Source organism: Misgurnus anguillicaudatus, chromosome 19, assembly GCF_027580225.2.
Source record: "Misgurnus anguillicaudatus chromosome 19, ASM2758022v2, whole genome shotgun sequence".
In the NCBI taxonomy this organism is placed as follows: Eukaryota; Metazoa; Chordata; class Actinopteri; order Cypriniformes; family Cobitidae; genus Misgurnus; species Misgurnus anguillicaudatus.
In genome coordinates, this window is record NC_073355.2 from 54,289,956 (window position 1) to 54,355,545 (window position 65,590).

The 65,590-nt window shown below is 53.5% G+C and overlaps 2 protein-coding genes across 2 annotated transcripts; one reads left to right on the plus strand and one right to left on the minus strand.

Moving 5' to 3' along the window:
* The first annotated feature begins 20,713 nt into the window (after positions 1 to 20,713).
* Positions 20,714 to 22,016, plus strand: LOC129445787 (uncharacterized). Its single transcript, XM_055206746.2, has 2 exons — positions 20,714 to 21,533; positions 21,833 to 22,016. The coding sequence occupies exons 1-2, from the start codon at positions 20,932 to 20,934 to the stop codon at positions 22,014 to 22,016; spliced, it is 786 nt and encodes a 261-aa protein (XP_055062721.2). The 5' UTR covers positions 20,714 to 20,931.
* Positions 22,017 to 22,099: 83 nt separating this feature from the next.
* LOC129429144 (uncharacterized) lies at positions 22,100 to 27,151 on the minus strand. Its single transcript, XM_073857893.1, has 9 exons — positions 26,435 to 27,151; positions 25,613 to 25,852; positions 24,832 to 25,436; positions 24,610 to 24,700; positions 24,322 to 24,508; positions 24,021 to 24,142; positions 23,424 to 23,652; positions 23,051 to 23,197; positions 22,100 to 22,646 (listed from the first exon to the last, which is right to left on the minus strand). The coding sequence occupies exons 1-9, from the start codon at positions 26,696 to 26,698 to the stop codon at positions 22,369 to 22,371; spliced, it is 2,163 nt and encodes a 720-aa protein (XP_073713994.1). The 5' UTR covers positions 26,699 to 27,151; the 3' UTR covers positions 22,100 to 22,368.
* Positions 27,152 to 65,590: the final 38,439 nt, after the last annotated feature.

A 65,590-nucleotide genomic window follows, 5' to 3' on the forward strand; every position in this document is an offset into this window, starting at 1 on the left:
CGCTGTCTCGAGCAAACATGTTGTCATCTGTGCTCTGTTTTAAGTTTCCAAACACCCTTTTAGCGATTAAAAACATCCACAGGTTGTGAATCAGGAACACATAAAAGTTTTTTCCAGACTTGCAGTTTGTGGCGGCACATTCGCGACGTGCACGTCAGTATTATTTATGCTTTAATGCAACTTCATTGAGGCTCAGCGGAGCGCCGTCGACAGACGCCACGGGTGTTTGAACAGAAACTGTTATGTGAGACAGAGGTAGTTATAAACGCGATGTGCAAAGTAAACTTCTATTTGTGGTGGCCAATTTTAATTTTGTGGCGGCACATTCGCGACGTGCACGTCAGTATTATTTATGCTTTAATGCAACTTCATTGAGGCTCAGCGGAGCTGTTGACTGACGCCACGGGTGTTTGAACAGAAACTGTCATGTGAGACATAGGTAGTTATAAACGCGATGTGCAAAGTAAACATCTATTTGAGGTGGCCAATTTTAATTTTGTGGCGGACTGATAAATAAATAATTGTATGGGAATGTACAAGGACGCTCTCTCTTGTATGATGTCACAGCCGTATGCAGCGCAAATATAACGACACGCCTATAATCCCTCCCACTGCGAAGTGATACTAAACCCAATGGAAAAGCTAACCACGCCAAAGTGAGGTGAGCTGACCCGACCCAAACTAAACTAAACCGTGGGGTACTATGCAATGGAAAAGCACCATAATAGTACATTTCAGAGATGTGGTACGTTCTTTGGTGTACAATGATGACTTTACAACTTGGTTTTGAGCAGTAAGGCCAGTGTTTCTAAAGCTATTAAAAAGAGGGTGTTGTATAGGGAAATGCCATAGAAAACGTAATTGTCAAAAATGTTGCTTTCCCCAAGAACTAATAGTACATTTCAGAGATGTGGTACGTTCTTTGGTGTACAATGATGATTTTACAACTTGGTTTTGAGCAGTAAGGCCTGTGTTTCTAGAGATATTAAAAAGATGATGTTGCATAGGGACATTCCATAGACAAATATGTTATAATTGGACATTTAAATAAAATAAGTTTGCATTTAGAAGTGTAGTATGTTATTTAGGGTATAGATAAAGATAAAAAATAATTTGAAGGAACACATTCCATGTTTAAAAAGCTATTGAACTGTATCGTTGCTAGTAAAAATGCTAGTCTGACTACAACTAATTGTTGACTATAAACAATTAGTAGAAATAGTTGAAAAGTTGTAGAAAAATAATTATAAGTACTCATTCAAATATACATACAGTTTAATGGCACAGTTTAGATTTTTTTACCACTGTAATTGTCAACAACATGATGGATTCAGTACCATGGACAGAGATTGTTTAGCAAATTTTCAAAAATCAATTAATGGCTAGAGATTATAAAACTGTGACAATTGCATTTTGTAAAGTAATAAAAGTAATACAAGAAAATGTAAAAAATATTCTATGCATTTATTAAGAACACTGTTACATGTTTTAATAATATAAATGCTCTTTACCGCACACTTACAACCAAAATTTAGAATTTAATTAAACATCAAATGTGACCGGTAGAATGTTCTCGGGGGTCCAGAAAATGTTTAGAGTGATCAGGCTTCTTCTTTAAATACTAATTTAACAGAAACTGTGATTAATAAAACCAACACAGTGCATCTTCATTTTAAGGCAAACAGAAATATATAAATATTTGCAAAATGCAGAGATTATCTTTGTACTTGAGGTTACACGTGACTTTCCACTTGTCTGGATTACTTATAAATAACTATTCTTCTTCATGCTCATATCTTTCATTTTCTAGACATTTGATGGATTATTTATTGTAATGTATTTTTTGCAAAACAAATATTTACAGCATTAGCAGAGAGAAAATCAAGCTGATAGTTGCTGACAGGTATGTACAGTTGAAATAAAACCGCTTTAATCTCATAGTGATCACACTAAAAGAAGGAATATGTCACTTTGTAGACGGTCCCTAGGCTTTTTACACCACGCAGTTTGTAACACGGTCTCACACCCATGGCGTCAATATTTGACGACACTTGACCATGCGTCAATATGTTGACACGGAGGGTATATTTGAACTGTAACTGGTTATGGTGCAATGTGTCTGCCTTTGAGAATTGTAGTTTGTTTTTTTTCTTATTGCAGGCCTGTTTTTGTATGTACATATGACATTCCAATAAAAAAAAAAAAAAAAAAAAAGACACGGAGGGTATACCTTTCGCGTCATTTTTTGACGAACTGGGGACTTCAATACTATTAGGTACACATTCAACATTTTTATTTATTTATTTTTTTTATTTTTTATTCACATTTCTTTACAAATACCATTTACAACAACTCTCGCTGGGAGACTTCAGTGTAGAACAAAATTGAACACATTTATAATACTGAATAAAGTAAATAAAAAAAAGAGAAATAAAATAAGCATTGAGGTATTAAGGCATTTCAGTCCATAAGGCATGTCAAAGTTATTCACATAAGTATACTTTTCTCAGTCTACAATTTTCCTTAAAATAAAGTTACATGGAAGCTTATTAAATTATAATGACAAATATTTTGAGACATCTTCACATAGAGAGTACATCTTATCACTGGAATTCATTAGAAGTTTCAAAGAAGCAAAGTATTCTCTCAATTCAATTATAAAAACCATTAGGGATGGATTTTTGTTTTGCCATTTACATTTGTGAATATGATATTTACCCATAATTGTTATAATATTATAAATTCTAAACATTTCTTTGGGAAGATTTTCATTACCAAAAAGAATTTGTTTTAACTGTAGTTGTGTAATTCTCTCCATTTTTGTTCCCAACGAGTTCATGACATCTTGCCAGAAATGTTTTATCACTCCACAAGAGAAAAACAAATGTTCAATAGTTTTGTCTTCCTGGGAACAGAACGCACATGGCTCCACTTCAAAACCAAATCTCTTTTTAAGCATTTCTGCTGCTGGGTAATATCCAGTTGGACATTCAACAGACATTCGCAACAAAGTAGGACATTACAACGGTACTAGGATATTTTAAGGGATTGTGCATAATGTAGGTTGTAGTCAAAAGACTCGGTCATTACAAATTGCTAAGATTAACCTTCTTGAATGTATACTTAGAAATTTATTGAACCCGGAGGTCCGAATGTCTGAATATCAAACCAACTTTACCTAGGTGAGAAAATAAAAGTGAAAATGATTGAAGAGATCGATAAAGAGGTCAAAGTTTTTAGCAGTTATTCAACAAGCCACGTCAAAGTGACTAAGTTAAAGGAATAGTCTACTCATTTTCAATATTAAAATATGTTATTACCTTAACTAAGAACTGTTGAATCATCCCTCTGTCATCTGTGTGTGTGCATGTGGGCGCTGGAGCGCGCTGCGACGCTTCGATAGCATTTAGCTTAGCCCCATTCATTCAATGCTACCATTTAGAGATAAAGTTAGAAGTGACCAAACACATTAACGTTTTTCCTATTTAAGACGAGTAGTTATACGAGCAAGTTTGGTGGTACAAAATAAAACATAGCGCTTTTCTAAGCGGATTTAAAAGAGGAGCTACATTTTATGGCGTAATAGCACTTTTGTGAGTACTTCGACTGGGCGCAGTAACTTCTTCTTCTTCTTCTTCTTCCGTTTTAATGGCGGTTGGCAACTAACTTTAATAGTGCATTACCGCCACCATCTGGACTGGAGTGTGGTACTAGAGTCTAATCCTTTCAAAATATGAGACAAATATGCAAAAAAAAATAATAATAATAATAATAATAATAATAATAATATATACACAACACTAAAACAAAACAAAATCAATCTAAATTCTTTTAATTAATCCTGTTTTCCTCAAAAATTCAATTACATACTTAAAACAAATTCCACCTGAGCTTATTTGTAAAATGTCCTGTAAATTTAACCTCATATGTTCTCCTTGCAATTGTGTTATTAATCTTTGTCTTTCTTCCTGATATTTAATACAGTGTAAAATAACATGCTCCATTGTTTCTGAATTACCGCAAAATTGACAGTTGCCATCAACATGCTTCTTCATTATTACCAGTGTATTGTTTAATCGTGTGTGACCATATCTCATTCTTGAAAATACATCCTCCTCCTCCTTACTTCTGTTCGTATTTCTGCCCTTTCCCACTTTGTTCTGTATACTATAGTACTGTCTTCCAGTCTGCCCACTGTCCCATAATGTTTGCCATTTTCCCTTCATTTTGTTTTTAACCATACTTTTAATTTCTGCTTTACTGTAATTTACCTCAATATCTATGTTAGGCTTTCCAGCTGCTTGCTTATAGCGTATTTATCTGGTGACTCATTTCCTACAACTCCTATATGAGCTGGTACCCATACAAGAGTTACATCAATTCCTGACCTCACCAGATTGTTTGCCACTTTTAGAATATCATATACAATGTCCTGCCTTGAGTTTGACTGAAACGTTTTGATACTAATTAAGGCTGAACTGGAATCTGAAGCAATTATTGCCTTCCTAGGCCTATTGACATCCACCCAAATCAAAGCTAGCCACACAGCAATCAATTTTGCTGTGTAAACGGCTAAATCATCACTGATTCTTTTACCCACTTCAATTTTTAATTTAGGGATAACATAAGCAACCCCCATTCTTGTATCCGTCCGTTTAGATGCATCTGTATATATAATTAAATCCTCCCTATACCTCTCCATTAAATAGTTCTGCACCCTGTATTTGTCTATGTCATTTTCTTGCTTTTCTTCTAATAGTCCCAAATCAATGGACATCTCTTTAAAAACCCATGGTGGATTAACTGGCAACGCTACAGTAGGACTTATTTTTAACTCATTAATCCTCATTTCATTTACTTTATCATTGATGACCCAACCAAAACTTCTGACTTGAGCGTTTCCACGCTCTTGACATTGCTTCAGCACTGATTGACTCATATGTTTTTCATTATGACCTCTCAAGTTTGCCCAATACACAAGGGCTAGCTGATCTCTTCTAAGGTGAAGAGGCATTTCTCCCATCTCCACCTGCACTGCTGTCACTGGCGTGGTTTTGACAGCACCACAGCATAATCTCAACGCCTGATTTTGGATCACATCCAACTTGTTCAGCCATGTTTTGGCTGCAGATCCATATATTAAGCAACCATAATCAAATATAGACCTGATCAAACCTGTATAAATTGTTCTTAAAGCATGTCTACTTGCTCCCCACTCCACTCCGCACAAACACCTCATTACATTTATTACTTTTTTGCACTTATCAATTATTTTTTGAATATGCATTGCCCATGTCAATCTTTGATCAAACCATATGCCCAAGTATTTAAAGGAATCAACCCTTTCTAACTCATTAGCAGAAAGTTTCACTTTTATTTCCTTGGCCAGTTTCTTTCTTGAAAAAAACATTATTTTAGTTTTATCAATTGAGATCCTAAAACCCCATCTAATAGCCCAATTATCCACTACATCAACTGCTTGCTGAATCTTATTCATCACAAATTCCACATTCCTCCCTCTTTTCCATAATGTACCATCATCTGCAAACAATGCTACATCTACAAAATTCTCTACTTCCTTAAAAATGTCATTAATCATGATGGAGAACAATAGAGGACTGATAATACTCCCTTGCGGAATACCATTTTCTACCTGATACCGCTCACTTGTCACCCCATTTATCCTTACTATTATTGATCTCTCTGACAAAAAATCCTTAATCCATGTAAACACTCTTCCCTTGATTCCCATATGATTTAACTTAATCAAAAGGCCTTCCTTCCACATCATGTCGTACGCTTTCTCAATATCACAAAAGACAGCCACCACTGACTCCTTGTTCACTTGAGCTTTTCTTATGGCATCCTCCAAACACACTAAAGGATCCATAGTACCTCTACCTCTTCTAAAACCACTATGATAATTTTGTATCAATCCTTTAGTCTCAACTATATATATAAGTCTGTCATTTATTATTCTTTCCATTGTTTTCCCCAATTGTGACGTAAGTGCTATTGGCCTGTAGTTGTTAGGAATCTTTGGGTCTTTTCCAGGCTTTTTAATAGGGATAATTATAGATTCTTTCCATGCTCTTGGAATATTTCCCTCTGTCCATACCTTATTGTAAAGACATAACAATATTTCTTTTCCTTTATCAGTTAGGTTCTCCAACATAGCATAACAAATCCTTTCCCCCCCTGGTGAAGATTTACCTAACTTTCTTAGTGCAATATTTAGTTCAGTTAACGTGAATAATTCATTCAACACCCCTCCTGTCACATCTTCATTCTCAAAATCATGTTCATATTTTTCCATTGTTTCTGCTCTTGCTCTTTTTTCCTGTTGACTCAGATTTTCATTACTATGTACCTTACTTAATACCTTTGCCATTATCTCTGCTTTGCCAATGTTACTAGTGATTACATTCTGACCATCATTCATCACAGGATATCCATACTCTTTTCCGCTCCCTTTCATTTTCTTTATCATTCCCCAAACTCTCTCTACTGGAGTAGTCCTTCCTATAGAGTCACAGAACCTTCTCCAGCAACTATTCTTAGCCTCCCTTATAGTTTTCCTTACAGCTGCTTGAGATTTCTTAAACTTGATTAAATTCTGGAAATTGTGTGTTCTTTTCAAAATTCTAAAAGCTTTGTTCCTCTCTTTAATTGCTGTTTTACATTCATTAGACCACCATGGTACTATTTTATTTAAATTTTTGGATTTGGATTTAGGAATGGCTAAACTTGCAGCACTGATTATGCCAGCACCAATATCCATGCACAAACTTTCAATATCTCTGTGCACATCTATTGCTGACAGCATCTCATCACTACTCTCTCTAAATTTTTCCCAATCTGCTTTCTCTAATATCCATCTCTCATTTTTGACTTCATGTTCAACTGCAGCTTCCATTCCTACTTGAATTATAATAGGGAAATGGTCACTACCTACAGCATTGTCCTTTAATACCTCCCATTCACACTTATCTGCTAATGACATAGTAGCCAATGAGAGATCTATTGCTGATTCTGTTCCCCTAACAACATCAATTCTAGTTCCTGATCCATCATTCAGACAAACTAACTCTTCCTCATCCATAAATTCTAACATTACATCCCCATTAACATCATTCCTTTCCCCCCACAATGTACTATGTGCATTAAAATCACCACACCATATCACTCTCCCCTTTGTATCCTTCCCAATATCTGCCAATTGGCTTAATTCTAATTGCCTACATGGATTATAGAAATGTATTATCTCTATACTACCTTCGTTTGAACAAACTTCTATTATAATGTACTCTAGATCAGTCCCTCTTTTAATTTCTCTATATTGAATGCCTTTTTGTATGAAGGTTATGACTCCCCCACCTTTACCAGCTTCTCTATCTCTCCTAATTGAGGTATATCCTTTAATAACAAAATCCAGTTTAGGAATCAACCAACTTTCCTGTATACAAATAACATTAGGTTTTACACACATCTCATCAACATGTTTTTTAAATTCCTGCCCATTCGCTATTAAGCTCCTCGCATTCCATTGCAATATAATCAAAACCATTATGCAGTCCCACCCCATGTCTGAGATTGTTGTGTTTCATCATTAAGAATGTCTCTCACTCTTTCCCAAGGCATTCCCTTTGCATCCAGGAATTTCTCGGCTGACTTCACAATTATTTTAATTCTTTCTGTTCTACTACTGGTCTGTGCTGAACAATTGATTATTTCAGCCATGAAGAGCACAAAATCACCTTTACTCACAATCAATGTATCTTCTTGTAATTTTTTACATTTGACACAGTCCCTTACATCTTTAGTCCTATCCTTTATTGTTTCTCTCATCACACCTCTTGGGACTTTCTTAGTTGCCTCTGCATATGAAACACCTTGGACTGCTTTAATTCGCTGTACCTCTTGCATTCCATCGACTTAGGTTCTGGGGCGTTCGCTTCTCCTGCCATAGACTTAGGTTCTAGAGCTTTCGCCTCTCCGACAGTTGGTCAACCCCAATCGACTTAGGCTCTGGAGCTTTCACTTCTCCAGCAGTTGGTCAACCCCATCGACTTAGGTTCTGGGGCGTTCGCTTCTCCTGTCATCGACTTAGGTTCTGGAGCTTTCGCCTCTCCGACAGTTGGTCAACCCCGATCGACTTAGCTATATACCTGATGGCACCTGTTCGCCCTACCGTCCCTCGCGAAGGGGGAACCCGCCGGGTCCGCGGCCGGGAGGGTGCGCCTCGGTCGGCCCGGGGGACCGGAGATACTTCCGGTCGAAAATCCGAATTTCGTTACAGCGCCGCTCCGGCGCCTCGGGCCCGGGTCCTTCGACCTTCGGGTCGGTCGGTCCGCCGGAGGGGCCCTTTTGAACGAGCCCACCCGCGAGTATCTGGCCCTTTCCGTCTCCGGATTTTCCCACGGCCGCTGCTCGGGCGCCTTAAGTCCGAGGACGTCGCCCTCGGGGTCGGTCGCTCTACCCGAGGGGACCTTTCGAACGAGCCCGCCCTCGACCCTCCGACCCTTTCCGCGGCCGAGATACGGCGGATCGAAAAAAAAAAAACGCTGGTCCGGGGTTCGCGCGCCCGTAGCGTCCACTGAGTTCGTCCGCCGGAGGCGCGGCCGGTCTCGTTCGAAAGGTCTTTCCCGGGGCTTTTCGGCGACGCCGGCCCCGAGTCCGTGCGACCCCGGGGACCGGAGATACTTCCGGTCGAATTTCGGAAAACTTCGGACGGCCGTATCTCGGGCGCCTCGGGCCCGGGGCCTTCGACCTTCGGGTCGATTGGTCCGCCGGAGGGGCCCTTTCGAACGAGCCCACCCGCGAGTATCTGGTCCTTTCCGCGGCGGAGATACGGGGGGCCGTCTCCGGATTTTCCCACGGCCGCTGCTCGGGCGCCTTAAGTCCCAGGACGTCGCCCTCGGGGTCGGTCGCTCTACCCGAGGGGACCTTTCGAACGAGCCCGCCCTCGACCCTCCGACCCTTTCCGCGGCCGAGATACGGCGGTTCGAAAAAAAAACCGCTCGTCCGGAGTTTGCTCGCCCGTAGCGTCCGCTGCGTTCGTCCGCCGGAGGCGTGACCGGTCTAGTTCGAAAGGTCTTTCCCAAGGCATTCCCTTTGCATCCAGGAATTTCTCGGCTGACTTCACAATTATTTTAATTCTTTCTGTTCTACTACTGGTCTGTGCTGAACAATTGATTATTTCAGCCATGAAGAGCACAAAATCACCTTTACTCACAATCAATGTATCTTCTTGTAATTTTTTACATTTGACACAGTCCCTTACATCTTTAGTCCTATCCTTTATTGTTTCTCTCATCACACCTCTTGGGACTTTCTTAGTTGCCTCTGCATATGAAACACCTTGGACTGCTTTAATTCGCTGTACCTCTTGCATTCCATCGACTTAGGTTCTGGGGCGTTCGCTTCTCCTGCCATAGACTTAGGTTCTAGAGCTTTCGCCTCTCCGACAGTTGGTCAACCCCAATCGACTTAGGCTCTGGAGCTTTCACTTCTCCAGCAGTTGGTCAACCCCATCGACTTAGGTTCTGGGGCGTTCGCTTCTCCTGTCATCGACTTAGGTTCTGGAGCTTTCGCCTCTCCGACAGTTGGTCAACCCCGATCGACTTAGCTATATACCTGATGACACCTGTTCGCCCTACCGTCCCCCGCGAAGGGGGAACCCGCCGGGTCTGCGGCCGGGAGGGTGCGCCTCGGTCGGCCCGGGGGACCGGAGATACTTCCGGTCGAAAATCCGAATTTCGTTACAGCGCCGCTCCGGCGCCTCGGGCACGGGTCTTTCGACCTTCGGGTCGGTCGGTCCGCCGGAGGGACCCTTTCGAACGAGCCCACCCGCGAGTATCTGGCCCTTTCCGCAGCGGAGATACGGGGGGCCGTCTCCGGATTTTCCCACGGCCGCTGCTCGGGCGCCTTAAGTCCCAAGACGTCGCCCTCAAGGTCGGTCGCTCTACCCGAGGGGACCTTTCGAACGAGCCCGCCCTCGACCCTCCGACCCTTTCCGCGGCCGAGATACGGCGGTTCGAAAAAATAAAAACGCTCGTCCGGAGTTTGCTCGCCCGTAGCGTCCGCTGCGTTCGTCCGACGGAGGCGTGACCGGTCTCATTCGAAAGGTCTTTCCCGGGGCTTTCCGGCGACGCCGGCCCCGAGTCCGTGCGACCCCGTGGACCGGAGATACTTCCGGTCGAATATCCGAATTTCGTTACCGCGCCGCTCCGGCGCCTCAGGCCCGGGGCCTTCGACCTTCGGGTCGATTGGTCCGCCGGAGGGGCCCTTTCGAACGAGCCCACCCGCGAGTATCTGGCCCTTTCCGCGGCGGAGATAGGGGGGTCCGTCTCCGGATTTTCCCACAGCCGCTGCTCGGGCGCCTTAAGTCCCAGGACGTCGCCCTCGGGGTCGGTCGCTCTACCCGAGGGGACCTTTCGAACGAGCCTGCCCTCGACCCTCCGACCCTTTCCGCGGCCGAGATACGGCGGTTCGAAAAAAAAACAGCTCGTCCGGAGTTTGCTCGCCCGTAGCGTCCGCTGCGTTCGTCCGCCGGAGGCGTGACCGGTCTCGTTCGGAAGGTCTTTCCCGGAGCTTTGCGGCGACGCCGGCCCCGAGTCCGTGCGACCCCGTGGACCGGAGATACTTCCGGTCGAATATCCGAATTTCGTTACCGCGCCGCTCCGGCGCCTCGGGCCCGGGGCGTTCGACCTTCGAATCGATTGGTCCGCCGGAGGGGCCCTTTCGAACGAGCCCACCCGCGAGTATCTGGCCCTTTCCGCGGCGGAGATACGGGGGGCCGTCTACGGATTTTCCCGCGGCCGCTGCTCTGGCGCCTTAAGTCCCAGGACGTCGCCCTCGGGGTCGATCGCTCTACCCGAGGGGACCTTTCGAACGAGCCCGCCCTCGACCCTCCGACCCTTTCCGCGGCCGAGTTACGGCGGTTCGAAAAAAAAAAACGCTCGTCCGGAGTTTGCTCGCCCGTAGCGTCCGCTGCGTTCGTCCGCCGGAGGCTTGACCGGTCTCGTTCGAAAGGTCTTTCCCGGAGCTTTGCGGCGACGCCGGCCACGAGTCCGTGCGACCCCGTGGACCGGAGATACTTCCGGTCGAATATCCGAATTTCGTTACCGCGCCGCTCCGGCACCTCGGGCCCGGGGCCTTCGACCTTCGGGTCGATTGGTCCGCCGGAGGGGCCCTTTTGAACGAGCCCACCCGCGAGTATCTGGCCCTTTCCGCGGCGGAGAGAGGGGGGGCCGTCTCCGGATTTTCCCACAGCCGCTGCTCGGGCGCCTTAAGTCCCAGGACGTCGCCCTCGGGGTCGGTCGCTCTACCCGAGAGGACCTTTCGAACGAGCCTGCCCTCGACCCTCCGACCCTTTCCGCGGCCGAGATACGGCGGTTCGAAAAAAAAAAACGCTCGTCCGGAGTTTGCTCGCCCGTAGCGTCCGCTGCGTTCGTCCGCCGGAGGCGTGACCGGTCTCGTTCGAAAGGTCATTCCCGGAGCTTTGCGGCGACGCCGGCCCCGAGTCCGTGCGACCCCGGGGACCGGAGATACTTCCGGTCGAATTTCGGAAAACTTCAAACGGCCGTATCTCGGGCGCTTCGGGCCCGGGGCCTTCGAACTTCGGGTTGGTCGGTCCGCCGGAGGGGCCCTTTCGAACGAGCCCACCCGCGAGTATCTGGCCCCTTCCGCAGGGGAGATACGGGGGGCCGTCTCCGGATTTTCCCACGGCCGCTGCTCGGGCGCCTTAAGTCCCAGGACGTCGCCCTCGAGGTCGGTCGCTCTACCCGAGGGGACCTTTCGAACGAGCCTGCCCTCGATCCTCCGACCCTTTCCGCGGCCGAGATACGGCGGTTCGAAAAAAAAAACCGCTCGTCCGGAGTTTGCTCGCCCGTAGCGTCCGCTGCGTTCGTCCGCCGGAGGCGTGACCGGTCTCGTTCGAAAGGTCTTTCCCGGAGCTTTGCGGCGACGCCGGCCCCGAGTCCGTGCGACCCCGTGGACCGGAGATACTTCCGGTCGAATATCCGAATTTCGTTACCGCGCCGCTCCGGCGCCTCGGGCCCGGGGCCTTCGACCTTCGAATCGATTGGTCCGCCGGAGGGGCCCTTTCGAACGAGCCCACCCGCGAGTATCTGGCCCTTTCCGCGGCGGAGATACGGGGGGCCGTCTCCGGATTTTCCCACGGCCGCTGCTCGGGCGCCTTAAGTCCCAGGACGTCGCCCTCGGGGTCGATCGCTCTACCCGAAGTGACCTTTCGAACGAGCCCGCCCTCGACCCTCCGACCCTTTCCGCGGCCGAGTTACGGCGGTTCGAAAAAAAAAAACGCTCGTCCGGAGTTTGCTCGCCCGTAGCGTCCGCTGCGTTCGTCCGCCGGAGGCTTGACCGGTCTCGTTCGAAAGGTCTTTCCCAGGGCTTTCCGGCGACGCCGGCCACGAGTCCGTGCGACCCCGTGGACCGGAGAAACTTCCGGTCGAATATACCTCTTGAGCTTTCACTTCTCCAGCAGTTGGTCAACCCCATCGACTTAGGTTCTGGGGCGTTCGCTTCTCCTGCCATAGACTTAGGTTCTAGAGCTCTCGCATCTCCGACAGTTGGTCAACCCCAATCGACTGAGGCTCTGGAGCTTTCACTTCTCCAGCAGTTGGTCAACCCCATCGACTTAGGTTCTGGGGCGTTCGCTTCTCCTGCCATAGACTTAGGTTCTAGAGCTTTCGCATCTCCGACAGTTGGTCAACCCCAATCGACTTAGGCTCTGGAGCTTTCACTTCTCCAGCAGTTGGTCAACCCCATCGACTTAGGTTCTGGAGCTTTCGCCTCTCCGACAGTTGGTCAACCCCGATCGACTTAGCTATATACCTGATGGCACCTGTTCGCCCTGCCGTCCCCCGCGAAGGGGGAACCCGCCGGGTCCGCGGCCGGGAGGGTGCGCCTCGGTCGGCCCGGGGGACCAGAGATACCTAAGTCTATGGAGGGGCCCTTTCGAACGAGCCCACCCGCGAGTATCTGGCCCTTTCCGCAGCGGAGATACGGGGTGCCGTCTCCGAAATTTCCCACGGCCGCTGCTCGGGAGCGTTTTGGAGCGTTCGCGTTTCCAGCAGTTGGTCAACCTCAATCGACTTAGGCTCTGGAGCTTTCGCCTCTCCAGCAGTTGGTCAACCCCAACGACTTAGGCTCTTGAGCTTTCACTTCTCCAGCAGTTGGTCAACCCCAAAATTTCTCCAACCGTTGGTCAACCCGAAAGATTTTCCAGCAGTTGGTCAACCCCAATCGACTTAGGTTTTGGAGCGTTCACGTTTCCAGCAGTTGGTCAACCTCAATCGACTTAGGTTTTGGAGCGTTCGAGTTTCCAGCAGTTGGTCAACCTCAATCGACTTAGGTTTTGGAGTGTTCGCGTTTCCAGCAGTTGGTCAACCTCAATCGACTTAGGTTTTGGAGCGTTCGCGTTTCCAGCAGTTGGTCAACCTTAATCGACTTAGGCTCTGGAGCTTTCGCCTCTCCAGCAGTTGGTCAACCCCAACGACTTAGGCTCTTGAGCTTTCACTTCTCCAGCAGTTGGTCAACCCCATCGACTTAGGTTCTGGGGCATTCGCTTCTCCTGCCATAGACTTAGGTTCTAGAGCTTTCGCATCTCCGACAGTTGGTCAACCCCAATCGACTGAGGCTCTGGAGCTTTCACTTCTCCAGCAGTTGGTCGACCCCATCGACTTAGGTTCTGGGGCGTTCGCTTCTCCTGCCATAGACTTAGGTTCTAGAGCTTTCGCATCTCCGACAGTTGGTCAACCCCAATCGACTTAGGCTCTGGAGCTTTCACTTCTCCAGCAGTTGGTCAACCCCATCGACTTAGGTTCTGGAGCTTTCGCCTCTCCGACAGTTGGTCAACCCCGATCGACTTAGCTATATACCTGATGGCACCTGTTCGCCCTACCGTCCCCCGCGAAGGGGGAACCCGCCGGGTCTGCGGCCGGGAGGGTGCACCTCGGTCGGCCCGGGGGACCAGAGATACTTCCGGTCGAAAATCCGAAAAAATTCGTTACAGCGCCGCTCCGGCGCCTCGGGCCCGGGTCCTTCGACCTTCGGGTCGGTCGGTCCGCCGGAGGGGCCCTTTCGAACGAGCCCACCCGCGAGTATCTGGCCCTTTCCGCAGCGGAGATACGGGGTGCCGTCTCCGAAATTTCCCACGGCCGCTGCTCGGGCGCCTTAAGTCCCAGGACGTCACCCTCGGGGTCGGTCGCTCTACCCGAGGGAATCTTTCGGACGAGCCCGCCCTCGACCCTCCGACCCTTTCCGCGGCCGAGATACGGCGAATCGAAAAAAAACGCTGGTCCGGAGTTCGCGCGCCCGTAGCGTCCGCTGCGTTCGTCCGCCGGAGGCGCGGCCGGTCTCGTTCGAAAGGTCTTTCCCGGGGCTTTCCGGCGACGCCGGCCCCGAGTCCGTGCGACCCCGTGGACCGGAGATACTTCCGGTCGAATATCCGAATTTCGTTACCGCGCCGCTCCGGCGCCTCGGGCCCGTAGCCTTCGACCTTCGGGTCGATTGGTCCGCCGGAGGGGCCCTTTCGAACGAGCCCACCCGCGAGTATCTGGCCCTTTCCGAAGCGGAGATACGGGGTGCCGTCTCCGAAATTTCCCACGGCCGCTGCTCGGGCGCCTTAAGTCCCAGGACGTCACCCTCGGGGTCGGTCGCTCTACCTGAGGGGATCTTTCGAACGAGCCCACCCTCGACCCTCCGACCCTTTCCGCGGCCGAGATACGGCGAATCGAAAAAAAAACGCTGGTCCGGAGTTCGCGCGCCCGTAGCGTCCGCTGCGTTCGTCCGACGGAGGCGTGACCGGTCTCATTCGAAAGGTCTTTCCCGGGGCTTTCCGGCGACGCCGGCCCCGAGTCCGTGCGACCCCGTGGACCGGAGATACTTCCGGTCGAATATCCGAATTTCGTTACCGCGCCGCTCCGGCGCCTCAGGCCCGGGGCCTTCGACCTTCGGGTCGATTGGTCCGCCGGAGGGGCCCTTTCGAACGAGCCCACCCGCGAGTATCTGGCCCTTTCCGCGGCGGAGATAGGGGGGTCCGGCTCCGGATTTTCCCACAGCCGCTGCTCGGGCGCCTTAAGTCCCAGGACGTCGCCCTCGGGGTCGGTCGCTCTACCCGAGGGGACCTTTCGAACGAGCCTGCCCTCGACCCTCCGACCCTTTCCGCGGCCGAGATACGGCGGTTCGAAAAAAAAAACGCTCGTCCGGAGTTTGCTCGCCCGTAGCGTCCGCTGCGTTCGTCCGCCGGAGGCGTGACCGGTCTCGTTCGAGAGGTCTTTCCCGGAGCTTTGCGGCGACGCCGGCCCCGAGTCCGTGCGACCCCGTGGACCGGAGATACTTCCGGTCGAATATCCGATTTTCGTTACCGCGCCGCTCCGGCGCCTCGGGCCCGGGCCTTCGACCTTCGGGTCGATTGGTCCGCCGGAGGGGCCCTTTCGAACGAGCCCACCCGCGGGTATCTGGCCCTTTCCGCGGCGGAGATACGGGGGCCCATCTCCGGATTTTCCCACGGCCGCTGCTCGGGCGCCTTAAGTCCGAGGACGTCGCCCTCGGGGTCGGTCGCTCTACCCGAGGGGACCTTTCGAACGAGCCCGCCCTCGACCCTCCGACCCTTTCCGCGGCCGAGATACGGCGGATCGAAAAAAAAAAAAACGTTGGTCCGGAGTTCGCGCGCCCGTAGCGTCCGCTGCGTTCGTCCGCCGGAGATGCGCCGCCGGTCTCGTTCGAAAGGTCTCTCTCGGGGCTTTCCGTGGACGCCAGCCTCGGGTCCGTGCGACCCCGGGGGCCGGAGATACGGACTTCCACCGCTGCACCTTTAAACGGCCGTAGCTTGGGCGCCTTAAGACCGAGACCTTAGCCCTTTGGGTCCCTCATCCTCCAGGAGGGGCCCTTTCCAACGACCCCACCCCCGTCTCCGTACCCCCTCCCCCGGCCGAGATACGACCCCGGGAACATCGCCCCGTCAACCCGACCACCGTGCACCCGAGGCCGGCTTTGGACCCCGCGACGGACACCCTGGAGCTAGTACCCGGCGCACCGTTCGGTCCCTGCCATCCCACTCTTAAGCACTCCCCCACCGGACTAAGCCCCATCCTCCCGGCCCTTCTGGAGAACCAAACAGTTGGTCAACCCCAAAATTTCTCCAACCGTTGGTCAACCCGAAAGATTTTCCAGCAGTTGGTCAACCCCAATCGACTTAGGTTTTGGAGCGTTCGCGTTTCCAGCAGTTGGTCAACCTCAATCGACTTAGGTTTTGGAGCGTTCGAGTTTCCAGCAGTTGGTCAACCTCAATCGACTTAGGTTTTGGAGTGTTCGCGTTTCCAGCAGTTGGTCAACCTCAATCGACTTAGGTTTTGGAGCGTTCGCGTTTCCAGCAGTTGGTCAACCCCAATCGACTTAGGCTCTGGAGCTTTCACTTCTCCAGCAGTTGGTCAACCCCATCGACTTAGGTTCTGGGGCGTTCGCTTCTCCTGTCATCGACTTAGGTTCTGGAGCTTTCGCCTCTCCGACAGTTGGTCAACCCCGATCGACTTAGCTATATACCTGATGACACCTGTTCGCCCTACCGTCCCCCGCGAAGGGGGAACCCGCCGGGTCTGCGGCCGGGAGGGTGCGCCTCGGTCGGCCCGGGGGACCGGAGATACTTCCGGTCGAAAATCCGAATTTCGTTACAGCGCCGCTCCGGCGCCTCGGGCACGGGTCTTTCGACCTTCGGGTCGGTCGGTCCGCCGGAGGGACCCTTTCGAACGAGCCCACCCGCGAGTATCTGGCCCTTTCCGCAGCGGAGATACGGGGGGCCGTCTCCGGAATTTCCCACGGCCGCTGCTCGGGCGCCTTAAGTCCCAGGACGTCGCCCTCGGGGTCGGTCGCTCTACCCGAGGGGACCTTTCGAACGAGCCCGACCTCGACCCTCCGACCCTTTCCGCGGCCGAGATACGGCGGTTCGAAAAAAAAAAAAAACGCTCGTCCGGAGTTTGCTCGCCCGTAGCGTCCGCTGCGTTCGTCCGCCGGAGGCGTGACCGGTCTCGTTCGAAAGGTCTTTCCAGGGGCTTTCCGGCGACGCTGGCCACGAGTCCGTGCGACCCCGTGGACCGGAGATACTTCCGGTCGAATATCCGAATTTCGTTCCCGCGCCGCTCCGGCGCCTCGGGCCCGGGGCCTTCGACCTTCGGGTCGATTGGTCCGCCGGAGGAGCCCTTTCGAACGAGCCCACCCGCGAGTATATGGCCCTTTCCCCGGCGGAGATACGGGGGGCCGTCTCCGGATTTTCCCACGGCCGCTGCTCGGGCGCCTTAAGTCCGAGGACGTCGCCCTCGGGGTCGGTCGCTCTACCCGAGGGGACCTTTCGAACGAGCCCGCCCTCGACCCTCCGACCCTTTCCGCGGCCGAGATACGGCGGATTGAAAAAAAAAACGCTGGTCCGGAGTTCGCGCGCCCGTAGCGTCCGCTGCGTTCGTCCGCCGGAGGCGCGGCCGGTCTCGTTCGAAAGGTCTTTCCAGGGGCTTTCCGGCGACGCTGGCCACGAGTCCGTGCGACCCCGTGGACCGGAGATACTTCCGGTCGAATATCCGAATTTCGTTCCCGCGCCGCTCCGGCGCCTCGGGCTCGGGGCCTTCGACCTTCGGGTCGATTGGTCCGCCGGAGGAGCCCTTTCGAACGAGCCCACTCGCGAGTATATGGCCCTTTCCCCGGCGGAGATACGGGGGGCCGTCTCCGGATTTTCCCACGGCCGCTGCTCGGGCGCCTTAAGTCCGAGGACGTCGCCCTCGGGGTCGGTCGCTCTACCCGAGGGGACCTTTCGAACGAGCCCGCCCTCGACCCTCCGACCCTTTCCGCGGCCGAGATACGGCGGATCGAAAAAAAATACCGCTGGTCCGGAGTTCGCGCGCCCGTAGCGTCCGCTGCGTTCGTCCGCCGGAGGCGCGGCCGGTCTCGTTCGAAAGGTCTTTCCCGGGGCTTTCCGGCGACGCCGGCCCCGAGTCCGTGCGACCCCGTGGACCGGAGATACTTCCGGTCGAATATCCGAATTTCGTTACCGCGCCGCTCCGGCGCCTCGGGCCCGGGGCCTTCGACCTTCGGGTCGATTGGTCCGCCGGAGGGGCCCTTTCGATCGAGCCCACCCGCGAGTATCTGGCCCTTTCCGCGGCGGAGATACGGGGGGCCGTCTCCGGATTTTCCCACGGCCGCTGCTCGAGCGCCTTAAGTCCGAGGACGTCGCCCTCGGGGTCGGTCAGTCTATCCGAGGGGACCTTTCGAACGAGCCCGCCCTCGACCCTTTCCGCGGCCGAGATACGGCGGTTCGAAAAAAAAAAACGCTCGTCCGGAGTTCGCGCGCCCGTAGCGTCCGCTGCGTTCGTCCGCCGGAGGCGCGGCCGGTCTCGTTCGAAAGGTCTCTCTCGGGGCTTTCCGGGGACACCAGCCTCGGGTCCCTGCGACCCCGGGGGCCGGAGATACGGACTTCCACCGCTGCACCTTTAAACGGCCGTAGCTCGGGCGCCTTAAGACCGAGACCTTAGCCCTTTAGGTTCCTCATCCTCCAGAAGGGGCCCTTTCCAACGACCCCACCCCCGTCTCCGTACCCCCTTCCCCGGCCGAGATACGACCCCGGCAACATCGCCCCATCAACCCGACCACCGTGCACCCGAGGCCGGCTTTGGACCCCGCGACAGACACCCTGGAGCTCGTACCCGGCGCACCGTTCGGTCCCTGCCATCCCACTCTTAAGCACTCCCCCACCGGACTAAGCCCCATCCTCCCGGCATTTCTGGAGAACCAAACAGTTGGTCAACCCCAAAATTTCTCCAACCGTTGGTCAACCCGAAAGATTTTCCAGCAGTTGGTCAACCCCAATCGACTTAGGTTTTGGAGCGTTCGCGTTTCCAGCAGTTGGTGATGAAGTTTGTTTTAATCCGAATATAAAGGAATTAAGTATAATTTTACTTTACCATTATGTTTTTCTATATGAATATAATCATAGTTTACTAGTGTGTGTTTACCATTATGTTTTCTATATGAATATAACTATAGTTCACCATTGTGTGTATGAAATTTACCAGCATGCATTGCAGTATGTTCTTATACATGGCGAAGGTTGTTACATGTTGAAGGCTAAGACAAAAGATGTACTGTACTCTTGACAAAGTGATGCCATATGTTTTCCATATGATACAAACCATATGTTACTGAATATTAGACCATATATGGAGTACATGGGGTGGGGAGGCCAGCTTATATATACCACTTGGGGTACAGTAAAACTTTAGTGGATCTTGCAAGATCTCCTCACGGCTTTATTTGGCTGACAATAAAGTCCATCTTTGAAATCAAAACCTGAGATTGAAGATTGTTTCATCCGAAAAAGGGAAACCACAACATTTTGGCGTCACGAACAGGATAGAAAAGGGCTGAAGTACCGAACCACCTGGGCGGACCTGACGAACAACACAAACAAGAATGGCCATATACTAAGGTAAGCACTTTTTGCTTATTAAATTAGGTTTGTGTTGTTTGACAGAACTGCCCAAAGTGGTGAGACATTTAAGCTCTTCTAAATTTAAGAACCATATATGTGAAAGGGGTTTTGATTTCAAGGGTACAATTTAACAAAGGCATGCATGCATGAATCTGTATTGACTTACTGATGGGTTGGCTAGTAAGACCATAGTGATTTGACACAGATTTGTAAGTGAAGAGAACGCGTGTAAGGTAATATACAGTGTTGAGGAAGTGTTTATCTGTATATTGTTTATGTGTCCTGTCGAGGAAGTGTTATGGACACATAAGGTAATATTGTGTGGAGGAAGTGTTATCAATATTACGAGTTGATATACAGTGTTTATCTGTATATTGTTTATTAATCATGTGGATGGAGGTGAAATGATTAATGGTATTTAATGTGTAAGGTAATATTGTGTGGAGGAAGTGTTATCAATATTACGAGTTGATATACAGTGTTTATCTGTATATTGTTTATTAATCATGTGGATGGAGGTGAAATGATTAATGGTTTTTAGTGTATAAGTAAAACTGTGTGGTTTTTCGGTTTTAAGTGTTGGAGTACTCTGTGTCTGTGTCTGTGTCTGTGTCTGTGAGCGTGGGAATTTTGAGTGAGGTTGCAAGCTGCTGAGAGACTGTTAAATAAACTCTGCATCTGGCAGTCAGTGAGAGCGTTTCCCTTGGACAGGCCTTTGGGCTGAAAAAGGGGGGTGTAATTACTGTCTGGTGGGTGTAGAGTGAATGTTTGATAAGCCCTATTAAAAGGGATACTTATGAATGTTTAATAGGCCCTATATTCATAGGGATACTGATGAGTGATGAGCCCTGTAGATAAAGGGACAAAAGACTGAATGTATAAGCCCTAAAAATAATAAAGGGTTAGAGTGTGCGTTATGAGCCCTAAAAATGAAGGGAGCCCAAAAATAAATAAAGGGATTGATACGAATGCGAGTTTCTTACTGAAGGTTTGGTCAAAACAAAGTTTCTGTATGAAAAATAAAGGTTTAACTAAGAAATAAAGATGGCTGATATTGTTGTTTGATATGTTTTGGATTTGAAAACATTTTATACAATCTCCTTTCAAAGCATAAAAACCTGTGGGGACATATAGGAGAATAAACAATTGAACGCATAAAATTCAATAAACCCACAAAGTGTACTAAGGGTTTTTGTATTATGAAAGGGTTAGATCAGGATTTTAGACATGAATCTCTATAGCTTCCCCATAAGCAGTGTGGTGCATTGACCATGACTTACCCGCGACAGCGTCCTGTGAGCCGAGCTCCGGTCCAGTTTTTGTCAAGATTAAATTAGTCCGGCAAGTTTGCTGGGGTCACGGCAATAAAGCTTTTTTCTTCTCAAATCAATATGTGTTCAAAAGAGTGATATATTTGAAGCACAAAACCGCTGTCTATGGAGAGGTCAGACCTCGTAATGGCTTGGCACTATTTTCTTCCCTGTCATATCACTGCGCGCTGCCGCTACCTACAGCCAGCTGGGAGCCGCGCACGTGTCACTTTGTTTACAACTCGTAAAGAGAACGATAACATGTCTGACTACAGCAGCGACGATGACAACATTGACTTCGACACACAGCCAAAAGGATATCTTTACGAACCTGAATACACAGATGACGAGTTACGCCAGATGGAGTTAGAAAGGACAGAAAGAGAGAGGATGGACAGAGAAGTTGAACAAGTTGAAGCTGGAGCCACAGCTGCTGCAGTGAGACATCGAGTGGCCGACAAATGGTGGTGTACTTGTTTTAAGTGTGAACTAATGCAGACAGAAGTGGAGTCCTACTGCTGCCACGAATTTGATCTCATCATGCCACAGATCCAAGACCTTTCTATTGATGAGGACGCCAGCGTATCAGCTTCGGTCTGCATCACAAATCACAAGGACTTTCCTGCAATCCTGAATGCTGGTGTCTTGCAGACCTTTTTCCACATTCCGAAAATTAACTGGAAGAAGCGTCCCAGGCCAGCAGGACCCAACGGTCAGTTGTCCTCAGAGTAAGTACTTTTTTATAGTATTTTACAGTCTTATAATGTACAAATTTCAAATGACTAATTAGGGCATATTTTATGCATTAGTATGAGTGCAGGTAATAGGCAACTACTTATTTTTTACAATCCCAAAGTGTACTACTATATATATAAATCTATATATATATATATATAAATATATATACATACATACATACATACAGTATATACGCATCTGCCATTGCCATTTATGTTGATGCTATGTCCTTACAAAAGACTATGTCATTGTTATATCAAGTATGTTTATGTTGTGTTTACTATTTCAGACAATACAGGCTGGTTGCCTATCGCATCGTGATGGAATGGGCCCTGAAAGGAGAGAAGCTCGGCCCAGGCAACAGGAAAGTTCTTCCCTCCTGTGTAGTGGAGCTAATAAGAAAAACATACCCATCACCAAATGGACAATATGCAGGGTTCAAAGAATCAGAGGACGCACTGCAATTGTTTTAGACATGCAATACACAAAAATACTATTAGCAACATTTTGTTACATTTACCTTTATATGGAAAATAATTTAAAAAAATTGTTTACAAAACAAATAATTCTGTACTGCTCAATAAAACTATGTTCACTAAGAGATAGATGTGATATTTATTATAAATCTTACTGTTATACAAAGGTTGAAGGTAAGGTTATGTTAGCTTATAAAAGCACATTTATTACAACATAAGTTTACCAAAAGATGCTATACAGTACTTAAAAATTATTAGTAAATAAATACAAAAATTAAAGTGTAATGGAGTAAAATATATACAAGAAGCAATATGGCCTGGTAAGAGACTGGCCAAGGCTTCTTCTGTCTCAGACATCCTCCGTATGTTTTTGGAGAAAACGTGATGCATGTTGGGCAACCAAATCGTCCTTGTTTGGCTTTGGAGTAGGAGCAATGTTGGTTGGTATGCTGACTGGAGGATGGATGTGGAACGCTGGATCTCCAAGCCTGACACTCTTGTCAATTCGCCGTTGAATGACTTGTTGCACCAATTCTTTCCGAAAATCCTGAGATGTTGACTCATACAGCTTCCTTACAACCCACTGCTTTGATTGCTTGGAGTAAATAACATTGTACTTTTCTTTTCCTGTGAATGAGGAGAGGGAGGGGACACAAGAATCATGAGGATAGTACATCACGGTACATGCTATAAAAATTTAATAAACTGAATTGTGTGGCATGTGACTTGAGGAATGTTGAGACAAATAAAAAGCTGGAACTTTAAAATACAAAAAAAAAAACATAGTAAAATGGAAGATATTCATCTCAAAATGTCAATTCTCAGTAAAAACAGCTCTACATATTTTCTGTTTTCCTAATATTGGTTTTATCACTTGAAGAGTTATCACTTGGTGGTTGGACAGGGAGAGTATAATATAAACTAGTATTGTTTTCTCTGAACGCTCAAACTCCCAAAGTTGTACAATTACTGATTTATCCAGTGAATGTATGGCATGACAAATAGTATATGTCTGTGTCCTTCATACTTACCAGACTGAGTACGGTCCTGCTGACGGTCAACATTGAGGTTGTGGTCAATGACACTCAGTTGAAGCCTTGCCTGCATACTGACATATGTGAAGTGGCGCCTCTTCTCTGCGTACTTCAGCATAGAGCTGTGGAACACTTCAAGGTTCCCTGAAGTAAAAAAACAAGGATTTACACATTTTCAATGTTACATGTCTTCAAAACATCCTACAATTATAAGTATGATCGCATTTCATTTTTTATATTTTTTAGTAAAACATAGTTTTACTTTCATAGCTGTAAGATGTTGATTTCTCAAAGGACAAGTGAACAATTCAATAACTCGTGTTGCCCTTAGAAGTGTTTATGGCTATTTGTTCTAATTATGCAAACTTACCGGTATGCTTGAATAAAGTCAACTGACTGAAGACCCTCAAGAGATTTTTATCTAGTACGACAGCCTTGAGAGCATTCCAGGCAGCAGACCCCTTCTTCAACCATTTCTTTCTTATTTGTTGGTCATCGATGAGGTCGTCATGGTAACACCTGTACTCCTGCCCATTTTCTTCCCATCGGTGAACACCACACACATGATACAGGATAGAGGTCCACCGGCGTCTCAACTCCTTTTTGAGGAAATTTAGACACCGCTTAGCAAATTTCACAAATTAAATCTTTGCCACAAAGTATGCTCATTGTGTAACAAAAATAATTTACATAATCATCAATAAACAAGGACCAGACCCGTTGCAAGAAATTACAATACCCGTAGAACAAAGGCGGACTAAACCTAGTCTCAACCAGGACTGAACCTGGACTAAACCTGGTCTGAATCTATTTTATGTGGTAGTGCATTTTATTCATCACCGAAGAACCATGGAGATGACCACGGTTCAAAGCCTCAAAATGTTTGGTTTAAACGTTTCTCTTTTTCTTGAGGCTTCATTTTGCCCATCACTAGTTATGTATAACCAAACAATTCCAAGAGCATCACCTTCTCATCACCACAACAAGAACTGCATGACCACCAGAAGTGATTGCCCAGAGACTTGATCCAAGGCTGCAGATCCCGGTTTTCCTTCTTCCTTGCTGCTGCAGTTGCTTTCTTCTTTACACCTATAAAGCAGAAAGATAAAAATGAAAAATCATAACGTGAACAATAATTTTGCTAAATATTAGAACATGAAAGTAAACTCTGAATTCTACAACAACTTCATTGCTTTCATTTTTCATATGCAAAAGCTCAACCATGATGATTACTATAATAAAACACAGTGTATAGTAAGCAATGCCACCTTTAGCAACATGCCATGGGTCAAACTGATGTCTGAGCTCCGGATAAGACTCCCTCATGATCTTCCATATTGATGGAGCCCGGTCAGTCGTAACAACATCAACACTAACTCCAGAGTCCAGCAGACGATCCAGACCCCTCCGGAAACCAACAGACTCCATTGCTGGTGAACTCGTAGTCTCAGATACCTAAATTGTTCATTGAAGAAAAGAAGTGCGGGGAGGCTTATAAAAGTAGAACATAGGGATCAGGGACACTCAGTAAAAGGACAATACTGGATATATTTTACCTGAATTAGGTCTGACATAATTATCTTCTTTGTTGCATCATCCATGAAGCTGTAACAGGTGTACTTGGCACTGTAGCCTGGGGAGTCAGATCTGCAGATGACAAGTAAGGAAGTTACTTGTGGGCTGAAGGCAATCGTGATTTGACTGAATTATAATATAAGACATAATATTGTAACAGTAATAAGCACATATACTGTATGATATTTAACGGAAATATTTACCTTGCATCACCACAAATATCTGTGTGTCCACCATGAGACGCTGCTTCCTGGAGTTGGGCGATATTTTTTTCTTGCATGTCAGTGTAGGCTTTGTGAATTACAGGTATCATATAAGTGGACTGTAGTGAGTAGTACGATGTCTTCTTTGGAAGCTGTAAATTCAGAAGATCGGCCCACTCTGCAATTTCATTTTGTGTTGTTCCAGTGAAAATAATGGCTGCTGAGGACACTAGGTTATTCTCAGGGATTCCCCTGACATCTGGACATGACTGCCACACTCCTGTATGGTGATTGAGACAAGTCCATTCTATTTTGATCTTTGATCCACAGCTGGTGATTTTCTTGTCAGTAATGGATACACCACATGTGTGACAAGTTGAAAACAGTTCCATAAGGGCCGACTCGTTCACAATCCACTTCCTCTCAGACCAATCACCTCTCCTTTCTGCTCCCACAATGCTCACATCTGAGGAAGATGATCTTGTGGATGTACATTCACTACTCAGAGGAAGAAATGTGCAGTCATCCCCTACACCAGGTGCCTCTATGGAACTCATGCTTGTCTCCAGTGTCTCAGATGCAAATGTTGAGCTCGGGTTCCCTGACTAAATGAGGAAAAAGAAAAACAGTGAAGTGTTAGTCAAAGTAAAGTGGCTGACTGACAGCATTTATAAGGACCTCATTTAGGATATGCAATAAGGCTCATCCTCAAGATTTAACTTTATGAAATTGTTCGATTTTTTAAAGTGTGTTTAAAATAAAATTATATTTTTTTGCAAACCTTTGACTGTTCACAGGTGGGAGGTAGGGCCAAGTATGTACCAGATGTTGATGGCTTTGTTTTTGGAACGGTTTCTGGTGGGCTGGTGAGAACCATCTTCAAGTGTTTATGGTCAAATCTGCACTTCAGAGGGGTTGACTGAGGGAGTCCAGAGAATGCGTGGTACACTTCGTCAGGGATTGAATCAGTACTGCACCCAGACTGGGCTGCTGCAGCAGCCATCACAACAGGAGTGCATGCCTTTGAAAATATAAAAAAAATTTGATTGTAAATATCAATAATTTCAATCATGTTTTACAAGCCCAATAAAAATTACAGTATATCAACATTTTACTATCTACAAATAGTAACAGTAACAAAAAGTTTTCTTTAAAATTATTTCACTAAAACTACAACTTTTAAAAGGTAAAAAAAAACCTGCATCCACTTTGCAGTCTTTCTAACAAGAATATTCTCCCACAAAGCATACGTTTCTTGATCTTCATGTACGTTTTATGGACTAATTTCAAACTTACACTGAGCATCCTGCATACAGCTGACTTTATTGACTGTAATCCTGGATTGCAAAGACAACATTATGTGCACATGGTCGACGTAATTGCTGATGATAGTAATAATATTCTACATAATGTTAGTAATAATATTCTACATAATGTTCTGTTTTATAGAGGCGTAATGAGCTATTTGCTTCACACAACGTTACTTGCTGTTCGTGTATAGCCTGTTTTCTTGATAACATCGAGGCAAAAGTTTATTACCCTTCGGTCTATTGAAAATAATCGGGGGCCAAGTAGGCTTGACGCCGTTGTCCAGTTTACTTACCCAGGGTGCTGGGACAGCAGTACTCTTCAAAACACGTTTCTTCTTCTGTCCTGGGCAGGGAGAAACATAGTCGTCGTCGCTGAAGTGTGCACTGCAAACGCGAAGCTTCTTTATCTTCGCCAGTTTAGTGTTCACATTGAAGCCCAGAGCAATGAGCCAAAGTCGCCTCAGAGCAACATCTGCCACAGGAAATCTTTGAAATGTGTGAGGAGAAAGCGCCACATCTTTGTTTGTACAGTCCGGATAGTCACAAGTCCGCACCATTTTGTACAAAGCTTGTACAAACTTATCGCTCTTGGTGAGTAGCTATGTTAGCTCGTTCGTGTAGCTGTTCTGAGCACGTAAACACACCTGTAAACACTGCCGAACAACTGAAAAAGTGGTGTGCGCCTGCGCAGCTCGCAGCTGGCTGAAGGTAGCGGCAGCGCGCAGTGATATGACAGGGAAGAAAATAGTGCCAAGCCATTACGAGGTCTGACCTCTCCATAGACAGCGGTTTTGTGCTTCAAATATATCACTCTTTTGAACACATATTGATTTGAGAAGAAAAAAGCTTTATTGCCGTGACCCCAGCAAACCTGCCGGACTAATTTAATCTTGACAAAAACTGGACCGGAGCTCGGCTCACAGGACGCTGTCGCGGGTAAGTCATGGTCAATGCACCACACTGCTTATGGGGAAGCTATAGAGATTCATGTCTAAAATCCTGATCTAACCCTTTAAATAAAGACATGGCATTCAGTCCTGTTGAAACTTTGGGATCAAAGTATCCATTGTGTAGGGATCTTATAAATAAAGTGTCTAAAAAATGGCAAAAACGTACAAAAAACATGGTCACCAGATGGCCAGAAGAGGGGACTTTTGATGTGGCATTGTGTGAGGAGATGGAAACATTGGTTAAAAATTACAAAACCAAAGAGATGAGTAAGAAAAACAAAAAAAGAGAAGAAAAATGTGAAAGGGAGCAGGAGATTTTAGCATTGTTCAAAAAAGAAGGGGAAAGTCTGCGTAAACATTTAAAGCAGGCCAGAAGGCTGTTGAAAGACTTGGAACAAGAAACCAAGGCTAAGGAACAAAAATATGCAGACCCCCCTCCTTATTTGAGCTCTGAGGGTCAGTTTCCATTGCTCAAGGGAACTGTTGGGATTTTGGGTGAGATGCAGATGAAAGGAACTGTGGAAATAGAAGATGATGAGGAAGAGGAGGAAGAGGAGAGAGAGCCAGTTGTAAGACCTAAAACCAAATCAGCTCTTGCAACAAAAGAAAAAACATTACAGTTAGACTGTTACAAACAAGCACGAACAGCACTAGAAAAGATGAAAACGCAATATAACATAAAAACACCAAGTGCAAAGCAATCATATGAGCAGGGAGAAAAAGAAAAACAAGAGAGTAAAAAAGAGAACTTACTAGAAAGAGCAGTAAGTGAAGAAAAATGTTTATTTGATGAAACATATGAAAAAAGCAGGGAGGGCGAAGAGAGAGCGGAGTCCCTGGTTGATGTGGGGAAATGGTCACGCGGGGAAGAAAAATCACTTAGACCTTTAACAAAACAGCTCCCCATATTAATTAAAGGAGCTCAAGGCAATTACGTCCCCTGGGCTTCACAGGATCTTCAAGGACTCGTCAACCGACTCCCGGACATCCACGAGGGGGCTGGCAAGTTCATCAGGATTTTGGAGGAGGAATTAGCTGGAAAGCTGATTGCAGTTGGAGACATCAAAGCCCTTCTAGCGAAGATCGTAGGGGGAGCTAAGACTGATCAGATCCTCCAAGACGCTAATCTACACAGAGCCGTGAATTCCTACGACATGGATGGAATTGTTTTTGATGCATACCGCCCCGAAGTGTGGCGAGTTTTACGAACTGAGTATGAAACCAGAATCGACCCCAAGGCACTGAAGGGGGAGGAACTGGGCGAAACAGAAAATCCCCTCACTTACGTTCAAAGGCAATTAAAGAGATGGAAACAAGAGACTGAGGGAGACCCCGAGGGGGATCCTCTTATGACCACCCTTTTTAGAAATGCCATAGTGGATGCTATGCCACAGACTGTAAAAAGCAAACTAGAAGATGTGGTAGGTCTAAACTCTAAATCACACAAAGAGTTTTGTGACCATGTGTCTCATGCTGTGGACTTATTCAGAAAAAATGAACAGAAACTGAAAACGCAAGAGAAAGAACTGCGAAGAAAACTGACACAGTTACAGCTGGAAGAACTTTCAAACAAAAACAAGAGAAAGATTCAAGCAGCCGTGCAGAAAGACGAACACAACCAGATGTCAGTGATGGCTCCGGTGACTTCTCCTCCACCAGCTGTTCAGCCGACCCCTCCCGCAACAAACCCTCCTAATGCACACCAGACCCCAGTGCCCATCATCAATGTATACAATCAACAGCCAGGGCCGATGGGGTGGACAAAAAATCCACCACAAGGGGACAGGAGAGGAGCAGAAAGACTTTCTGACATCATCTGTTGGGGGTGCAAAGAAAAAGGTCATTTGAAGCGTGCTTGTCCGAGCCATTCATGGACCCAGTCCCCCGGGGGTAGAAGGGGGAAGAATTGGCAGAAGTCTGTGAGGGGTCCTGTGAATCCCTGGGTAGGGACAAATCCAGATTTTTAGGGATGCCCAGAGAATCCTATTGGGGAGAGTCAGTTACCAATTTTAACCACTAATGCAAATCAAGAACCAATTTTACAGGTTAAAGTAGAAGGAAAAAACATACCCATGATGGTAGACACAGGAGCGGTTTATACATGTGTAAATTCAAATTATGCATCACATCTCCCCATGTCTGGCAAATTTGTAAAGACAATAGGATTCTCGGGACAAACTCAGTTAATTCCAATGACCGCTCCGATTTGTCTACAAACTAAAAACAACCGTGTGACCTTACCAATCCTGATATCAAACCAGACTCCTATTAACCTTTTAGGAAGAGATGCTTTGTGTAAATTGGGTCTTAAAATTTGGTGTTCTGCAGAGGGAGTGTATGTGGATATAAAAGGAACTCAAATGATGATCTCTGAGCCAAAAGCTAATGTGTACTGGTTAGGACAGATTGAGAATGAGGTTAAACAAGCACTTGATAAATGGGGTAAATTCATTGAAGCACAGATTCCTGATGCACAAATACCAAAGTCACGGTTCCATTGTGCAATGATGTATGATCCTTTAAGAGGTACAGAACTTGAAACGAGATGGCAGGAAGAAACCAAAGGGCAACAAATTGAGTTAATCTCAGATTCCATCATAATAGGCAAACAGGGAGCAGCTATAACCTTAAAGGAGAATGACTTCACAAACAAATGGTTTACTATAGCTGATTCTGTACCACATATAGCTCTGTATGTAGGGGAAAATTGGAAATCAGAAGATGTTGGGCCTATGCTGAAAAAGGCCTCACAAAGTCAATGGGAGGTAACAGAAAATCCATTGATTTTTCATTCTGCTGATAAAAATCACATTAAAATTCTGTATGGAACCTCACTGTTAGGAATTCCTCAGGAAGTAATTATTAATCAGCAGAAACAAATTCAAATGATGACAAAACTTGAAACAGAAGAGAGTTATATTGCTGAATTACTACAGGATGTGGAACGACAAGTCCCACCAGAGCTGTGGTCTAAACATGAAACAGATGTGGGCTTGGTAAAATCAGCCAGCCCAGTGAAAGTGAAACTTAAACCAAACATCTGCCTTCCCAGGAAAGCACAATACCCATTACGCCCAGAGGCTGAATTGGGAATAAGGGCTACTGTTGAAGGATTATTAAAAGCTGGGGTACTTTTTGAAACAAGCAGCTATTGTAATACTCCAATTTATCCTGTACTAAAAGCAAACAAAACTAAATGGCGCCTCGTACATGATCTACGAGCAATAAATGACATAGTAGAGGATAGTGAAGTTGATGTGCCAAACCCACACACTCTGCTAACAAATGTCCCCCCTGATGCCAAATACTTTACTGTGATTGATCTATGTTCTGCTTTTTTCAGTGTACCAATTGCTGAGGAAAGTAGATATTTGTTTGCATTTACTTATGCTGGTAAACAATATTCATATTGTAAATTACCGATGGGGTTCAAATTATCACCAACAATATTTAATCAGGTACTCAAAGCTGATTTGGAAGATCTCATAATAGACAGCACTTTGCTGCAATACATGGATGATTTGATGATTTGTTCAACATCTCTGGACCAATGCCATAGAGACTCAATAACGGTACTGACTAAACTAGCTCAAGGAGGTCATAAAGTATCCAAAACCAAACTACAATATTGCCAGCCACAGGTGGAATATTTAGGGAGGTTAATCTCATATGGAACAAAGGCCATAGCCCCAGCACACCTAGAAGGCATAAGTAAAGCACCATTGCCACAAAAAGTAGGACAGATGATGACTTTTTTGGGCATGACAGGTTTCAATGCTGATTGGATAGAAGATTATGCAATCAGAACAGCACCATTGAGAGACATTATGAAACAGGCTGGGCTACAAAATCTTAGTGCTCCCTTAAAGTGGACTACAGATGCATTAGCAGCCTTTGAGTCAATTAAACAGGAGCTTCAAAAAGCACCTGCTTTAAGTACACCTGATTATACTAAACCCTTCCACCTGTTTGTTGCCAACAGAGCTGATGGATATGCTTCTGCAGTATTAATGCAAGAAACCTGCAGTGGTAGGAAAAAGCAACCAATAGCATACTACAGTACTAAACTAGACAATGTAGCACAAGGATATCCACCTTGTTATCAGCAAGGTCTGGCAGCAGTATTTCAAACATATGAAAAGGCCTCTTCAATAACTATGGGGTATCCAGTTATCATATATACCCATCACAAAATTGCAGAGTTAATTGAACAGGGAAAATTTGTTTTGACACAAGCCCGTATTTTGGCATATTCGTTACTACTGACACATCCAGATGTAACAATTAAACGGTGTAACACGGTGAATCCTGCAGAGTTGATTCCTTTGGCTTATGAAGGTGAGCCACATGAATGTGTTGCTGACTCGTTAGCTTTCACCAGGTTACGACCCGATCTCGAATCTACCCCAATTACTGAAGCAGAAGTCACTTACTTTGTGGATGGATCAAGTTTCAGGGATCATTCAGGAATTCACACTGGTTATGCAGTAGTGAAAAAAGAGGGAGAGGATTTTGTGTCTGTACTGTCCCAACACTGCGCACAGCCGTGCTCAGCTCAATTGGCAGAATTAAAAGCTCTTACAGCAGCATGTAAATTGGCAAAAGGGCAAACAGCAAACATTCTGACAGACTCAGCCTATAGCCATGGCGTCTGTCACCACTATGGGGCAGTATGGAAACAAAGAGGTTTTAAAAGAAGTGATGGCACACCTATTCAACATGCTGAACAGATTGTTGAATTAATCTCAGCTATGATGTTGCCAAAAAGACTGGCCATTATCAAATGTCAAGCTCACAAAAAAGGAAATAGTTATGTCTTCAAGGGTAATAATGCAGCAGATTCAGAGGCCAAAAAGGCCTCCGGGTGTCAGGTGGCAATAATAGCTCCAGAAGTTCTTATTGAACCCAACCCAACCATTGATGATATTGCTCGGATTCAACAACAGGCAGGACCATATGAGCAATCTATGTGGCACCGAAGAGGGGCCACAAAAGACTCCCAAAACATTTGGCGGTCGCATGAAGGTCACATTGTTGCACCAACAGCACTGTTAAATGTTCTAATCACAGACGCGCATGGATTTGACCACTGTGCTCGAGCAGAAGTGATTAGAAAAATTAAAGAACAAGGATATTGGTCTCCCTATTTGTATGCAACAGTAGAGGAGTTTTTGTCAACATGTGAAATTTGTGCCAAGTACAATGTCAGAAAAGGAATAACAACAGCAATAGGTCATATTCCGGTACCAGAGGGACCATTTAAACACTTGGTTATGGATTATGTGGATATGATTAAGAGAGTGCAGGGTAAGAAATATTTGCTTGTTGTTATTTGTAGGTTTAGTCGTTGGGTGGAGGCTGTACCGTCGGCTGACGAAGGAGCCGGAACAGTAATCAAATTTCTGACAAGAGAGGTTATTCCTAGATTCGGAATACCATCAGAAATAAGTTCAGATAATGGATCAGCGTTCATTCAAAAAACAGTAAAACAAGTACTACAACATTTAAGAATAAAGCAAAGATTGGGATGTGTTTATCATCCACAATCTCAAGGGATGGTTGAAAAAGCCAATGGAATCATTAAGGCAAAACTCAACAAAATATGTGCTAGTACTAAACTTAACTGGATTGATGCTTTACCTCTTGCACTAATGAGCTATCGCATGCAAACTAACAGAACTACACATCTAACACCGCATGAAATGCTTACAGGTCGACCTATGCCCGCTCCACACTGCAGAGGTCCATATTCTGGGCCTCCATTAGAGCAATTGCAAATGGAATTAAGGTCCTACATGAAAAAGCTAACTGCTATCCATAAAGCTATTTTTGTGCAGGAAAGGAGAAAGCAGCCTTGTGAGGAGACGGAGACCACATGTCCAATTGTCCCAGGGGACCAAGTCTATCTGAGGGTTTTCAGGAGGAAATGGAACGAAGCCAGAAGGGAAGGACCATATAAAGTGGTGGCCTCTACCCCAACAGCAGTCCGAGTGGAAGGCAGCAACACGTGGTACCACTTAAACCACTGCACTAAAGCTCATAAAGAAAAAACAGTGACTGGAGAGGACAGCCTTGGAACAACCAGCCAAGAAACTTCTGCTAAAAGCAATGAGGCACAAGATGCGGCATCAGGAAATGACCATGGACAGAACACATCTGACGACATGCCTGATCATCATATGCTTATGGCCAGTTCATGCTTTAAACAACACCACGACTCCGCCTCCAGTTATTCAGGCCCAGAATCACACCACCCTGCCATTGACTTCAACACCTGTAACTCCAATGCTGAACCACACTTCCCTGTCATCAACTTCACTTTCAACCACACAGCCTTTTAATCTTACAACTTTTAAAGCAACGGAGCGTGCAACCGCACAGACTCTGAACCATACCTCCTTTACATCAACTACATTTGCAACCACACAGACTCTGAACCATACCTCCTTTACAACAACTACGTTTGCAACCACACAAACTTTGAACTCTACATCCTTTACATCAACTACGTTTGCAACCACACAAACTTTGAACTCTACATCCCTTACTTCAACAGCGCTTGCACCCACACAGACTTTGAATCACACATCCCGTATGTCAACGCCATATACAAACACAGAGACTTTGAATAACACATCCCTTAAGTCTTTAACGTTACTACCGTCAACACAAACGCTCAACCAAACGAACTTGCCATTGATTGTTGAACCCTCAAAAGGACTGAGGAACAATACAATCTCAAATACAACTGAACTAACATGGAGAGGAAAACAACGTAGAGATATTGAGGATGATTACAGTATGTACGGAGAAGATGCCCAACTAGACATTTTATGGGAAACGGCAAAAAGTAATCAATGGTATGAATGGGCAACCTTTACAGCAACAGATTTACAAGAAAAAAAACTGTTTGTTTTGTTCTAAATCACCTGCAAGTCAAGTAATAGTAGTGCCAAATCCATTTGATTTTGAAAAATGTGCGGAGATGAATAGACTCCATTGTAAAATGAAACTGCACAGACCTATTTGTCCAGCAGAATGTTTGAGTTCTCTAAGTAATAGTAGAGAAAGACTTATGTATCGACACATACGATCATTTGCATCTAGATGCAGAGGTATTGATGTATCAAAAATTCTGCAAGTAGGAAATGACCAAATAGAAATCCCACAATGGTACATCATAGATTATAGTAAGGAATATGAGTGTTTTGTAAAAACCACAGGGAATATTAATATGGGACAATTTAAAGGAAAATGCAAAGTAATTTGGATGTTAGATAAGACAAAAGTTCGACAAGCCAGTGATACTTTAGATCTCCCACCTATGAGGTCATCAGGAATAAGAAATGGGAAGAAAATGATTCCAGAAAAAATCTGTGAAAATCAAACTATAGCATTCCCCGATGTAGACACCCATACTGATCAAACACAAGCAATAGCAGATTTTTTCTGGATTTGCGGACATAGAAAACTTTTACCTTCTTTGCCATTAGGATGGAAAGGAAAATGTACAAGAGTACGACTAATACAGGAGATTCATATAATGGAATGGGATTTCGATTACAAATCAGAACCAAAGGACACAAGTAACCATAGAGTTAAGAGAGGTTACGAATCAGATCCTACAGTATACATAGACGCAATAGGTCAACCCAGAGGTATACCAAATCAATTTAAGGCCCGAGATGAAGTTAAAGCAGGTTTTGAGTCAATATTCATTTGGATTTCACAAAATAAAAATACAGAATGGATCAATTATATATACTATAACCAGCAGAGATTCATTAACCACACCAATGAAGCTTTAACTTCACTTGGAGAGCAACTAGATGCAACCAGTAAAATGACATGGCAAAATAGACTCGCGCTTAATTGGATATTAGCGGATAAAGGAGGAGTGTGTATTTTATTTTCTAATTACTGCTGTACTTTCATACCTAATAATACAGCACCAGAAGGTACGTTTACAAAAGCTATGACCAAACTCAAAGAGTTACAGATTGAAATGGCAACTAATGCCGGAAGGGATGAGAAAATGTGGGATTGGTTCGATTTAAAACTAGGAGCATGGGGAGCTTGGTTAGCAAAATTAGGAATATTTGTAGGAGTAGCGATCGGCATCGGAGGATTATTATTTTGTTGTGTCATACCGTTATTAAAATCCCTCGTTATCAAAGCTACTGTTAAACAAATGGAAATGACAACTTATCAGGATGATAAAAAACTAAAGGCACAAAATGATCAGTCCATGCATTACCAGGACTTACTTTACAGAACAGTAATGAACCTACAGTTAGTAAATGAATATTCAAGCACCTCTGAGGAGGATGAAAACGAGGAATAAAAGCAAATCTCAAGCACATGTAGGTTAAGTATAATCAAAACGTATTACACGAATCTTACTTAAAATGTATTATTAGGTAGTACCTTTGTTTTATTGATTTGAGGTTACTTTTTGGTTTGGGTTTATATGTATGCTTAGCTTTAGTTTATATTGGGTTTTATATGTAGGCGTAGCTTTAGTTCATATTGGGGAATTTTATATACACTTGTGTTATTCAATTCAATTTAATGTCTCTCGTGTTTATCATGCATACATAACTTAGATTGTAGTATCAATTATTTCAATTTACTTATTTTATTTGGTTTGATTTAAATTTACATTTTACTTTATGGTTATCATACATACTTAGTTTTGTTGATTATTTCTGGTTACTTATTTTTTGATTCAACTTTATATTTACTTTATAAGTATTATGCATGCTTTACTTAATTTTGTTTATTTCTACTTACTTGGTTTGATTTTACTTTACAGTTATTTGTTCTCTATGCATACTTTATTTTTGTTTAAATTACTTACTATATTATTGCTTTTCATTTGCCAACATTTATATATACGGTATAATTATCATATATTTTGTACCATGTATTTACCCAGTTTTACCACATATGTTCAATATAACTACAACAGCCGCAGACAAGTGCAGAACCAATTGCACACAAACTGTTTATGTAGGACTTAAGTTCTTTTACTTTTACATTCAAAGACAAAATAAGAATGGAAAGATGTTTGCTCTTATTGTCCATAGTTCGAAGTGCAGTGGCATAATTTAGTAATTGGTAATGTATAGTGGTTTTCTTTAACCACGATATATAGTGATAACTGAGAAACTGAATTATGAAACGGCACTCCGGATTAAAATAAATAAACAGGAAAGTGAGGCTAGGTAAGCCTCAGAGCGGGGATTATGATGAAGTTTGTTTTAATCCGAATATAAAGGAATTAAGTATAATTTTACTTTACCATTATGTTTTTCTATATGAATATAATCATAGTTTACTAGTGTGTGTTTACCATTATGTTTTCTATATGAATATAACCATAGTTCACCATTGTGTGTATGAAATTTACCAGCATGCATTGCAGTATGTTCTTATACATGGCGAAGGTTGTTACATGTTGAAGGCTAAGACAAAAGATGTACTGTACTCTTGACAAAGTGATGCCATATGTTTTCCATATGATACAAACCATATGTTACTGAATATTAGACCATATATGGAGTACATGGGGTGGGGAGGCCAGCTTATATATACCACTTGGGGTACAGTAAAACTTTAGTGGATCTTGCAAGATCTCCTCACGGCTTTATTTGGCTGACAATAAAGTCCATCTTTGAAATCAAAACCTGAGATTGAAGATTGTTTCATCCGAAAAAGGGAAACCACAACATTTGTCAACCTCAATCGACTTAGGTTTTGGAGCGTTCGAGTTTCCAGCAGTTGGTCAACCTCAATCGACTTAGGTTCTGGAGCTTTCGCCTCTCCGACAGTTGGTCAACCCCAATCGACTTAGGCTCTGGAGCTTTCACTTCTCCAGCAGTTGGTCAACCCCATCGACTTAGGTTCTGGAGCTTTCGCCTCTCCGACAGTTGGTCAACCCCGATCGACTTAGCTAAATACCTGATGGCACCTGTTTGCCCTACCGTCCCCCGCGAAGGGGGAACCCGCCGGGTCCGCGGCCGGGAGGGGGCGCCTTGGTCGGCCTGGGGGACCGGAGATACTTCCGGTCGAAAATCCGAATTTCGTTACAGCGCCGCTCCGGCGCCTCGGGCCCGGGTCCTTCGACCTTCGGGTCGGTCGGTCCGCCGGAGGGGCCCTTTCGAACGAGCCCACCCGCGAGTATCTGGCCCTTTCCGCAGCGGAGATACGGGGTGCCGTCTCCGGAATTTCCCACGGCCGCTGCTCGGGCGCCTTAAGTCCCAGGACGTCGCCCTCGGTGTCGGTCGCTCTACCCGAGGGGACCTTTCGAACGAGCCCGCCCTCGACCCTCCGAACCTTTCCGCGGCCGAGATACGGCGGTTCGAAAAAAAAAAAAAAACGCTCGTCCGGAGTTTGCTCGCCTGTAGCGTCCGCTGCGTTCGTCCGCCGGAGGCGTGACCGGACTCGTTTGAAAGGTCTTTCCAGGGGCTTTCCGGCGACGCCGGCCACGAGTCCGTGCGACCCCGTGGACCGGAGATACTTCCGGTCGAATATCCGAATTTCGTTCCCGCGCCGCTCCGGCGCCTCGGGCCCGGGGCCTTCGACCTTCGGGTCGATTGGTCCGCCGGAGGAGCCCTTTCGAACGAGCCCACCCGCGAGTATCTGGCCCTTTCCCCGGCGGAGATACGGGGGGCCGTTTCCGGATTTTCCCACGGCCGCTGCTCGGGCGCCTTAAGTCCGAGGACGTCGCCCTCGGGGTCGGTCGCTCTACCCGAGGGGACCTTTCGAACGAGCCCGCCCTCGACCCTCCGACCCTTTCCGCGGCCGAGATACGGCGGATCAAAAAAAAAACACGCTGGTCCGGAGTTTGCGCGCCCTTGGCGTCCGCTGCGTTCGTCCGCCGGAGGCGCGGCCGGTCTCGTTCGAAAGGTCTTTCCCGGGGCTTTTCGGCGACGCCGGCCCCGAGTCCGTGCGACCCCGGGGACCGGAGATACTTCCGGTCGAATTTTGGAAAACTTCGAACGGCCGTATCTCGGGCGCCTCGGGCCCGGGGCCTTCGAACTTCGGGTCGGTCGGTCCGCCGGAGGGGCCCTTTCGAACGAGCCCACCCGCGAGTATCTGGCCCCTTCCGCGGCGGAGATACGGGGGGCCGTCTCCGGATTTTCCCACGGTCGGCCCGGGGGACCGGAGATACTTCCGGTCGAAAATCCGAATTTCGTTACAGCGCCGCTCCGGCGCTTCGGGCCCGGGTCCTTCGACCTTCGGGTCGGTCGGTCCGCCGGAGGGGCCCTTTCGAACGAGCCCACCCGCGAGTATCTGGCCCTTTCCGCAGCGGAGATACGGGGTGCCGTCTCCGGAATTTCCCACGGCCGCTGCTCGGGCGCCTTAAGTCCCAGGACGTCGCCCTCGGGGTCGGTCGCTCTACCCGAGGGGACCTTTCGAACGAGCCCGCCCTCGACCCTCCGACCCTTTCCGCGGCCGAGATACGGCGGTTCGAAAAAAAAGCTCGTCCGGAGTTTGCTCGCCCGTAGCGTCCGCTGCGTTCGTCCGCCGGAGGCGCGGCCGGTCTCGTTCGAAAGGTCTTTCCCGGGGCTTTCCGGCGACGCCGGCCCCGAGTCCGTGCGACTCCGTGGACCGGAGATACTTCCGGTCGAATATCCGAATTTCGTTCCCGCGCCGCTCCGGCGCCCCGGGCCCGGGGCCTTCGACCTTCGGGTCGATTGGTCCGCCGGAGGAGCCCTTTCGAACGAGCCCACCCGCGAGTATCTGGCCCTTTCCGCAGCGGAGATACGGGGTGCCGTCTCCGGATTTTCCCACGGCCGCTGCTCGGGCGCCTTAAGTCCGAGGACGTCGCCCTCGGGGTCGGTCGCTCTACCCGAGGGGACCTTTCGAACGAGCCCGCCCTCGACCCTCCGACCCTTTCCGCGGCCGAGATACGGCGGATCGGAAAAAAAAACGCTGGTCCGGAGTTCGCGCGCCCGTAGTGTCCGCTGCGTTCGTCCGCCGGAGGCGCGGCCGGTCTCGTTCGAAAGGTCTTTCCCGGGGCTTTCCGGCGACGCCGGCCCCGAGTCCGTGCGACCCCGTGGACCGGAGATACTTCCGGTCGAATATCCGAATTTCGTTACCGCACCGCTCCGGCGGCTCGGGCCCGGGGCCTTCGACCTTCGGGTCGATTGGTCCGCCGGAGGGGCCCTTTCGATCGAGCCCACCCGCGGGTATCTGGCCTTTTCCGCGGCGGAGATACGGGGGTAAGAACTTTTAGAGGGTTCGTGGAAAAAAGTCCATTCAAATAATTTGCCATTGTACACATAGTATGGGCGAGGGACCGTACGCCTCTATTGGACGCCCCATCCCCTTTAGATAACAGGCAAATGGACGATCACGTTTTTCCGGCAGTAATGGGGGTAAGAGGGGGACGTGGCCGTATGGACACCTCCAGGGGCGCCCTTGAGTCACGGGGGTGCCCCCCACGACCCCCCCGAGACCCCCCCGTCCACGGGACCACTATTTGTCCATTTGCCCACTATTTGTCCGTATGTCATGTACAACCCCTTTCGACGCCACGGCACGCCCCCAGACACGCCCCCCCCCGTCCACGGACCCGTTATTTGTCCATTTTCCCGTTATTTGTGCGGATCACACCCCCTGCCCCCCCCAGACGACCCCCCCCTCCACCCCCCACGTCCACTGACCCGTTATTTGTCCATTTGCCCACTATTTGTGCGGATCACCCCCCCTGACCTCCCCTGACACGCCCCCACCCCCCCGCGTCCACGGACCCGTTATTTGTCCATTTGCCCACTATTTGTGCGGATCACCCCCCCTGACACGCCCGACACCCCCCCCCACGTCCACAGACCCGTTATTTGTCCATTTGCCCACTATTCGTGTGTAAGTCGTCACGTGACCCGCCCGACCCGCCCCGGTGGCCACGGACCCGTTATTTGTCCATTTACCCATTGTTTGTACGAAAGTTCTCCCGTGACCACTACGACCCTTCGCCCGACCCCCTGATGGCCACGGACCCGTTATTCGTACGTTTGCCAACGTTTTTTTTCCCTAAACCTCCGAATCCCGAACGGACGTCGCGGCCTCGTCCCTCGTCCGTCAACGTGTACCGTAGTGCCGAGCTCGTGTCTAAAATGCCTTCCCCGTCCGTTTTAGCTCAATTTGGACCCTATCGTTACCAAACACCCCACCCCCCCACCAGGGTCACCGGCCGAGCGCGTGGCAGTCGTCCGTTTCGAGATCGGACGCGTCTCGGCCTCGCGGGGACGGGCGTACGCGAACCTGTTACGAAAAACGCATTGATTTAATGGGCAAGTGTACGCTCCGTCACGCGGCCCCCGAAGGTCGCACCGTCCCGAAACGCGCGTGGTACCGTCGTGCGGACAGCCCGCCGCGTGTTCCGACGGACCGCCGACCGCCGACCCGCAGGGAGCGGACTTCCGGAACCTACCCTAAGCGGGTTCGCGAGAGAGCCGCGAGCGCGCCGTACGCCGTCGGAGCGCGGGTCTCGATGACGTCGTTCGGGAGATCTCCAACAGGCCTCACGTCGAATTCGGTGCGCTTAGGCCTTTCCCAGCCGCCGCGGGAATCCTGACAGTTTCCCTCTAAACGCTGCGGGTTCGTGTACGGTGTCGGATCGGGTCGAAATTCGGCACGCGCGCACTTGGGGGTCCCGCTAGACGAACCCCCGAAGCGCGGACTTCTGAGACGTTCAGAAAAAAAGTTGGCGAAACGGAGCTCAAACAGCATTTAACATGGTCTGGTGGTCTGGGACACCAAGAGGATCCTGAAGAGTGATTTTGAAAGCATTCGGACAACTACGTCTTAAAACGGTGCCAGACGCTCGCCTCGCGGATATGTCGTTCAGGGGGCCTCGGATAGCCGCCGTGAGCGATTTCGGGCCCGCGGCTCGTTCCCGAGGAAATCCAACTTCCCCATTAATCCAATACGTGAGGATAACGGGTTCGTGTACGGCGCTTCGAAAGTCGCGAAAGCCTCGCCGCCGTGGCGTTGGCGTGTTCTTAGGCCCACGAGGAGACGCCCCTCGAGGCGTGCGGATTCGACACCGTTCGGGGCCGCGGGGGGCGCGCGTACGCAGACCCGTTACGGAAAAACGCATTGGTTTAATGTAAAAGTGTACGCGCCGTCGCGCGGTCACCGAACGTCGCGCGGTCCCCGATACGCCCGACGTCACATCCCACCGGCGTCCCGGCCGGGGATACGGTAGGTTGCGGCCGAGAACCCTTCGCGAGCCGAGTTACGACCCCTAACCCTAGATTTTCGCGCCGGAGCCGCGCGCACGCGACGGGCCGCCGGCGCGCGGGTTTCGGATATGTCGAAGGGGCGCTCGCCTGCTGTCGGCTCTTCGATTTAGGCGAGCTCAGGGCTTACGGCGGAGGCGCGGGCTAACAGACAGTTTCCCGCTATTCGTAGCGGGTTCGCGTACGGGGTCGAAACTTTGCACGCCGGTTCACGGAGGTCACCCTAGACGGACCCCTGAAGCACAGGCCGCTGCGACGTTCCTGAAAAAAAGATGGCAAAAAAGCAACGAAAAAGTGAAGCCTGAGGCCTATGCGAATTATAATGGGAGAATTTCATGGTTTTGGACGCCGGCCGACGGGTTTTTTTCGCGCCACGACACCGAGCTTCGGACATGCCGTAGAGGGGCACTCTGCGAGCCAGGGCCCCGAATTTGGGGCACCTAGGCCCTTCCGCGGCCCTTCGGCGACGCTCGGAAATTCGTCGTTTTTTCGTGTTTTTAGTATGGGACGCAAAATTTTGTCACCAGGGACCAAGTTTTCTAGGCGTTTCGGACGACGCAGATTCACCTGGTAAACTTTCTGTGAGAAGGTTTTTTGAGTTGGCGTTTTTTGTGTAAAATTGGGTGAAAAAGCCATGTTCGTGGCTCTATTTCTCGGCCGAGGGAGGTCGTAGAGACTTGAACGAGGGTTCGTTGGAAAGGTCTGGAATTGGTCTTTCCTACGAATTCAAGACGGAGGCCGTGACCCCTTCCAGGGCGGAGCCACTGGCAATCAAAAACAGAAAATGTGTGAAAAAGGCTAAAGTTTAGGGATCTTTTTCTCAGCCCTGGGAGGTCGTAGAGACTGGAGACGGGGTTCGTCGGAAAGCCCCTGACGAGACCTTTCCAACGAACCCAAGGTCGAGGGCGTGGCCCCCTCGAGGGCGGAGCTAAGGGCATTTGAAAATAAAAGCACGTTTTTTATATCTCCGGAAGGGGAGGTCCTAGAGACACGAGGGTGGTGGCGTTTTGAAGGGGCCTTAGAGAGCTTTCAAACGCCACTAACCGCAAGTCTCTACGACTTTCCTAGGCCGAGATAGTGGTTTTCATTTTTGAAAACTGGCAAGAAAGTCCTGTATTTGGAGCTCGATTTCTCTGCCGGTGAATATAGTAGAGACTTGTATGTGGGTTCGTTGGAAAGGCCAGGAAGAGTACTTTACGACGAGTCCAGAATCGTAGGCGTGGCACTCTCGGGGGCGGAGCTACGGGTGTTTGAATATTGGTAAAAAACGTCTTGGACTTGGGTTTTTTCTCGTGTTTGAAACAAACTGTTTACTATGGCATCTTTAACTGTTTGGCCTCAATTGTTTTTGCCTTGTGAGATGCCCAAAGTTTGGGTCTCTTTTTCTCGGCCTGGGAAGGTCGCAGAGACTCGATTGAGGGTTCCTTGGAAAGGCCCGCACCAGTCCTTTCCAATGAACCCGAGATCGAGGGAGTAGCCCAATCAGGGACGGAGCTACGTTCATTTGAATATGTGCAAAAAGATGTTTGGACTTTGTGTTTTTTTAATAGAAAACATATGAAATATTCTAAAGTTTAGTGCTCTTTTTCTCAGCCGAACAAGGTCGTAGACGCTTGCGTGTGGGTTCGTTGGAAAGCCCTGGAACAGACCTTTACGATGAGTCCAATATCAGATGTGTTTTTTTTTTTTTTTTTTAAACCGTTTAATAGGGCCTCTTTAACGGGTTGCCCTCAATTGTTTTTGCCAGAGAAGGGGCCCAAAGTTTGGGGCTCTTTTTCTCGGCCTGACAAGGTCGGAGACACTCGACCGATGGTTCGTTGGAAAGCCCTGGACTAGACCTTTCCAACGAACCCGAGGTCGAGGGCGTGGCACCCTCGGGGGCGGAGCTAGGGGCATTTAAACGTGAGGAGAAAGTCGTTATATCTCCTGAACGCAAGGTTCTAGAGACTCGTGGCTGGTGGCGTTGCAAAGGGGCCGGCGAGACCGTTCGAACGGCGCCCGAGTCGGGGGGGGCCGACGTGCGGGGGCGGAGCTAGGGGCATTTGAATGTGAGAACAAATGTGTTATATCTCCCGAACGCAAGGTCCTAGAGACTCGTGGCTGGTGGCGTTGAAAAGGGGACGGAGAGACCTTTCCAACGACACCAACCCCGTGTCTCTACGACGTTCCTAGGCCGAGAAGGCAAAAATGTACACAAACCCATTATTCGTCCAATGGCAAGCTTTTTACACGCACGTGTCAGTCCTCTATCTCGGCACAGGAACGAGCTAGACTGCCGGGACCGACGCTCCCGTCTTACGGTGGACCCCCTCTACGCGCGGCTCGAATTTGGTAACGATCGGGCGAGTTCGAAAATTTGGTCCAAAAAACACGACAGGGGTACCCCTGTCGTGTTTGACGAATTTTCGACCTCGCCCGATCTCCACCAAATTCAAGCCGCGCGTAGAGGGGGTCGAGACGTGCGCGGGAACACGCGTCTCTGGGCGTTGACATGTCGTGGGGCTGAGATAACGCCCGTACACTTGCCCATTAATCCCATTCAAAAAAAAAACGCGGGCTAATGGACATGTCGCAACTGCGCGAAAGTGACTTGGTCGCGTTCCGGGCATCGACCGTGATGCGGTAATGCGGTCTAAACCGCTGAGGCTCTAAAGGTAAAAATGTACACGAACCCATTATTTGTCCAATGGCAAACGTTTTGCATGCTCGTGTCAGTCCTCTATCTCGGCACAGGAACGAGCTAGGCTGCCGGGACCAACGCTCCTGTCTTAATCTGGACCCCCTCTACGCGTGGCTCGAATTTGGTAACGATCGGGCGAGGTCGAAAATTTGGTCCAAAAAACACGACAGGGGTACCCCCTGTCGTGTTTTTTCGGACGAAATTTTCGACCTCGCCCGATCTCCACCAAATTCAAGCCGCGCGTAGAGGGGGTCGAGACGTGCGCGGGAACACGCGTCTCTGGGCGGTGACATGTCGTGGGGCTGAGATAACGCCCGTACACTTGCCCATTAATCCCATTCAAAAAAAAAACGCGGGCTAATGGACATGTCGCAACTGCGCGAAAGTGACTTGGTCGCGTTCCGGGCATCGACCGTGATGCGGTAATGCGGTCTAAACCGCTGAGGCTCTAAAGGTAAAAATGTACACGAACCCATTATTTGTCCAATGGCAAACGTTTTGCATGCTCGTGTCTGTCCTCTATCTCGGCACAGGAACGAGCTAGGCTGCCGGGACCAACGCACCCGTGCATGGCTCGACCCCCTCTACGCGCGGTTTGAGTTTGGTGGAGATCGGGCGAGGTCAAAAATTTGGTCTCTCCTGTGTACACCAATAATAAGCAATTGGACAATCCATGGTTAAGCGGACATGGGGATGGTGCGTGGGGACCTCCCGTACAAATAATGGGTAAATGGACAAATAACGGGTCCGTGTACCTCGGGGGGGGTCGGGGATGACTTCCATGTAACTAATGGGCAAATGGACAAATAATGTGTCCGTGGACGTGGGGGGGGTGGGGGGGTGGGGGGGTGGGGGAGTGATCCTCACAAACAATGGGCAAATGGACAAATAACGGGTCCGTGGACGTGTGGGGGGGTGGGGGGTGTCGTCTGGGGGGTGGGGGGAGCGATCCGCACAAATAATGGGCAAATGGACAAATAACGGGTCCGTGGACATAGGGGGGGTGGGGGGGGTCGTCTGGGGGGGTGGGGGGAGCGATCCGCACAAATAACTGGCAAATGGACAAATAACGGGTCCGTGGACATGGGGGGGTGGGGGGGGTCGTCTGGGGGGGTGGGGTGAGTGATCCGCACAAATAATGGGCAAATGGACAAATAACGGGTCCGTGGACATGGGGGGGGGGTGGGGGGGTCGTCTGGGGGGCTGGGGGGAGCGATCCGCACAAATAATGGGCAAATGGACAAATAACGGGTCCGTGGACTTTGGGGGGGGTCAGTGGGTGTGGCCGGACCCATGACGAGCATAATTGGCAATTGGACAAATAGAGGGTCCATGGACGGGGGGTGCAGTCGCCCCCCTGTGTCGAAGTGTTGTATCACACCAAAAAGCCAATAACTTCGACCCCCCTTTGCTCGGCTCGTGGGGGGGGCAGGGGGGCAAACCGACCGCTCACCGACTCGGGGTGGGGCGGGGTCACGTGCCGCATCGCCCGTCGGGTGGGCAAAAATTTTGGGGGGGCCGGCGCGCAGCGTACACGAAGTCGCGTCCACGCTCAATATCCGTAACTGGCTAGTGTACGCCCTTGGCTTCCAGTGCCCTTAGGCGGGCCGTCTCCGGATTTTCCCACGGCCGCTGCTCGGGCGCCTTAAGTCCGAGGACGTCGCCCTCGGGGTCGGTCGCTCTACCCGAGGGGACCTTTCGAACGAGCCCGCCCTCGACCCTCCGACCCTTTCCGCGGCTGAGATACGGCGGATCGAAAAAAAAAAACGCTGGTCCGGAGTTCGCGCGCCCGTAGCGTCCGCTGCGTTCGTCCGCCGGAAGCGCGGCTGGTCTCGTTCGAAAGGTCTTTCCCGGGGCTTTCCGGCGACGCCGGCCCCGAGTCCGTGCGACTCCGTGGACCGGAGATACTTCCGGTCGAATATCCGAATTTCGTTACCGCGCCGCTCCGGCGCCTCGGGCCCGGGGCCTTCGACCTTCGGGTCGATTGGTCCGCCGGAGGGGCCCTTTCGATCGAGCCCACCCGCGAGTATCTGGCCCTTTCCGCGGCGGAGATACGGGGGGCCTTCTCCGGATTTTCCCACGGCCGCTGCTCGGGCGCCTTAAGTCCGAGGACGTCGCCCTCGGGGTCGGTCGCTCTACCCGAGGGGACCTTTCGAACGAGCCCGCCCTCGACCCTCCGACCCTTTCCGCGGCCGAGATACGGCGGATCGAAAAAAAACACGCTGGTCCGGAGTTCGCGCGCCCGTAGCGTCCGCTGCGTTCGTCCGCCGGAGGCGCGGCCGGTCTCGTTCGAAAGGTCTTTCCCGGGGCTTTCGCCTCTCCGACAGTTGGTCAACCCCGATCGACTTAGCTATATACCTGATGGCACCTGTTCGCCCTACCCGCCGGGTCCGCGGCCGGGAGGGTGCGCCTCGGTCGGCCCGGGGGACTGGAGATACTTCCGGTCGAAAATCCGAATTTCGTTACAGCGCCGCTCCGGCGCCTCGGGCCCGGGTCCTTCGAACTTCGGGTCGGTCGGTCTGCCGGAGGGGCCCTTTCGAACGAGCCCACCCGCGAGTATCTGGTCCCTTCCGCGGCGGAGATACGGGGGGCCGTCTCCGGATTTTCCCACTGCCGCTGCTCGGGCGCCTTAAGTCCGAGGACGTCGCCCTCGGGGTCGGTCGCTCTACCCGAGGGGACCTTTCGAACGAGCCCGCCCTCGACCCTCCGACCCTTTCCGCGACCGAGATACGGCGGTTCGAAAAAAAAAACGCTCGTCCGGAGTTCGCGCGCCCGTAGCGTCCGCTGCGTTCGTCCGCCGGAGGCGCGGCCGGTCTCGTTCGAAAGGTCTCCCTCGGGGCTTTCCGGGGACGCCAGTCTCGGGTCCGTGCGACTCCGGGGGCCGGAGATACGGACTTCCACCGCTGCACCTTTAAACGGCAGTAGCTCGGGCGCCTTAAGACCGAGACCTTAGCCCTTTGGGTCCCCCATCCTCCAGGAGGGGCCCTTTCCAACGACCCCACCCCCGTCTCCGTACCCCCTTCCCCGGCCGAGATACGACCCCGGGAACATCGCCCCGTCAACCCGACCACCGTGCACCCGAGGCCGGCTTTGGACCCCGCGACGGACACCCTGGAGCTCGTACCCGGCGCACCGTTCGGTCCCTGCCATCCCACTCTTAAGCACTCCCCCACCGGACTAAGCCCCATCCTCCCGGCCCTTCTGGAGAACCAAACAGTTGGTCAACCCCAAAATTTCTCCAACCGTTGGTCAACCCGAAAGATTTTCCAGCAGTTGGTCAACCCCAATCGACTTAGGTTTTGGAGCGTTCGCGTTTCCAGCAGTTGGTCAACCTCAATCGACTTAGGTTTTGGAGCGTTCGAGTTTCCAGCAGTTGGTCAACCTCAATCGACTTAGGTTCTGGAGCTTTCGCCTCTCCGACAATTGGTCAACCCCAATCGACTTAGGCTCTGGAGCTTTCACTTCTCCAGCAGTTGGTCAACCCCATCGACTTAGGTTCTGGAGCTTTCGCCTCTCCGACAGTTGGTCAACCCCGATCGACTTAGCTATAAACCTGATGGCACCTGTTCGCCCTACCGTCCCCCGCGAAGGGGGAACCCGCTGGGTCCGCGGCCGGGAGGGGGCGCCTCGGTCGGCCCGGGGGACCGGAGATACTTCCGGTCGAAAATCCGAATTTCGTTACAGCGCCGCTCCGGCGCCTCGGGCCCGGGTCCTTCGACCTTCGGGTCGGTCGGTCCGCCGGAGGGGACCTTTCGAACGAGCCCGCCCTCGACCCTCCAACCCTTTCCGCGGCCGAGATACGGCGGTTCAAAAAAAAAAAAAAACGCTCGTCCGGAGTTTGCTCGCCCGTAGCGTCCGCTGCGTTCGTCCGCCGGAGGCGTGACCGGTCTCGTTCGAAAGGTCTTTCCAGGGGCTTTCCGGCGACGCCGGCCACGAGTCCGTGCGACCCCGTGGACCGGAGATACTTCCGGTCGAATATCCGAATTTCGTTCCCGCGCCGCTCCGGCGCCTCGGGCCCGGGGCCTTCGACCTTCGGGTCGATTGGTCCGCCGGAGGGGCCCTTTCGATCGAGCCTACCCGCGAGTATCTGGCCCTTTCCGCGGCGGAGATACGGGGGGCCGTCTCCGGATTTTCCCACGGCCGCTGCTCGAGCGTCTTAAGTACGAGGACGTCGCCCTCGCGGTCGGTCGCTCTACCCGAGGGGACCTTTCGAACGAGCCCACCCTGGACCCTCCGACCCTTTCCGCGGCCGAGATACGGCGGTTAGAAAAAAAAAAACGCTGGTCCGGAGTTCGCGCGCCCGTAGCGTCCGCTGCGTTCGTCCGCCGGAGGCGCGGCCAGTCTCGTTCGAAAGGTCTTTCCCGGGGCTTTCCGGCGACGCCGGCCCCGAGTCCGTGCGACCCCGTGGACCGGAGATACTTCCGGTCGAATATCCGAATTTCGTTCCCGCGCCGCTCCGGCACCTCGGGCCCGGGGCCTTCGACCTTCGGGTCGATTGGTCCGCTGGAGGAGCCCTTTCGAACGAGCCCACCCGCGAGTATCTGGCCCTTTCCCCGGCGGAGATACGGGGGGCCGTCTCCGGATTTTCCCACGGCCGCTGCTCGGGCACTTTAAGTCCGAGGACGTCGCCCTCGGGGTCGGTCGCTCTACCCGAGGGGACCTTTCGAACGAGCCCGCCCTCGACCCTCCGACCCTTTCCGCGGCCGAGATACGGCGGATCGAAAAAAAAAAACGCTGGTCCGGAGTTCGCGCGCCCGTAGCGTCCGCTGCGTTCGTCCGCCGGAGGCGCGGCCGATCTCGTTCGAAAGGTCTTTCCCGGGGCTTTCCGGCGACGCCGGCCCAGAGTCCGTGCGACCCCGTGGACCGGAGATACTTCCGGTCGAATATCCGAATTTCGTTACCGCGCCTCTCCGGCGCCTCGGGCCCGGGGCCTTCGACCTTCGGGTCGATTGGTCCGCCGGAGGGGCCCTTTCGATCGAGCCCACCCGCGAGTATCTGGCCCTTTTCGCAGCGGAGATACGGGGTGCCGTCTCCGGAATTTCCCACGGCCGCTGCTCGAGCGCCTTAAGTCCGAGGACGTCGCCCTCGGGGTCGGTCGCTCTACCCGAGGGAACCTTTCGAACGAGCACGCCCTCGACCCTCCGACCCTTTCCGCGGCCGAGATACGGCGGATCGAAAAAAAAAAACGCTGGTCCGGAGTTCGCGCGCCCGTAGCGTCCGCTGCGTTCGTCCGCCGGAGGCGCGGCCGGTCTCGTTCGAAAGGTCTTTCCCGGGGCTTTCCGGCGACGCCGGCCCCGAGTCCGTGCGACCCCGTGGACCGGAGATACTTCCGGTCGAATATCCGAATTTCGTTCCCGCGCCGCTCCGGCGCCTCGGGCCCGGGGCCTTCGACCTTCGGGTCGATTGTTCCGCCGGAGGGGCCCTTTCGATCGAGCCCACCCGCGAGTATCTGGCCCTTTCCGCGGCGGAGATACGGGGGGCCGTCTCCGGATTTTCCCACGGCCGCTGCTCGGGCGCCTTAAGTCCGAGGACGTCGCCCTCGGGGTCGGTCGCTCTACCCGAGGGGACCTTTCGAACGAGCCCGCCCTCGACCCTCCGACCCTTTCCTCGGCCGAGATACGGCGGATCGAAAAAAAAAAACACTGGTCCGGAGTTCGCGCGCCCGTAGCGTCCGCTGCGTTCGTCCGCCGGAGGCGCGGCCGGTCTCGTTCGAAAGGTCTTTCCCGGGGCTTTCCGGCGACGCCGGCCCCGAGTCCGTGCGACCCCGTGGACCGGAGATACTTCCGGTCGAATATCCGAATTTCGTTACCGGCCGCTCCGGCGCCTCGGCCCGGGTCCTTCGACCTTCGGGTCGGTCGGTCCGCCGGAGGGGCCCTTTCGAAAAAGCCCACCCGCGAGTATCTGGCCCTTTTCGCAGCGGATATACGGGGTGCCGTCTCCAGATTTTCCCACGGCCGCTGCTCGGGCGCCTTAAGTCCCAGGACGTCGCCCTCGGGGTCGGTCGCTCTACCCGAGGGGACCTTTCGAACGAGCCCGCCCTCGACCCTCCGACCCTTTCCGCGGCCGAGATACGGCGGTTCGAAAAAAAAAAAAACGCTCGTCCAGAGTTTGCTCGCCCGTAGCGTCCGCTGCGTTCGTCCGCCGGAGGCGTGACCGGTCTCGTTCGAAAGGTCTTTCCAGGGGCTTTCCGGCGACGCCGGCCACGAGTCCGTGCGACCCCGTGGACCGGAGATACTTCCGGTCGAATATCCGAATTTCGTTCCCGCGCCGCCTCGGGCCCAGGGCCTTCGAACTTTGGGTCGGTCAGTCCGCCGGAGGGGCCCTTTCGAACGAGCCCACCCGCGAGTATCTGGCCCCTTCCGCGGCGGAGATACGGGGGGCCGTCTCCGGATTTTCCCACGGCCGCTGCTCGGGCGCCTTAAGTCCGAGGACGTCGCCCTCGGGGTCGGTCGCTCTACCCGAGGGGACCTTTCGAACGAGCCCGCCCTCGACCCTCCGACCCTTTCCGCGGCCGAGATACGGCGGATCGGAAAAAAAAACGCTGGTCCGGAGTTCGCGCGCCCGTAGCGTCCGCTGCGTCCGCTGCGTTTGTCCGCCGGAGGCGCGGCCGGTCTCGTTCGAAAGGTCTTTCCCGGGGCTTTCCGGCGACGCCGGCCCCGAGTCCGTGCGACCCCGTGGACCGGAGATACTTCCGGTCGAATATCCGAATTTCGTTACCGCGCCGCTCCGGCGCCTCGGGCAAGGGTCCTTCGACCTTCAGGTCGATTGGTCCGCCGGAGGGGCCCTTTCGATCGAGCCCACCCGCGAGTATCTGGCCCTTTCCGCGGCGGAGATACAAGGGGCCGTCTCTGGATTTTCCCACGGCCGCTGCTCGGGCGCCTTAAGTCCGAGGACGTCGCCCTCGGGGTCGGTCGCTCTACCCGAGGGGACCTTTCGAACGAGCCCGCCCTCGACCCTCCGACCCTTTCCGCGGCCGAGATACGGCGGATCAAAAAAAAAACACGCTGGTCCGGAGTTCGCGCGCCCGTAGCGTCCGCTGCGTTCGTCCGCCGGAGGCGCGGCCGGTCTCGTTCGAAAGGTCTTTCCCGGGGCTTTTCGGCGACGCCGGCCCCGAGTCCGTGCGACCCCGGGGACCGGAGATACTTCCGGTCGAATTTCGGAAAACTTCGAATGGCCGTATCTCGGGCGCCTCGGGCCCGGGGCCTTCGAACTTCGGGTCGGTCGGTCCGCCGGAGGGGCCCTTTCGAACGAGCCCACCCGCGAGTATCTGGCCCCTTCCGCGGCCGAGATACGGCGGATCGAAAAAAAAACACGCTGGTCCGGAGTTCGCGCGCCCGTAGCGTCCGCTGCGTTTGTCTGCCGGAGGCGCGGCCGGTCTCGTTCGAAAGGTCTTTCCCGGGGCTTTTCGGCGACGCCGGCCCCGAGTCAGTGCGACCCCGTGGACCGGAGATACTTCCGGTCGAATATCCGAATTTCGTTCCCGCGCCGCTCCGGCGCCTCGGGCCCGGGGCCTTCGACCTTCGGGTCGATTGGTCCGCCGGAAGGGCCCTTTCGATCGAGCCCACCCGCGAGTATCTGGCCCTTTCCGCGGCGGAGATACGGGGGGCCATCTCCGGATTTTCCCACTGCCGCTGCTCGGGCGCCTTAAGTCCGAGGACGTCGCCCTCGGGGTCGGTCGCTCTACCCGAGGGGACCTTTCGAACGAGCTCGCCCTCGACCCTCCGACCCTTTCCGCGGCCGAGATACGGCGGTTCGAAAAAAAAAAAAAACGCTCGTCAGGAGTTCGCGCGCCCGTAGCGTCCGCTGCGTTCGTCCGCCGGAGGCGCGGCCGGTCTCGTTCGAAAGGTCTCTCTCGGGGCTTTCCGGGGACTCCAGCCTCGGGTCCGTGCGACCCCGGGGGCCGGAGATACGGACTTCCACCGCTGCACATTTAAACGGCCGTAGCTCGGGCGCCTTAAGACCGAGACCTTAGCCCTTTGGGTCCCTCATCCTCCGGGAGGGGCCCTTTCCAACGACCCCACCCCCGTCTCCCTACCCCCTTCCCCGGCCGAGATACGACCCCGGGAACATCGCCCCGTCAACCCGACCACCGTGCACCCGAGGCCGGCTTTGGACCCCGCGACGGACACCCTGGAGCTCGTACCCGGCGCACCGTTCGGTCCCTGCCATCCCACTCTTAAGCACTCCCCCACCGGACTAAGCCCCATCCTCCCGGCCCTTCTGGAGAACCAAACAGTTGGTCAACTCCAAAATTTCTCCAACCGTTGGTCAACCCGAAAGATTTTCCAGCAGTTGGTCAACCTCAATCGACTTAGGTTTTGGAGCGTTCGCGTTTCCAGCAGTTGGTCAACCTCAATCGACTTAGGTTCTAGAGCTTTCGCCTCTCCGACAGTTGGTCAACCCCAATTGACTTAGGCTCTGGAGCTTTCACTTCTCCAGCAGTTGGTCAACCCCATCGACTTAGGTTCTGGAGCTTTCGCCTCTCCGACAGTTGGTCAACCCCGATCGACTTAGCTATATACCTGATGGCACCTGTTCGCCCTACCCGCCGGGTCCGCGGCCGGGAGGGTGCGCCTTGGTCGGCCCGGGGGACCGGAGATACTTCCGGTCGAAAATCCGAATTTCGTTGCAGCGCCGCTCCGGCGCCTCGGGCCCGGGGCCTTCGACCTTCGGGTCGATTGGTCCGCCGGAGGGGCCCTTTCGATCGAGCCCACCCGCGAGTATCTGGCCCTTTCCGCGGCGGAGATACGGGGGGCCGTCTCCGGATTTTCCCACGGCCGCTGCTCGGGCGCCTTAAGTCCGAGGACGTCGCCCTCGGGGTCGGTCGCTCTACCCGAGGGGACCTTTCGAACGAGCCCGCCCTCGACCCTCCGACCCTTTCCGCGGCCGAGATACGGCGGATCGAAAAAAAAACACGCTGGTCCGGAGTTCGCGCGCCCGTAGCGTCCGCTGCGTTCGTCCGCCGGAGGCGCGGCTGGTCTCGTTCGAAAGGTCTTTCCCGGATCTTTTCGGCGACGCCGGCCCCGAGTCCGTGCGACCCCGTGGACCGGAGATACTTCCGGTCGAATATCCGAATTTTGTTACCGCGCCGCTCCGGCGCCTCGGGCCCGGGGCCTTCGACCTTCGGGTCGATTGGTCCGCCGGAGGGGCCCTTTCGATCGAGCCAACCCGCGAGTATCTGGCCCTTTCCGCGGCGGAGATACGGGGGGCCGTCTCCGGATTTTCCCACTACCGCTGCTCGGGCGCCTTAAGTCCCAGGACGTCGCCCTCGGGGTCGGTCGCTCTACCCGAGGGGACCTTTCGAACGAGCCCGCCCTCGACCCTCCGACCCTTTCCGCGGCCGAGATACGGCGGTTCGAAAAAAAAAACGCTCGTCCGGAGTTCGCGCGCCCGTAGCGTCCGCTGCGTTCGTCCGCCGGAGGCGCGGCTGGTCTCGTTCGAAAGGTCTCTCTCGGGGCTTTCCGGGGACTCCAGCCTCGGGTCCGTGCGACCCCGGGGGCCGGAGATACGGACTTCCACCGCTGCACATTTAAACGGCCGTAGCTCGGGCGCCTTAAGACCGAGACCTTAGCCCTTTGGGTCCCTCATCCTCCGGGAGGGGCCCTTTCCAACGACCCCACCCCCGTCTCCCTACCCCCTTCCCCGGCCGAGATACGACCCCGGGAACATCGCCCCGTCAACCCGACCACCGTGCACCCGAGGCCGGCTTTGGACCCCGCGACGGACACCCTGGAGCTCGTACCCGGCGCACCGTTCGGTCCCTGCCATCCCACTCTTAAGCACTCCCCCACCGGACTAAGCCCCATCCTCCCGGCCCTTCTGGAGAACCAAACAGTTGGTCAACTCCAAAATTTCTCCAACCGTTGGTCAACCCGAAAGATTTTCCAGCAGTTGGTCAACCTCAATCGACTTAGGTTTTGGAGCGTTCGCGTTTCCAGCAGTTGGTCAACCTCAATCGACTTAGGTTCTAGAGCTTTCGCCTCTCCGACAGTTGGTCAACCCCAATTGACTTAGGCTCTGGAGCTTTCACTTCTCCAGCAGTTGGTCAACCCCATCGACTTAGGTTCTGGAGCTTTCGCCTCTCCGACAGTTGGTCAACCCCGATCGACTTAGCTATATACCTGATGGCACCTGTTCGCCCTACCCGCCGGGTCCGCGGCCGGGAGGGTGCGCCTTGGTCGGCCCGGGGGACCGGAGATACTTCCGGTCGAAAATCCGAATTTCGTTGCAGCGCCGCTCCGGCGCCTCGGGCCCGGGGCCTTCGACCTTCGGGTCGATTGGTCCGCCGGAGGGGCCCTTTCGATCGAGCCCACCCGCGAGTATCTGGCCCTTTCCGCGGCGGAGATACGGGGGGCCGTCTCCGGATTTTCCCACGGCCGCTGCTCGGGCGCCTTAAGTCCGAGGACGTCGCCCTCGGGGTCGGTCGCTCTACCCGAGGGGACCTTTCGAACGAGCCCGCCCTCGACCCTCCGACCCTTTCCGCGGCCGAGATACGGCGGATCGAAAAAAAAACACGCTGGTCCGGAGTTCGCGCGCCCGTAGCGTCCGCTGCGTTCGTCCGCCGGAGGCGCGGCTGGTCTCGTTCGAAAGGTCTTTCCCGGATCTTTTCGGCGACGCCGGCCCCGAGTCCGTGCGACCCCGTGGACCGGAGATACTTCCGGTCGAATATCCGAATTTTGTTACCGCGCCGCTCCGGCGCCTCGGGCCCGGGGCCTTCGACCTTCGGGTCGATTGGTCCGCCGGAGGGGCCCTTTCGATCGAGCAAACCCGCGAGTATCTGGCCCTTTCCGCGGCGGAGATACGGGGGGCCGTCTCCGGATTTTCCCACTACCGCTGCTCGGGCGCCTTAAGTCCGAGGATGTCGCCCTCGGGGTCGGTCGCTCTACCCGAGGGGACCTTTCGAACGAGCCCGCCCTCGACCCTCCGACCCTTTCCGCGGCCGAGATACGGCGGTTCGAAAAAAAAAAACGCTCGTCCGGAGTTCGCGCGCCCGTACCGTCCGCTGCGTTCGTCCGCCGGAGGCGCGGCCGGTCTCGTTCGAAAGGTCTCCCTCGGGGCATTCCGGGGACGCCAGCCTCGGGTCCGTGCGACTCCGGGGGCCGGAGATACGGACTTCCACCGCTGCACCTTTAAACGGCCGTAGCTCGGGCGCCTTAAGACCGAGACCTTAGCCCTTTGGGTCCCTCATCCTCCAGGAGGGGCCCTTTCCAACGACCCCACCCCCGTCTCCGTACCCCCTTCCCCGGCCGAGATACGACCCCGGGAACATCGCCCCGTCAACCCGACCACCGTGCACCCGAGGCCGGCTTTGGACCCCGCGACGGACACCCTGGAGCTCGTACCCGGCGCACCGTTCGGTCCCTGCCATCCCACTCTTAAGCACTCCCCCACCGGACTAAGCCCCATCCTCCCGGCCCTTCTGGAGAACCAAACAGTTGGTCAACCCCAAAATTTCTCCAACCGTTGGTCAACCCGAAAGATTTTCCAGCAGTTGGTCAACCCCAATCGACTTAGGTTTTGGAGCGTTCGCGTTTCCAGCAGTTGGTCAACCTCAATCGACTTAGGTTTTGGAGCGTTCGAGTTTCCAGCAGTTGGTCAACCTCAATCGACTTAGGTTCTGGAGCTTTCGCCTCTCCGACAGTTGGTCAACCCCAATCGACTTAGGCTCTGGAGCTTTCACTTCTCCAGCAGTTGGTCAACCCCATCGACTTAGGTTCTGGAGCTTTCGCCTCTCCGACAGTTGGTCAACCCCGATCGACTTAGCTATATACCTGATGGCACCTGTTCGCCCTACCGTCTCCCGCGAAGGGGGAACCCGCCGGGTCCGCGGCCGGGAGGGGGCGCCTCGGTCGGCCCGGGGGACCGTTACAGCGCCGCTCCGGCGCCTCGGGCCCGGGTCCTTCGACCTTCGGGTCGGTCGGTCCGCCGGAGGGGCCCTTTCGAACGAGCCCGCCCTCGACCCTCCGACCCTTTCCGCGGCCGAGATACGGCGGTTCGAAAAAAAAAAAAAAACGCTCGTCCGTAGTTTGCTCGCCCGTAGCGTCTGCTGCGTTCGTCCGCCGGAGGCGTGACCAGTCTCGTTCGAAAGGTCTTTCAAGGGGCTTTCCGGCGACGCTGGCCACGAGTCCGTGCGACCCCGTGGACCGGAGATACTTCCGGTCGAAAATCCGAATTTCGTTACAGCGCCGCTCCGGCGCCTCGGGCCCGGGTCCTTCGACCTTCGGGTCGGTCGGTCCGCCGGAGGGGCCCTTTCGAACGAGCCCGCCCTCGACCCTCCGACCCTTTCCGCGGCCGAGATACGGCGGTTCGAAAAAAAAAAAAAAACGCTCGTCCGGAGTTTGCTCGCCCGTAGCGTCCGCTGCGTTCGTCCGCCGGAGGCGTGACCAGTCTCGTTCGAAAGGTCTTTCCCGGGGCTTTCCGGCGACGCCGGCCCCGAGTCCGTGCGACCCCGTGGACCGGAGATACTTCCGGTCGAATATCCGAATTTCGTTCCCGCGCCGCTCCGGCGCCTCGGGCCCGGGGCCTTCGACCTTCGGGTCGATTGGTCCGCCGGAAGGGCCCTTTCGATCGAGCCCACCCGCGAGTATCTGGCCCTTTCCGCGGCGGAGATACGGGGGGCCGTCTCCGGGTTTTCCCACGGCCGCTGCTCGGGCGCCTTAAGTCCGAGGACGTCGCCCTCGGGGTCGGTCGCTCTACCCGAGGGGACCTTTCGAACGAGCCCGCCCTCGACCCTCCGACCCTTTCCGCGGCCGAGATACGGTGGATCGAAAAAAAAACACGCTGGTCCGGAGTTCGCGCGCCCGTAGCGTCCGCTGCGTTCGTCCGCCGGAGGCGCGGCCGGTCTCGTTCGAAAGGTCTTTCCCGGGGCTTTCCGGCGACGCCGGCCCCGAGTCCGTGCGACCCCGTGGACCGGAGATACTTCCGGTCGAATATCCGAATTTCGTTCCCGCGCCGCTCCGGCACCTCGGGCCCGGGGCCTTCGACCTTCGGGTCGATTGGTCCGCTGGAGGAGCCCTTTCGAACGAGCCCACCCGCGAGTATCTGGCCCTTTCCCCGGCGGAGATACGGGGGGCCGTCTCCGGATTTTCCCACGGCCGCTGCTCGGGCACTTTAAGTCCGAGGACGTCGCCCTCGGGGTCGGTCGCTCTACCCGAGGGGACCTTTCGAACGAGCCCGCCCTCGACCCTCCGACCCTTTCCGCGGATGAGATACGGCGGATCGAAAAAAAAACGCTGGTCCGGAGTTTGCGCGCCCGTAGCGTCCGCTGTGTTCGTCTGCCGGAGGCGCGGCCGGTCTCGTTCGAAAGGTCTTTCCCGGGGCTTTCCGGCGACGCCGGCCCCGAGTCCGTGCGACCCCCGTGGACCGGAGATACTTCCGGTCGAATATCCGAATTTCGTTCCCGCGCCGCTCCGGCACCTCGGGCCCGGGGCCTTCGACCTTCGGGTCGATTGGTCCGCTGGAGGAGCCCTTTCGAACGAGCCCACCCGCGAGTATCTGGCCCTTTCCCCGGCGGAGATACGGGGGGCCGTCTCCGGATTTTCCCACGGCCGCTGCTCGGGCACTTTAAGTCCGAGGACGTCGCCCTCGGGGTCGGTCGCTCTACCCGAGGGGACCTTTCGAACGAGCCCGCCCTCGACCCTCCGACCCTTTCCGCGGATGAGATACGGCGGATCGAAAAAAAAAACGCTGGTCCGGAGTTTGCGCGCCCGTAGCGTCCGCTGTGTTCGTCTGCCGGAGGCGCGGCCAGTCTCGTTCGAAAGGTCTTTCCCGGGGCTTTCCGGCGACGCCGGTCCCGAGTCCGTGCGACCCCGTGGACCGGAGATACTTCCGGTCGAATATCCGAATTTCGTTCTCGCGCCGCTCCGGCGCCTCGGGCCCGGGGCCTTCGACCTTCGGGTCGATTGGTCCGCCGGAGGAGCCCTTTCGAACGAGCCCACCCGCGAGTATCTGGCACTTTCCCCGGCGGAGATACGGGGGGCCGTCTCCGGATTTTCCCACGGCCGCTGCTCGGGCGCCTTAAGTCCGAGGACGTCGCCCTCGGGGTCGGTCGCTCTACCCGAGGGGACCTTTCGAACGAGCCCGCCCTCGACCCTCCGACCTATTCCGCGGCCGAGATACGGCGGATCGAAAAAAAAAAACGCTGGTCCGGAGTTCGCGCGCCCGTAGCGTCCGCTGCGTTCGTCCGCCGGAGGCGCGGCCGATCTCGTTCGAAAGGTCTTTCCCGGGGCTTTCCGGCGACGCCGGCCCAGAGTCCGTGCGACCCCGTGGACCGGAGATACTTCCGGTCGAATATCCGAATTTCGTTACCGCGCCTCTCCGGCGCCTCGGGCCCGGGGCCTTCGACCTTCGGGTCGATTGGTCCGCCGGAGGGGCCCTTTCGATCGAGCCCACCCGCGAGTATCTGGCCCTTTCCGCAGCGGAGATACGGGGTGCCGTCTCCGGAATTTCCCACGGCCGCTGCTCGAGCGCCTTAAGTCCGAGGACGTCGCCCTCGGGGTCGGTCGCTCTACCCGAGGGAACCTTTCGAACGAGCACGCCCTCGACCCTCCGACCCTTTCCGCGGCCGAGATACGGCGGTTCGAAAAAAAAAACGCTCGTCCGGAGTTCGCGCGCCCGTAGCGTCCGCTGCGTTCGTCCGCCGGAGGCGCGGCCGGTCTCGTTCGAAAGGTCTCCCTCGGGGCATTCCGGGGACGCCAGCCTCGGGTCCGTACGACTCCGGGGGCCGGAGATACGGACTTCCACCGCTGCACCTTTTAAACGGCCGTAGCTCGGGCGCCTTAAGACCGAGACCTTAGCCCTTTGGGTCCCTCATCCTCCAGGAGGGGCCCTTTCCAACGACCCCACCCCCGTCTCCGTACCCCCTTCCCCGGCCGAGATACGACCCCGGGAACATCGCCCCGTCAACCCGACCACCGTGCACCCGAGGCCGGCTTTGGACCCCGCGACGGACACCCTGGAGCTCGTACCCGGCGCACCGTTCGGTCCCTGCCATCCCACTCTTAAGCACTCCCCCACCGGACTAAGCCCCATCCTCCCGGCCCTTCTGGAGAACCAAACAGTTGGTCAACCCCAAAATTTCTCCAACCGTTGGTCAACCCGAAAGATTTTCCAGCAGTTGGTCAACCCCAATCGACTTAGGTTTTGGAGCGTTCGCGTTTCCAGCAGTTGGTCAACCTCAATCGACTTAGGTTTTGGAGCGTTCGAGTTTCCAGCAGTTGGTCAACCTCAATCGACTTAGGTTCTGGAGCTTTCGCCTCTCCGACAGTTGGTCAACCCCAATCGACTTAGGCTCTGGAGCTTTCACTTCTCCAGCAGTTGGTCAACCCCATCGACTTAGGTTCTGGAGCTTTCGCCTCTCCGACAGTTGGTCAACCCCGATCGACTTAGCTATATACCTGATGGCACCTGTTCGCCCTACCGTCTCCCGCGAAGGGGGAACCCGCCGGGTCCGCGGCCGGGAGGGGGCGCCTCGGTCGGCCCGGGGGACCGGAGATACTTCCGGTCGAAAATCCGAATTTCGTTACAGCGCCGCTCCGGCGCCTCGGGCCCGGGTCCTTCGACCTTCGGGTCGGTCGGTCCGCCGGAGGGGCCCTTTCGAACGAGCCCGCCCTCGACCCTCCGACCCTTTCCGCGGCCGAGATACGTCGGTTCGAAAAAAAAAAAAAACGCTCGTCCGGAGTTTGCTCGCCCGTAGCGTCTGCTGCGTTCGTCCGCCGGAGGCGTGACCAGTCTCGTTCGAAAGGTCTTTCAAGGGGCTTTCCGGCGACACTGGCCACGAGTCCGTGCGACCCCGTGGACCGGAGATACTTCCGGTCGAAAATCCGAATTTCGTTACAGCGCCGCTCCGGCGCCTCGGGCCCGGGTCCTTCGACCTTCGGGTCGGTCGGTCCGCCGGAGGGGCCCTTTCGAACGAGCCCGCCCTCGACCCTCCGACCCTTTCCGCGGCCGAGATACGGCGGTTCGAAAAAAAAAAAAAAACGCTCGTCCGGAGTTTGCTCGCCCGTAGCGTCCGCTGCGTTCGTCCGCCGGAGGCGTGACCAGTCTCGTTCGAAAGGTCTTTCCAGGGGCTTTCCGGCGACGCTGGCCACGAGTCCGTGCGACCCCGTGGACCGGAGATACTTCCGGTCGAATATCCGAATTTCGTTCCCGCGCCGCTCCGGCGCCTCGGGCCCGGTTCCTTCGACCTTCGGGTCGGTCGGTCCGCCAGAGGGGCCCTTTCGAACGAGCCCACCCGCGAGTATCTGGCCCTTTCCGCAGCGGAGATACGGGGTGCCGTCTCCGGAATTTCCCACGGCCGCTGCTCGGGCGCCTTAAGTCCCAGGACGTCGCCCTCAAGGTCGGTCGCTCTACCCGAGGGGACCTTTCGAACGAGCCCGCCCTCGACCCTCCGACCCTTTCCGCGGCCGAGATACGGCGGATCCAAAAAAAATACGGGGGGCCGTCTCCGGATTTTCCCACTGCCGCTGCTCGGGCGCCTTAAGTCCGAGGATGTCGCCCTCGGGGTCGGTCGCTCTACCCGAGGGGACCTTTCGAACGAGCCCGCCCTCGACCCTCCGACCCTTTCCGCGGCCGAGATACGGCGGTTCGAAAAAAAAAACGCTCGTCCGGAGTTCGCGCGCCCGTAGCGTCCGCTGCGTTCGTCCGCCGGAGGCGCGGCCGGTCTCGTTCGAAAGGTCTTTCCCGGGGCTTTCCGGCGACGCCGGCCCCGAGTCCGTGCGACCCCGTGGACCGGAGATACTTCCGGTCGAATATCTCAATTTCGTTACCGCGCCGCTCCGGCGCCTCGGGCCCGGGGCCTTCGACCTTCGGGTCGATTGGTCCGCCGAAGGGGCCCTTTCGATCGAGCCCACCCGCGAGTATATGGCCCTTTCCCCGGCGGAGATACGGGGGGCCGTCTCCGGATTTTCCCACGGCCGCTGCTCGGGCGCCTTAAGTCCGAGGACGTCGCCCTCGGGGTCGGTCGCTCTACCCGAGGGGACCTTTCAAACGAGCCCGTCCTCGACCCTCCGACCCTTTCCGCGGCCGAGATACGGCGGTTCGAAAAAAAAAAACGCTCGTCCAGAGTTCGCACGCCCGTAGCGTCCGCTGAGTTCGTCCGCCGGAGGCGCGGCCAGTCTCGTTTGAAAGGTCTCCCTCGGGCTTTCCGGGGACGCCAGCCTCGGGTCCGTGCAAACCCGTGGAATGGAGATACTTCCGGTCGAATTTCGGAAAACTTCGAACGGCCGTATCTCGGGCGCCTCGGGCCCGGGGCCTTCGAACTTCGGGTCGGTCGGTCCGCCGGAGGGGCCCTTTCGAACGAGCCCACCCGCGAGTATCTGGCCTCTTCCGCGGCGGAGATACGAGGGGCCGTCTCCGGATTTTCCCACGGCCGCTGCTCGGGCGCCTTAAGTCCGAGGACGTCGCCCTCGGGGTCGGTCGCTCTACCCGAGGGGACCTTTCGAACGAGCCCGCCCTCGACCCTCCGACCCTTTCCGCGACCGAGATACGGCGGTTCGAAAAAAAAAACGCTCGTCCGGAGTTCGCGCGCCCGTAGCGTCCGCTGCGTTCGTCCGCCGGAGGCGCAGCCGGTCTCGTTCGAAAGGTCTCCCTCGGGGCTTTCCGGGGACGCCAGCCTCGGGTCCGTGCGACTCCTGGGGCCGGAGATACGGACTTCCACCGCTGCACCTTTAAACGGCCGTAGCTCGGGCGCCTTAAGACCGAGACCTTAGCCCTTTGGGTCCCCCATCCTCCAGGAGGGGCCCTTTCCAACGACCCCACCCCCGTCTCCGTACCCCCTTCCCCGGCCGAGATACGACCCCGGGAACATCGCCCCATCAACCCGACCACCGTGCACCCGAGGCCGGCTTTGGACCCCGCGACGGACACCCTGGAGCTCGTACCCGGCGCACCGTTCGGTCCCTGCCATCCCACTCTTAAGCACTCCCCCACCGGACTAAGCCCCATCCTCCCGGCCCTTCTGGAGAACCAAACAGTTGGTCAACCCCAAAATTTCTCCAACCGTTGGTCAACCCGAAAGATTTTCCAGCAGTTGGTCAACCCCAATCGACTTAGGTTTTGGAGCGTTCGCGTTTCCAGCAGTTGGTCAACCTCAATAGACTTAGGTTTTGGAGCGTTCGAGTTTCCAGCAGTTGGTCAACCTCAATCGACTTAGGTTCTGGAGCTTTCGCCTCTCCGACAGTTGGTCAACCCCAATCGACTTAGGCTCTGGAGCTTTCACTTCTCCAGCAGTTGGTCAACCCCATCGACTTAGGTTCTGGAGCTTTCGCCTCTCCGACAGTTGGTCAACCCCGATCGACTTAGCTATATACCTGATGGCACCTGTTCGCCCTACCGTCCCCCGCGAAGGGGGAACCCGCCGGGTCCGCGGCCGGGAGGGGGCGCCTTGGTCGGCCTGGGGGACCGGAGATACTTCCGGTCGAAAATCCGAATTTCGTTACAGCGCCGCTCCGGCACCTCGGGCCCGGGTCCTTCGGCCTTCGGGTCGGGCGGTCCGCCGGAGGGGCCCTTTCGAACGAGCCCACCCGCGAGTATCTGGCCCTTTTCGCAGCAGAGATACGGGGTGCCGTCTCCGGAATTACCCACGGCCGCTGCTCGGGCGCCTTAAGTCCCAGGACGTCGCCCTCGGGGTCGGTCGCTCTACCCGAGGGGACCTTTCGAACGAGCCCGCCCTCGACCCTCCGACCCTTTCCGCGGCCGAGATACGGCGGATGGAAAAAAAACACGCTGGTCCGGAGTTCGCGCGCCCCGTAGCGTCCGCTGCGTTCGTCCGCCGGAGGCGCGGCCGGTCTCGTTCGAAAGGTCTTTCCCGGGGCTTTTCGGCGACGCCGGCCCCGAGTCCGTGCGACCCCGGGGACCGGAGATACTTCCGGTCGAATTTCGGAAAACTTCGAACGGCCGTATCTCGGGCGCCTCGGGCCCGGGGCCTTCGAACTTCGGGTCGGTCGGTCCGCCGGAGGGTCCCTATCGAACGAGCCCACCCGCGAGTATCTGGCCCCTTCCGCGGCGGAGATACGGGGGGCCGTCTCCGGATTTTCCCACGCTCGGCCCGGGGGACCGGAGATACTTCCGGTCGAATATCCGAATTTCGTTACAGCGCCGCTCCGGCGCCTCGGGCCCGGGTCCTTCGACCTTCGGGTCGGTCGGTCCGCCGGAGGAGCCCTTTCGAACGAGCCCACCCGCGAGTATCTGGCCCTTTCCCCGGCGGAGATACGGGGGGCCGTCTCCGGATTTTCCCACGGCCGCTGCTCGGGCGCCTTAAGTCCGAGGACGTCGCCCTCGGGGTCGGTCGCTCTACCCGAGGGGACCTTTCGAACGAGCCCGCCCTCGACCCTCCGACCCTTTCCGCGGCCGAGATACGGCGGATCGGAAAAAAAAAACACGCTGGTCCGGAGTTCGCGCGCCCGTAGCGTCCGCTGCGTTCGTCCGCCGGAGGCGCGGCTGGTCTCGTTCGAAAGGTCTTTCCCGGGGCTTTTCGGCGACGCCGGCCACGAGTCCGTGCGACCCCGTGGACCGGACATACTTTCGGTCGAATATCCGAAATTCGATCCCGCGCCGCTCCGGCGCCTCGGGCCCGGGGCCTTCGACCTTCGGGTCGATTGGTCCGCCGGAGGAGCCCTTTCGAACGAGCCCACCCGCGAGTATCTGGCCCTTTCCCCGGCGGAGATACGGGGGGCCGTCTCCGGATTTTCCCACGGCCGCTGCTCGGGCGCCTTAAGTCCGAGGACGTCGCCCTCGGGGTCGGTCGCTCTACCCGAGGGGACCTTTCGAACGAGCCCGCCCTCGACCCTCCGACCCTTTCCGCGGCCGAGATACGGCGGATCCGTGCGACCCCGTGGACCGGAGATACTTCCGGTCGAATATCCGAATTTCGTTACCGCGCCGCTCCGGCGCCGCGGGCCCGGGGCCTTCGACCTTCGGGTCGATTGGTCCGCCGGAGGGGCCCTTTCGATCGAGCCCACCCGCGAGTATCTGGCCCTTTCCGCGGCCGAGATACGGGGGGCCGTCTCCGGATTTTCCCACGGCCGCTGCTCGAGCGCCTTAAGTCCGAGGACGTCGCCCTCGGGGTCGGTCCTTCTACCCGAGGGGACCTTTCGAACGAGCCCGCCCTCGACCCTCCGACCCTTTCCGCGGCCGAGATACGGCGGATCGAAAAAAACGCTGGTCCGGAGATCGCGCGCCCGTAGCGTCCGCTGCGTTCGTCCGCCGAAGGCGCGGCCGGTCTCGTTCGAAAGGTCTTTCCCGGGGCTTTCCGGCGACGCCGGCCCCGAGTCCGTGCGACCCCGTGGACCAGATATACTTCCGGTCGAATATCCGAATTTCGTTCCCGCGCCGCTCCGGCGCCTCGGGCCCGGGGCCTTCGACCTTCGGGTCGATTGGTCCGCCGGAGGAGCCCTTTCGAACGTGCCCACCCGCGAGTATCTGGCACTTTCCCCGGCGGAGATACGGGGGGCCGTCTCCGGATTTTCCCACGGCCGCTGCTCGGGCGCCTTAAGTCCGAGGACGTCGCCCTCGGGGTCGGTCGCTCTACCCGAGGGGACCTTTCGAACGAGCCCGCCCTCGACCCTCCGACCCTTTCCGCGGCCGAGATACGGCGGATCGAAAAAAAAAAACACGCTGGTCCGGAGTTCGCGCGCCCGTAGCGTCCGCTGCGTTCGTCCGCCGGAGGCGCGGCCGGTCTCGTTCGAAAGGTCTTTCCCGGGGCTTTTCGGCGACGCCGGCCCCGAGTCCGTGCGACCCCGGGGACCGGAGATACTTCCGGTCGAATATCCGAATTTCGTTACCGCGCCGCTCCGGCGCCTCGGGCCCGGGGCCTTCGACCTTCGGGTCGATTGGTCCGACGGAGGGGCCCTTTCGATCGAGCTTACCCGCGAGTATCTGGCCCTTTCCGCGGCGGAGATACGGGGGGCCGTCTCCGGATTTTCCCACGGCCGCTGCTCGAGCGCCTTAAGTCCGAGGATGTCGCCCTCGGGGTCGGTCCTTCTACCCGAGGGGACCTTTCGAACGAGCCCGCCCTCGACCCTCCGACCCTTTCCGCGGCCGAGATACGGCGGATCGAAAAAAACGCTGGTCCGGAGATCGCGCGCCCGTAGCGTCCGCTGCGTTCGTCCGCCGGAGGCGCGGCCGGTCTCGTTCGAAAGGTCTTTCCCGGGGCTTTCCGGCGACGCCGGCCCCGAGTCCGTGCGACCCCGTGGACCGGAGATACTTCCGGTCGAATATCCGAATTTCGTTCCCGCGCCGCTCCGGCGCCTCGGGCCCGGGGCCTTCGACCTTCGGGTCAATTGGTCCGCCGGAGGAGCCCTTTCGAACGTGCCCACCCGCGAGTATCTGGCACTTTCCCCGGCGGAGATACGGGGGGCCGTCTCCGGATTTTCCCACGGCCGCTGCTCGGGCGCCTTAAGTCCGAGGACGTCGCCCTCGGGGTCGGTCGCTCTACCCGAGGGGACCTTTCGAACGAGCCCGCCCTCGACCCTCCGACCCTTTCCGCGGCCGAGATACGGCGGATCGAAAAAAAAAACACGCTGGTCCGGAGTTCGCGCGCCCGTAGCGTCCGCTGCGTTCGTCCGCCGG

Coding starts and splice junctions, on each gene's coding strand:
- LOC129445787 (XM_055206746.2), top strand. CDS start 20,932: ATGGAGAGGTCAGACCTCGTAATGGCTTGGCACTATTTTCTTCCCTGT. Junction 21,534..21,832: donor AACGGTCAGTTGTCCTCAGA/GTAAGTACTTTT, acceptor TTACTATTTCAG/ACAATACAGGCTGGTTGCCT.
- LOC129429144 (XM_073857893.1), bottom strand. CDS start 26,698: ATGGTGCGGACTTGTGACTATCCGGACTGTACAAACAAAGATGTGGCG. Junction 24,509..24,609: donor TTATGTCAGACCTAATTCAG/GTAAAATATATC, acceptor TGAACAATTTAG/GTATCTGAGACTACGAGTTC. Junction 23,198..23,423: donor GACTTTATTCAAGCATACCG/GTAAGTTTGCAT, acceptor TTTTTACTTCAG/GGAACCTTGAAGTGTTCCAC.